Source organism: Pinus tabuliformis, chromosome J, assembly GCF_031772625.1.
Source record: "Pinus tabuliformis cultivar Carrire ecotype Pingquan chromosome J, CPIR1, whole genome shotgun sequence".
NCBI lineage: Eukaryota > Viridiplantae > Streptophyta > Pinopsida > Pinales > Pinaceae > Pinus > Pinus tabuliformis.
The window spans coordinates 605,696,197-605,768,285 of record NC_142295.1 but is presented as its reverse complement, the minus strand read 5'-3'; the positions used below and the strand labels follow the sequence as shown (position 1 = coordinate 605,768,285).

Below are 72,089 nucleotides of genomic sequence, written 5' to 3'. Positions count from 1 at the left end.
GCAAAATAAGAGAAAGCACCTGGAAAAATCAAGGATATCAATGTAAACATTTGCTCAACTCCTGAAGCCGGTAGACACAGCCTGAAAGAAGCGAAGATAGTAAGAAAACGTGGAGAGTCGAGTTTGTCAACCATAATGAGATAGGAGGAAAGAAATTACCAATTACCTGTTGTATGGGGCCGACTCTTTGAAACAGAGTTGCAGTGAAAATTCCCTGCCCACGAGGTAGCACAACCTGTAATAGATTTGCAGCACGGTCATAACCTTAATCACAACCGGGAAAATTATGTGTGATAACTTGTGCAGGTGAAAAATCAGTTTACCTGTGAGGGATAGCCATCGGCAAGCCACCTTCGAACCCCGACGAACGCCGAAGACGACACAGTGCAACCATGGTTCGATGGAGGTGCAGAGATCACCAGTAATAAGCCAAACACAGAAGATAAGGACCCTCTTCCCAGCAGAAACAGAGTGCCGCCATAGATTTGCAGAGCATGGTGCATAGAGCCTCAACGGGAAAATGAGACATCTAGGAGGCGTTGAGTCCAAGGTTGGTTACCCTAACGGAGTGGAGAAGCACCAGAACCGTCCGATCAACTGTCAGAGAAACCACAGTGGGGATGCGCCCATCTGTCCTTGAAATTGCATAACAACTGTGTGGCATATCCTTCTCTCGAAGTTTCCAAGCCTCCATCTACTGTGGGTTAAGGCGGTGGTGATTTAACCCAATAAACAATGTGATTATAACTTTACCATATAGCATATACAATTGTGGACGCATAAATCATATGAAATTTTAAAGTAAACGATAGGAGGTATAATTATACAAAGTCCAAACCCCAATGTTTAAATCAATCATGTTTTACCTTTCACCTAAGCCATGAAGGTATAATAATATGTTTTGGAATAATGTGTGATACATGTTACATCTAATCATGAATTACAGTGATAAGGTCAGTTCTTTTACAGTTGCATGTGTTAATGATTATTGGTTATGTCACTTTCAGTTTGGACACTTGCACTTTTCTGGTTTAAGATTGTTGCAGCAGAACCAGATGGTCAGAGGATTACCTCCAATCAAAGAACCTGCTAGTACTTGTGAGTGTTGCATCTTTGAAAAGAAACACCGTGGAAGTTTTCCAAAGGGAGTTTCATAGAAAGAAAAGCAACCTCTTGAACTAGTGCATACATAATTGTGTGGACCTATGAGGACACAATCAATTGGTGGAAGTGGTTACTTCCTCACTTTCATTAATGACTATATCAGAAAGACTTGGGTTTACTTCTTGAAACATAAGTCTGAAACTTTTGCAAAGTTCAAAGAATTCAAAGCCTTAGCAGAGAACCAAAGTGATCGAAAGACCAAGGTATTGAGGTCAGATCATGGTGGAAAATATAACTCAAAGGCATTCCATGATTACTGCAAACAACATGGAATTAGAAGACAATAAAAAACCAGGTATACACTGCAATAGAATGGTGTAGCAAAGAGAAAGAACATAGCCATTATGAATATGTCAAGGAACATGTTGAAAGGAAGAAACTTGTCTAATGAGTATTGAGCAGAAGCAGTTGCATGTGATGTTTATGTGATAAACGGATCTCCTATAAAGAGTGTGATGAACAAAGTACTAGAAGATGCATGGTTAGGTATGTCTTGTAGCGTATCTCATATCAGAGTATTTGGATGTGTAGCTTATGCACATGTGCTTAAGGAGCGAAGAGGCAAATTGGATGATAAAAGTGAAAAATGCATATTTATTGGTTATAGTGAGCAATCAAAATATTACAAATTGTATAACCATCTCACCAAAAAGACCATAATTAGAATAGATGTTGTGTTCAAAGAACAAGAGTCATGGAATGGTAGTATAGACAAAGCAGTTGATGCACAAGTGCCACTAATGGAAGAAGATGATGTAGCAGAAAAGGAGCAACACGGATCAAAAGAACATACACCAAATAAAGTCACACAAGCAAGGACTCCAAGATTTTCTGAGCAGCATGGATCTTCAATAAGATCAACAGACAGATATTCTCCCAACAATCAATCAGGTGATGAATCAAGCAATGGTAAGAGAAAGATGAGAACTCTGAAAGATATTTATGATGATTTGGATGTTAGTTTTGTTGTCATTCCAACCTTCTTCGTTTGAAGAAGAAATTAGGGATGAAAATTCGGTGCAAGCCATGGATGAAGAAATTGAAGATATTGAAAAGAATAATACATGGGATTTGGTTGATTTTCCAAACGATAAAAATCTCATTGGTGTAAAATGGGTGTACAAGACAAATTTGAATGAGAAAGGTGAAATTGAGAGATTTAAAGCAAGACTTGTAGCAAAATGGTTCTCGCAATAATGGAGAATAGACTTTGGAGAAACGTTTACTTTGGTAGCCATATTGGATATTGTAAGAGCAGTTCTATCCATAACAGCTCAAAAAAAGTGGAAAGTATATTAGATGGATGTGAAATCAGTGTTCTTGAATGAAATTCTAGAAGAAGAAATTTGTGTGTAGCAGCGTCCAAGTTATGAAGTTGAAGGTAAAGAAGATAAAATTCACAGGTTGAAGAAACGTTCTATGTACTCAAGCAAGCGCCTAGAGATTGGTATAGAAGAATTGATAACTACATGATCAAAAATGGATTTTGTAGAAGCAACATTGAGCCTACCTTGTACACAAAGGTAAATGAGCATGAACATATTTTGATTGCTTTCTTATATGTTAATAACATGATTTATACAGGTGACTTTGAATTGGATGAATTTAAAGCAGCCATGATGAAATAATTTGAGATGACATATCTTGGCCTCATGAAATATTTTCTTGGCATCTAGAAGTTGAGCAATTTGAAAAAATGAATTTTTCTTTGTCAAAATAAATTTGCTAGAGATTTGTTGAAAAGATTCAGGATGGAAAATTGCAAACCTGTCCCTACACTAGTTACAACACGTACAAAGTTAAGAAATGATGATAAAAGATCAAATGTCAATCCAACTCTATTCAAAAGATTGGTTGGAAGTCTCATGTATCTCACAGCGACAAGACTAGATATTATGCAAGGAGTGAGTTTGATTTCCAGATTTATAGAGACTCCAAAAGAAACACATTGGAGTGAAGGAATTTTTTTTTTGAGATACATAGCAAGAACTAGAGATTGTGGCAAGTATGCAAGCACAGAGAAGAAGGATTTGATATAGGCGATGATTTTGCAGGCTATTTGGATGATAGGAAGAGCACTTTTGGTTATGTGTTCCATCTTGGTTCAGGTGTGATTTCATGGGCATCTAAGAAGCAACCAATTGTGACACTTTCGTCAACAGAAGTAGAATATGTCGCAGCAACATCAACAACATGTCAAACAGTGTGGTTAGGAAGAGTATTTGATGGACTCAAGCAGAAACAAAAAGGATAAAACACAATATATTGTGACGACACCTCAATGATTGCACTATCCAAGAATAGTGTGTTTCATCAAAAGAGAAAACATATTGATACTAGATCACTTTATTAGAGAACTTGTGAGCAATGAAGAAGTTCACTTGAACCCTTGTAAATTTAGTGATCAATTGGCTTATATCTTTACTAAGTCATTAGAAAAAGATGTGTTTGAGTTTCATAAAAGAAACTTGGGTGTTGTAAGCCTAGCTCAGACATAGACCAGCATGCATGTTTGAGTTGTTGAATCGGTCTTAATTTAGCGGTCGTAATTAAGGGGGAGTGTTAAAATAGCTAATTAACTCCAACTTGGAGAATAATTAAAATTAAAGAGTCACTTGAGTGTTGAGTCAAGTCAAGTCGAGTCAATTCATAGTCAAATTTAGGGTGTGGTTGCATGTCAATTTTTTTTAAGCAAGTCGCTAGTGGAAAAGGTTTAAGACTAGTGTGCATGTTTGAGTTGTTAAGTCAGTGTTAATTTAGTGGTTGTAGTTAAGTGGGAGTGTTAAAATAGCTAATTAACTCCAGCATGGAGAATAATTAAAATTAAAGAGTCAGTTGAGTGTTGAGTCAAGTCGAGTCATAGTCAAATTTAGGGTGTGGTTAGTCCTTTTAGGCAAGTCACTAGTGGAAAATGTTTAAATACCCTTCACTGGATTCATTGTAATCATCAAGTTTTTAGTGTGATCAATAAAAGAGCCACAATTCGTGTGTTTTGTGTGAAATTTGTGTTTTGGCTCCTCTGCCTTTCCAACAAATGGCACCTTTCCCCTAGATTAATTCTGAATGAATGCCCTGACCCTTCTAAGCCATGGGCATATTTGGATGATGCTTCTAATGACTCAACAAGCAAAGCTATGGGCATATTTGGATGATGCTTTTATTGACTCTGCTAACAAAGTAGTGACAATTACATTTTATTTTTTCTACCACTCATTCATCGAAGTGGTGATAATTACATTCTCTATGTTGCATGGGTTCCCAAACCCAAAGGTGGGATTCTCGAACCCGTCTTGAGTTCCCGTCCCCGTGTTCCAGGCGCCAGAAAGGGTACCTCTGAGAAGAACACTAAAAAAACCTGGTTTTTCATGTAAGACCGTGATACTTCACAAACACAAATCAGGTTCTTTTCATACATCGGGTACGGAAAACCCCGAAAACGAGTGCTTGGCGGGTTCTTCTAATTTAAAAAAAAAAAAAAAATTTAAAAATCGCAGATCCTAAAATAAAATTAATTTTTTTAATTAAAAATCGTAGAACCTAAACGAATGTGAGTTTGACCGTTTATTATCGGTGGCCGCAAGTCATTTGGCTATTTTTTCGTTGGCCGCAAGAACCCACGGCGTCCATTTTGCTCCATTTCCGCAGGGGTGAGCACCGGTGACAGACCCATGGCGTCCAGACTCCATTTTCCCAGCAGTGGGTATTTTCTTTTTTTTAAAGCATTTTGCCATTCTGGAGCCATCTCCAAACAGAGACTTGTCATAAGTTAAAAACTTAATGACATGCATTTTAATACATGTGGGTTCTCTTTGTTTTGGAAATTATTTGGCCAGTACTTGGTATTTGCATTTGGGGCTCTGCTTGATGCTGATTTCAAACTTCCCATTGAATTTTTAAATTTATGATTTTTTTAAATTCGTCTTTAAAATTGAAATGTGAACTGGGCAACGTATGCGTTATTTATCTCCTATTTGTTAAAGAATAAGAAAATTGCAGCGACAATAAAGAAAGACAGTGGGAAACATACAATGAACCATGCAGCTCTGCTTTATCACTAACAAAATATCATGTGTATATGCAAATATGGATGGCCGAAAAATATGGATACAAATAAAGACAGAATAAAAAAATTGCCAGCTAAGTTAGAAATTTTTATTTAGATGATGGTGATCTATTGAAATTCCCTGTACATTTCTGAGGCATATTTAAATTACGTTTGGGCTTTTTGCTCTTTGTTCTGTTGTTAGAGTTATTGCTGCTCATTCTAATCTGCTGTACATTTCTGAGGCATATTTACATTACGTTTGGGCTTTTTGCTCTTTGTTCTGTTGTTAGAGTTATTGCTGCTCATTCTAATCTGTATATTTTTTTTAATGTTCAATGATATACGGGTTGAAGTATTTGAAGTTTAAATTAGATCCTCTTGTAACCAATGTTCTCAGCAAGGGTATGGGGTTTGCGGTTGCTCCTAGAAGCCTCCCCATTGAAAACATGATATGCAGCATAGAAGATGGGATTAGTAACCTCCCTTTGGAAGACAAAGAAGCATTAAGGCAAGAAATTTCTCTCATCATGAGAAAAGCCAATGCTCCCAAAAGCAACCTGAGTAAGGATGAACTAAAAGCTTTCAAATCTTTGCGGAACAATGACAAGGTGGTGGTTCTTAAAGCAGATAAAGGAGGAGCAACAGTGATCTTAGATAAAGAAGACTATGTGCGCAAAATGAATGATCACCTAAACTGTGGCAGTTATAAGAAATTGAACAATAACCCCATCCCCAAAATCATGAAGGATGTAAAAAAGATCATCTCAGATTCTAATCTTGACGAGAAATTAAAGAAGAAATTAACCCCATCTTGTGAAACTATCCCTAGAATCTATGGATTACCCAAGATCCATAAGGAAGGGGTTCCCCTTAGACCCATTGTCAATACTATTGGCTCCCCAACATATGAGCTTGCGAAATATGTTGCTAAAATCCTTAAACCCCTTGTCGGTAACACGGATTCCTTCATCAAAGACTCCCATGAATTTGTAAATCTAATTAAAAATGAAAAGATGGAGCGAGATGACATTCTGGTTAGCTTTGACGTGGTATCCTTATTCACAAAGATTCCTCTTGATGAAGCCATTCAGGTTATAAAAGATGTTACTGATCCGGGGACTGCAAAGCTGGCGGAAGTCTGCTTGAGGTCAACAGTATTCACCTTCCAAGGAGTATTTTATGAGCAGACAACAGGTGTGGCTATGGGATCACCCCTATCACCGATTGTAGCCAACTTGTTTATGGAACACTTTGAAAAGAAGGCTCTTGAATCTTATCCTTTAAAGCCGGCGTGGTGGAAGCGTTTTGTCGATTACACCAACATAAAATGGACCCATGGTAAAGCGGAACTTGAGAAGTTTTTCATTCACTTAAACTCCATCTCCCCAGAAATAAAATTTACGATGGAGCTTGAAGAGAATATGAGCATCCCATTTTTGGACGTTCTAATCATCAGAAAGGAAGATGGCTCTCTAGGCCACAAGGTTTTCAGAAAGTCAACCCACACGGAAAGTTACCTCCATGCGGATTCCCACCATCACCCGGCCCAGAAGTTTGGTGTTCTAAACACCCGGCCATCAGAGCCCTTCGAATTTCCGACTCAGAGCATCTGAATGAAGAAAAGAGGCATTTGGTTTCAGTTTTCAAGAGTATAGGCTACAAAGAGCATGAGATTAAAAGAGCCATAGAAAGAGCTGAAAGAAAGTTGTCATCTCATGAGCATAAGGCGCAAGATCAACCTCAGGGTAAGATTTTTCTTCCCTATATCCTTGGTGTTACAGACAAAATCGCTAAAATCCTAAGAAAAAAGAACATCTTCACTCATTTCTCAGCTCCCGGTACCATCACACAAGGTTTGAAATCTGTTAAAGATAATATTGACAGTCTTCAGCTTAAGGGAGTCTATAAGATAGACTGTTCTTGTGGAAAAAGCTACATAGGTGAAACAGGTCGCTCCCTCCAGACAAGACTCAAAGAACATGGCGCTGATATCAGGAATGGAAGATCTCGTACCTCAGCACTCGCAGAACACTCCTTGAAGACTAAGCACCATATTTGCCTGGAAAACGCTTCTATTATAGCAAGAGAGGAACACCATCACAGACGAAAGATTAGAGAAGCTCTCGAAATTATGAAGTATCCTCAGAATCTGAACAGAGACAATGGTTTGGAAATTAGCGGAAGCTGGCTGCCCTTGATCAGAGAAGTTAAGAGTCGTCAACCCATCCCCAGGTAATGCATCCTCAGGTACATTGTCCTCTGTTATTCTAATATTTTATTTTCTTTCCATAATTAGCTAACCCTAATATATTCCTTTCATTAGTTAACTATATTTTGACTTTACATGTTTTCTAATAAAATGTAATAAATATATAAATAAATGTATTAATTTTTCTTTATAATAATTATTTTATGTATCATTATTTTAATTAATTTATTAATATGATATTAATTTTTATAATAATAATAATAATAATTTGATAATAAGTGGTTTTAATTAGTGAATAAATATGATTAATTAAATATAAATAAATTAATATATTAATATATTAATTAAATATATTAAATAAATACTATTAAATAAATACAATTTATTAATATATTAAATAAATATAATTAAATATATTAAATTAAATATATTTAATAATTATAATTAATTAATATATTAAATAAATATAATTTAATATAATGAGATAGATATATATTTTAATATAATATAATATTTTAAATAAATTCAATTAAATTTATTTAATAAATTTATTAAATAAATATAAGTTATTATAATTATATAAATTTATTTAATTAATGTATTAAATAAATAAATATAATTGATTATATTAAATAAATATTATTAATTAATTAATATATAAAATTAATATTTTTAATATAATATCTACCTTGGTTAATCCATGATTATTTATTACAAAATAATTATTATTGATTTATATATTAGCCATTTTATTAAAATATAAATGAATATATTAATAAGTAATTATATTTCATTGTCAATAAAATCAAATATTTATTAATTTGGTTTATTTATAAATTAAAATAGTTGATCATTATCCTATTAACATTATATTAATTAATGTTTAAGTTATTATTATATTAATTTATTTTATTTTAAATTATAATTATTAATAATATATAACATTTAATATGAAATAAAAATTAATTTTTCATAAAATTTAGGGTTCTAGCCGACTGTTGTTCTTCCATTTGAATTTTTCCTCCTTATTATTTATTCTTCCTGTTTGCTCTTCTTTTATCATCATTCTTCTACCCTGATGATGGATCCCACTTGGGATTCGAAACGTTGGTTCGAAAATAATTCTAGTGTGGATTCTCCGATCATTTCAATATATATATATATATATATATATATAATAATTTATAAAATAAATTTATTAAATTATATATATATATATATATATTACAAACCCATGGTCTCCTATATCTCAGCGATACCCATTTCTATAAAATTCAGATTAATCTGGGTCGTGGTACCAACAATTTTGCTGAATTATGTACAGCGAAGCATATCATCCACTTTGGCATACAGAAACATTGCAGCGATTTTCAGTTATTCGGAGATTCACAAATTGTATGTAATTGGTTGAACGATACAGCACACTGCCATTCTTACTCTCTGAGCCACATTCTCCAAGAGACAAAAAGGCTGATTGCATCACTTGAATCCTTCAACTGCAGCCACATATACAGGGAACAGAACACTGTGGCGGACCAGCTATCCAAAGCAGCAACACAAATTCAAAGGGATGGCTGGCTAATCCAAGAGGAGATTGATGGATCATCCCATCAATACTACCACAGACCATTTCACGATATTCCTTAGGACTGGGCTTGGTCCCACATATAACCAATGTTTTTTTTGTAGTTTACTTGACCAGCTGTTTTATTTTATGTATAACATCTTTGTAGCTGAACCAGCAACTGCTGGGCTCTCTGCGCAGAGCCGGAATGTGAAAGTTTATTTCAGGCATATTTCAGCATTAGCTGTTAGGACTCCCTATCAGAAGACATGATAACGAGGCTCCTACAAGATGGTTACCGTCCCACAATCATGAATGCAACTGCATCTGTAAAATGTAATTTCTCCATTGGGAAAAAAAATTACAAACCCATGCATTCTGTTTCAAAAAGTAATTATATATATTACAAACCCATCCCTGTCTCTGAAGCCAAGTTTCTTGGCAAATATAGCTTTTTTCTACCACTCATTCATTTCTTGCAAAAATGAGTTTTTTTTTCTCCATCAGAACAAATAGTCAGGCAAAATTATGTGCATATAATTTTTTAATCATTAATTTTGCATTATTTGCAAAATGTAATCATTGACTTTTTTTAATCATGTATAGATTATAGTTATATTTTGTTCTGGTTTTAATTAGGAGTTTTGGAACTCGTTGTAAGACTTATTTTCCATTACTGTTATAAATTAAATTTTTTTAAATTCTCTTTTCGGGGCTAAATAATGAAATGAGTTCTTCTGAAATTATATATTCGGTGTGACTATTCACGATTAAACTAATATTTGTTGGAAGACTTACTGTCAATTGCTCTCCTAAAATAATTTGTTGTTATAAACCCTTTTTAGGTTAAATAATGAAATTACTTCTCCAAAAACTATATCTGGCTACTCACGCTCAAACTAAAATTTATCTCCATTGAACTAAAGCTAATATCTAACATGTGTGTTTGCTCTTCCAGAATATATTGTCCTTCAGTATCCTTCAATACTCTAGGTGGAGTTAAAGTTGTTTTCTAACCGGTGTTTCCTCTTAGAGAGGTGATTAGTAAAAAAAATTCAACTTAAATATCTTTGTGTTAAAGTAGAGATTGGAGAAAAGAGATTAGGTCATCCATAAGTTTATAGTGTAGGAGGATACAAGTAATATAAAAGTAAGTCTCATCACCAATTTTAATCTCTAAAATTTTGATCTTTAGAATCCATTTACAAATAATCCCACTTATATTCATCATATAACAAAAAAATATGATTTCATATCATTTTTAAAAGTGTTTAGCCTTCACATAAATAGCAATTGTTTTATCACATAAGCATCATTAAATGATGTTATCATGCAAATGTTAAAATGTGAAGACTTTAACTATACTAGTTTCCATCAGCTTCTTTACTGTATGATATTTCACATAAAGAGATAAAACCCTGGATAAACAAGGTTACTAGGTATGTTAATCAGTTGGCTGTGTGATTGAATTTGGCATTTAGCTTAGAGATATTTCACATAAAGAGATAAAACCCTGGATAAACAAGGTTACTAGGTATGTTAATTGGTTGGGTGTGTGATTGAATTTGGCATTTAGCTTAGAGTGTGAAAAGGGATAAATAAGAAAAAGGCTTTAGGATTTTTAGGTTTGTTTTTTAAAACAAGGTTTTGAGTTATTTTTAAGGGAATAAGTTAAAATTTAAGAGGTATTTTTAAGTATAAAAACAAATTATTTAACATTTTGATTAATGAAATTAGTGTAAATTTATTTTTTTATAAAAAAATCACTAAAATAAATTGAATAATTGAATAATTTTAGATAATTTTATTATACTCTATGGATGTGATCAAATTAAACTGATCCATACATAACAAACTTATCTATATTTAAATTGTATTTTCAAATTCATATCCTTGGCCAGTATGCCATATCTATCTTGCCACTACTGGGTAAAGTAATTTAGAAATATATAAAAAATATTAATTTCCATGAGAAGTAAGTATGATCACATACACTATTAGCTCTAGGAACTATGGTACACTTATATGATAGCCAATGTTTTTTTGTCTTTTTTTAAGCATAGTGGATTAGTAATTAGTTGGATATGGTAGAGGAGCCTTCTCGTTGAGGCTTATCACAAGAAGATGGCATGGTACCTACCATTTTTAGTCACTAAGAAACAAAGTCACTACATAAGAGCAATCATGTTAGAGATAAGTCACATAAGAAATGGTATTGTGATAATTTATATGATATGTATTTTCAATTAAAGGACAATCAACCTAATTTTTTTTATGGATATTAATTTATTTATTTATTAATAGTATTGAATAAATAATATTTTGATGGATTATTATGAAATCCAAAATTCAAAATTCAAATGATAATAATGTTATTTTCCAATTTTAAATAACAATCCTGTCACATAATTGCTTAGTCTATATGGGTAGTTTAACTAAGGCTACATTTATGCCCAGAAAATAGTGGAAATTTGGGCAAGATTTTGATAAAATCCTACATAAATTTTGGGAAATCCATATTATAGCTATCAAGCTTCAGGATTTTGAGTGACCAAGATCCATTAGTTTTTAATAGGGTTGAATCCATTTCCACCATTAAAAAAAATGATTCATACAGTGTCATATTTTTTGAAAACATTCAATCAAAAAATAAATTTCTAGACAAAATTATACCTCACTAACAAATCTATTTTATAACCTAAAAACTCTTTACATTACAATTAATTATTTTTTATTCATGAAGTGCCATACACCTGTTGAACAAATAAACCAATATTCTAACCAATTGTATAACACACCATAAAGGTTCTTTATACATTTCACCATTTTTGAATTAGGATTGTAAATTTTAATTATTAATAATGTATATTATTTTTGGATTTTAAAAATATTAATTTATATATTTAAAAATATAATTTTATTTTTATTTAATAAAATTGAGAATTAAAACATTTAAAGTTATATTATAATTTTCATATACTGTTCTTTTCAGTTTACTTGACCGTGTGAGGCTTATTCACTTAATCATTTCAATTCGTTTCACAATGTGAGACTCAATTAATCAGTCATCATCGGTTTATAATTTTATTATCTAATAAATAAAATTACAATTTCATCTAGTTATGGACAAAGTTAAGAATATAAAATAGTTACACTCTAACTTCTATAAATAAAATGGAAACAAATACTGCTCTTTCAATTAATTAATCATTTCAATTTGCTTGATAGAGTGAGACTCATTCAATTAATCATTTCAGTTTGTTTGGAAGTGTGAGGCTCATTCAATTAAACTGTCACCTTTTATTTAGTATCTGTTTGTTCTATTCATGGAAAAGGCAGCTTGTACTTTGTATTCATATCACTTTTATTACAATTTATTCTCCTGGATCTTTCTGCAATGTTATAAAACGATATTAGATAACGATATTAGATGTGCCAAATTAAATCTCTACCTTATACAAAATCGTACTATTTTTTATGTAGGCCAGTTTGGAATCTCTATTAACTCTATGCTGCAGAGGTAGGCAGTTTGTTTCATATTGGTACACAATTTCCACAACTTGAAAATAAGAATAAATCATTGTTACTTCAGATATTAAATATGAAACTGAATATGTTCATTGTGGGTCTTCTAACAGTTAAAATAAAACTCTAAATAGACATTAATACTCAGATGAAAAGTACATACTCTATGTGATGCAATTAGAGAAACAACTCCAATGGGGATGAAGATAGCACCCACTAATATGAATATTGTCACGACCTAAAATCAGATAACCACTTTAGAATGGCTATTATGTACTGTATTCTAAATGCATTGATATATTGAGAAGGCAATAATTAACATATATGGATTTGAAACATATCCTGCCTCACGAGGATACAGATTAAATAAAGTTCCCCTAAAATAAGCTCTGGCATTCATTGCTTCACAATATGCTTTTATGGTTAGTAGTTGAGGAATATCATATTGCCAAACACTCTGAACTTACCCATCCTGGTTTCAAGAAGGAAATAAATAATATATAAGAATTTGAAACATATCCTGCCTCAAGGATAGATATTAAGCATAGTTCGCCTAAAATACATTTTGGCATTCATTGCCTCCTAGTATGCTTTTATGGTTAGCAGTTGAAGCCTAATAATTTTAATTTACCACCTTTTTCCTCATAAAATTATTTACAGGAAGCTCTTAGTAAGGAATGTGTCATTTGTTGAAATATGGTGATAGAATTGCAAAAGCTCAAGAAATTTAATCTAAATCAAGAGACATAATTCTACTCTACTGCTTTGTGGAAATTAATTCACAATTTAGAACAACATTCACAAACATGTATCAATCACTTACACAAGTACACAAATTTATCTAGGGAAACCAACTGGTAAACCCCCCTTAAGCTTGCTTACATTAATCAAATGAATACATAATGTATTACAATTTCTTTCTTGCTTTGAGCTCAACCTTGAAGTGAATTACCTTTTTCTTTGCTCAATGAGAAGCTTTGACCCTAACTTAGTCAATTTCTGCCTCTGCTTGAGCCCCTAATTTCTTGTGCAAATACTAAGGAATTAAGACCCTATTTTTTAGGAATTTTCTTGTAATTGATTTCGCAATTAACTCGATGATCACTAATTTACACTCTTGTCCCACTACACAACTAACCTCTGCTTGAGCCTCTATTTTCTTGTGCAAATATTAAGGAATTAAGACCCTATTTTTTAGGAATTTTCCTGTAATTGATTTCGCAATTAACTCGATGATCACTAATTTACACTCTTGTCCCACTACACAACTAACCTCTGCATGATCACTAAACTCAAATTCTCTGCATGCACTAGCTATTTTTGGTTGATTGATCAGTTAACTAGATGATCATTGAGTTAAACTACTATTCACTGCATAACTGACCTCCAACAAGTTTTATGAATAGTTATAACTAGTTTAACTGAATACAATTAGAAATAACTAAATTGGAATGCTACAAATTAGCAATCACACATGCATAACTGAACTCCACTAGTAAACATTAGTGACTAGGTGACTAAAATAGTTAGTCACGACAACTTTTCCAAGTGAAATACTACCAAAAATGGGCAATCTCAAGTGACCTAGCAAAAAACGACTAATTTAGTTTCATGTTAAAATACACAACTAGCTAATAAGTAATACAACTAAAAATGACTAATGTGAATGACTGATTTAGTTTAGGAACAAAAATACGACTACCTAACAAGTACTACAATAATACGAATCAATGTTGATGTTAGTTATTTTAATTGTGCCCCTTTAGCAATCTAAACTTATAAGTGATAGGGGATTCAAAGGTTGTTATAGATTGGTTAAAATTTTATACTTCCTTAAACACTTCTTTATTGGATCAACGGATGATTAGAGTTATGGATTTAATTAGAATCTTCAGAGTTATATCCATTGATCACGTTCACTGGGAATTAAATTCAAAGGTTGGTATATTATCCAAAATGAGAGTGAACTTACAGTTGGGTCAAATACATTATGAAGAACACCTTCAAGGAGAAATGTTGGTTAATTACTAGAGTACACATTTTTGTTAATTGAAGACTTAATTTTTCATGCATATCTACATTTTTTATTATCAGTGTCATATCCATTCATGGGGGCTTCATTGTGGTAGCAATACCATACCACATGCATTCACATTGGGGGATATATATTGAGGAAAAATGACATAATATATTGAGCATATAATAAGGGGTAAAGGGTTTTTATATGTTGCATATAAAAAATTGAGCTCAAAGTGAATGAAAAAATATAAAGGCGTATAAAAAATGTTAATGAAAAATGGATATCTATAATATCTATTGAAAGTAAGGGTTTTTTAAATTGGAAAGGTGTATTGGGTTCATATTGGTTGGGGGTTAAATAAAGTGATTTTTAGAGGTATTTTCCAATATGTAGTCAAATTAGAGGCATTATTTAGTATGTCACAATGCAAATGCTATGTCATAGGCTCATTGAGTAAAACCCCCATGTATCCATTGAACTTAGGATACTAGTTTTTAATTTGGATACCAAGTTGCTTATCTAGTTTGAACATACATTATGAACATATGCAACAATACAAACATTTAGAGTTAGTGGCTGAATGTGCAATGCACACATAACAAATTTATTTCCTACATATATATGGACCGATGTTGACCTATGGCCTACTCAACATTTTCCAAATGACATAACTCAATACCTTAAGGTAGCCATGGGCACTCTACTAGTGTGTGAGACACACATAACATTGACTACAAATATAAATTTGAATTAAATTCTACAAATGTTATCCTTAAGGCCCACCAAAATTAGAGAGGATTATCATATAATCAATTGGTAATGTCATTATTCTTGCATGAAAGATGTGTAAGGTTTAAATCTTCCAACCCCCCCCTCCTCCCCCCCACCATATGCTTTCGACATTGAAATGATTACTATGACTAAGGGCATAATTATTTGGTGCTAGAAATATTATGGCCACATCCATGGACCATCAATTTATTCTAGCTAAGACTCCAACTGAACCTTTAAGACAAGCAAACAAGAGCATGCACTTTGGGATTAAGACTTGAACCCAGACCATCATTAAGGTAAGAACTCCAACTTGTATGTAGAACACAAATCAACAAACATAACCTCCCCATATTAAGTGGCCGCTTCCAAAGTCATTGCTCTTGCTCTTTCAAATTTGGTCATTGCAACTAAGACATGATAAAAAATTTCATCGTATCCATGCATTGTCAATTTATTTTAGGACTTCCACCTAGTATTGAATATGTCAACATAAGAGCACAATTTTTCAAGTTGTGACTTAAACTTGGAAAATCATTATAATAAGTTTTCCAATTTTCTACCAAACCATAACATGACAAACTCTCCCCTCAATATTAAAGTGGGTTTTTATATTGCATTAATGTAGATTATTATTCTTAACATCTTAAATATCAAACCAAAGCGATGATTAAAAAACAATAAATTACTTAATACCTATCAAAGCTTGAACTCTACCCATTTATGGCATATGTTAAATAGCACACAAAATGTAATAATTTATAGCCATGACTTAGAATGGAATTCAACGGTGGATTATCGTTACATCTAAATCATAGTTTCACTTAGATTAATCAAAGCCTTAAAATTTATTTTTCCCAACAAAATTGGATTAAAATATTTACATTTTGTCTATTAGATAGACAACATTGCAATTTATTTTTCAACTATTATTTTGATAGCCTAACTTTGCATTTGAGCTTCAATATTCCACAGATCAATATTGACTTTAAAAGGTCATATGTTCAAATCTTAAAAAATGAAGCAAAACACTACTAAACCAACATAAAAGTTGCCCATCATTTTAATAAAAAGATTAACCTCAACACATATTAACATGGTCAATATCCTTGTCGTGTGTATGTATATATATATATATATAATCACCACCATGACCACATTTTCACCATAAGTTCACATTTTCAACATTTTCCCATTTTTTTGACCACATTTGAATATATGAGTATACATAGACATAAAATGAGAAGGGATGTGTATCAATATGCAATAAAAACTTGAATATGGGGAAGTGGTCCTGTTTTTCTTTTAGCATTTGGTGTTGGTGAAAAGGTAACAAAGCCTTCCTTGTTCCCTAGGCCCTATTTTTACCTCTTTTAGTGATCAATGAGTTTTATTTATTTTTATTTTTATATTTCCCTCCAAGCATTTGTTAATTTGGTGGGAGCTTTAACATTTAAGAATTTTAAAGTCTGTTTCAACTGTTGTTGTTCTGCCCAGGAGAACAAGTAGCCATCCAGACGCTCTCTTTCCCTACCTTAATGTAAAGCTTATCATTCCAAATGCTAAGTGCATTTTCTAGATTTCGATTCTAGGGTCTTTACTTTAAATGTGGTGGCAATTTGCATCTAGGGCCATGCCATACCGTTCTAACAGATTCTGATGTGTTTGGAATTACATTGTTCATATATGATGTATGTTTAAATACCCAACTGATATTATATCCAAGATTGGCTTTTACTTGCATATAACTTAAACCCTATGATGGATTCAATCTATCATTAGTTTAATGGCTTTCAGCAATGTTACTATATGATTTCCTTTTTTAAATAACTTTGTAACCATAGGCATTTTTATTTTATTTTGACAGAGCAGGGTTGTGAAGTGGAGTAGTATGGAAAATTGGGGCGTTGAAGAGTGGAATGGTTCATATTATGGCATAGACAAAACCTCATGTCACTCAATATCCTCAATCTCAGATAGTGAATGCTAGAAGGGACTAGGGGCATGTTGCAGGCTAGAATGAGCACTTGAATAGGCCATTTCCTTCTAATGTCGATTTAGCAATGAGTCATCATTCGATGAGCCATATTTCAATGAGCAGTATTTCTAGTACCAACCCTACTTCTACTTCTGCTCCTTTTCATGCCATCTCCCCTTTGTCCTCATCAATTAGAATATTTCAAGGGTAATGTGATCAACGAATAGGTTTGCGAATGAACTTGGCCTCTATGAAACTATCCTTGAAATAGAGCCTACCAAAGTCGAAGCTCACATTGGAAAGAGAATTTGTCTCCAAATTCAAGGTCTCATTCTGAAGGAATTTGAATGCTTTGCAAAAGCTATTGTGCTGGATCCCCAAATGTTTTTGCTCTCACACAACATGGATTATTGTACAATGATGAAGGGAACATGCTAGATGAAACAAAAGTTTGTTTCTCACATCTGACATTGTTTGGAATTTTTTTTTTCCTTATTTTTTTCTTTACTTGTTTGTTCGAGCTTCTATATAGTAGTAGGTTTTTTATAATGGAGTGGGTTGAACGAGAAGTGTAATTGCCTAAACATTTTAGTATTGAAATGGGTCTACTTGATTTCCACAGAAATCACCATCTTATTAGGACTCCCAATAAGATGGTGAAAAATCACCATCTTATTAAGAATACCAATAAAATGATGAAATCATTCAGCAATCTACAACTTTACAATTATTCAACCTAACTTAACTCATAAGCATATTTTTTTGGCCATCATTTTGATGGCCGTGTTCATGAGTTATAATGTTCCTATAAGTGCTTTTCCCAATCACAAACCTATGCAGCGGCCATAATTTTTAAAATAACAATGACAATATTTTCGCTTTTAATAATGTAACCATTACTAACCGATGTGTACGCATTCACGGATAAACCCTCGTACCAAAAACCTAAGATAAACTTAAGCGAAGGATAGGGTTGCCATTTGTTTCAATAGATCACAGATGTTAATATATCTATGATTTACGCGCCTTGAAAACATTAAGGATTTGCTGTCACTAACCTTTTTAATAGGTATGAATTGAAAAAGAAAATTTCAAATCCATAAACTTTACGACTTTTCATATTTGAAACATATATGGCCTGAATATATGCTTTGGCCATCTTTATGGCATTACAAGCAACAGTTTTACCCAGAAAAACCTGGAAAAAATAAAGCAACAAATTTTGTTGTTACGAGGTACAGAGAAGTGCCCAAAACATATATGCATGCCATCTATATTTCAAATACAAAAGCAACATAAACATCAAATACAGGTGAAACCTGGCAAAACTAAAGCAACAAATTTTGTTGTTACGTGGTACAGAGAAGTGCCCAAAACATATATGCATGCCATGTATATTTCAAATACAAAAGCATCATAACCATCAAATACAGGTGAGAAAACTTGGTACAATTACAATGACTTCGTCAACTTGACCGTTACTCTGGGTTGTTTCTGTTCCATGATAAATATGCAGTATCACCGAAACGCCTGCGAACAAAAATAATCAGCATTAGCCTCCTTATCATGCCAGTTATTGGGCAACAGAAATTAAAAGGCGGCAACTCTTACGATGGTAATCTGCATTATGTTGTTAAAAGTGTTTACCTTTGGTTTCATTTACAGTTATAGCCATTCTTATTTTGATGGACTTTTGGGAATATTTTTAGCCATTCTTATTTTGATGGACTTTTAGGAATATTTTGGAATTTTGATGGAAAAAATAGATTTTTTTTGAAAAAGAAAAAAATATTATATATTATATCGGTCATAAAGGTACATTATAACCATGATTTTGTCTGTTGTCGCTATAGGCAAAATTACAAAAGATAGAGATATTTCTCTTCAAACAAGATCCTAGGTCCTGCTTCTCACAATAGACAGAACCATTCTGGCAGAATTGCTGATATTAGTGCATTTACAAATCAGTAGCATGTAAGAAAATACAAAAAACTGTTGCAAAAACTGAAGAGAATCATATGCCTCAGTTGAAGCTGAGCTGAAGGAACATATTCCAGATTGGAGAAAAAATCCTCGTATTTGAGAGAAATCTGTGTCTTCAAAAGACCTGCTCCATATAAGTCATGTCAGAGGTGAAAAAGTTGAAACGAAATATATGTACCATCAGATCAGAAACGAGCTTTTACTTAGATTATGACACCATCTAACAAGGAGGTACATGCCTTCCTCGTAGAGGACACTGTTTTTGCCCAGTGGCCAGGCAGATAACCTTCCAGAAAATTTACAGAGAAAAATATGAATATATGCTTACAAAAAATTCCAACACTTCAGCTTTTATAGGGCGATTTTGAGAGATCTTTTTATTTATTATATTCTAAAATATTTATTTAAAAATATTTTCAATAAAATACATCTCACTTATATATATTAATTTTAAATTATTCCAATCTAAAATTCAAATCAAATTAAGTTGGTTACAAACCAATCAAAATGGGATCCTGAAATTGAGCAAATATCTATGAAGAGAATCTGGAGTGTTCAATGCTTGCCAAACACATTTTAGTTTTTTTTTTTTTCAGAGAGAAAAACATCATGATATTATATTAAGAGAATATAATGGGCTGATACATATAAAGCCATATCATTCTGGCCGTCTCATCTCGTAGATATAAACAGATAGGATTATGCTGAAAATATCAGAAACGATACATTCCAAATGTCATAACAGATATATCACGATAAGTCCTTTAAAAACCATCCAAAAAGGAGAGATCCATATGTAGAAAAAGTTCCACATAAACCACAAAAAAAAACGATGAGAGAAGTATAGAAAAAACTCATGAGAAAAGGATAACCAGCAAGATCAAGCAGGATCGAGCATAGCAGATATATAGACCAGAACAGAGGCAATTGGTGCCTTGGACTCCTGAAAGATGCAAGCATTCCTCCATTTCCACAGAAACCAGCACGTGATGATGAATAACGATCTCCATGCTGGCCGTTGATCACTCCACCATTTGAAGCCCTCCTGAACAGATGAGAAAACCTGGTAAGGAAAACCATGAGATAAGGAGAGATCATACCAGATTTGGGACGATGCCGGACACTGAAAGAACATGTGGACATTTGATTCGGACGCCTGACAACACATGGAACATCTTCCCGGACCCATCCATCCCTTCCTTTGAAGAACCTCCCATGTAAGGTTCTTGTTGGAAAAAATCAGCCATGAAAATAAAATTGTCTTAAGCGGACAGGATGCTTTCCAGAATTTGGAAGGAAAGATGGGTGCAGGAAGCGGCGGAAGAATAGTTGAGGCAGCTGCATATAAATCCTTTACACGAACAGGCTGAGTGGAGTTCCCCATCGACCATACCAATTCATCTTTTGAACCTGTTTGTTTAATACCTTTACCTACAAAATTATTTACAGCAGAAACCCAAGTAGGCCGAAGAGAAAGAGGCAGACCAAGATCATCTCCGTCCTTCCAGGTTGGCGAAGATGACGACCAAGATTGTATCAATTTATTCCAAGTGAAGTGACCCTTTGTGTGCAGGAATGATATCAGTTCGGGAGTGAGCATGGATTCCAGTCCATATACAGTTGAATCAATACCAAGAAAGATGCTAGAGCCGGTAGAGATACGCCATTTTAAGTAATCCAGGAAGAGAGCCTGAACCTTTCTGAGGCTGAGCCAGATGGCTGAACCCCTTTTTGAACCCAGAGACTTCCTCCTATGCCAATATACCATAGACCTTCCTTTCAGATATTTCTGTTTGATAATGGAGCTCCATTTGCCTTCACCGAAGATGCCTCTATGTAGAGATTTGCAGAGGAGGGCCTTGCCAAAAGACCTCATATGTAAAAGGCCCCAACCGCCTACCCTCTTCGGTCTTGAGATGGAGTCCATCTTGACTAAGTGGATCTTAGAATGATGAGATCTTCCACCCCATAGAAAATTAGCAGTTAGAGAGACCATTTTGCTAATAATAGAAGCGGGTAGAAAATAAAGATGAGCCCAATAAACCGCAAGGTGAGATAGGACAGACTGAACCAGGATAAGTTTACCTCCCAAAGATAGGAATCACATCTCCCATCTTGAAATTTTATTATAGAAACGACCAATTAGCCATAACCAATCATGTTTGCGGTTCCCTTTTGGTTTGAGGAGGAAGCCCAAATATTTAAAGCCCTCCTTTATAGATGCCAGATTAATACCAAATAACGCGGCAATCCATTGAGCTAACTCCTGATTAGTGTCATTGTGATACAACATGGATTTGATCTTGTTTATGACCAAGCCCGTTGCTGATTGAAACTTTTGAAAGATCTCATTGAGACAGAGCCAACTTGATTTGCAAAGCATGGCACAGATAAGAATGTCATCGACAAACAGGTTATGAGAAAGAAAAATGTTCTTACAGATCTTGATCGGAGAGCAACGTTGATCAGCAACTGCTTTGTTGATCTGTGTGCTGAGAGAATTCATGACAAGGATAAAGAGTAGGGGAGAGAGAGGACAACCCTGGCGCAGACCCCTCTCCGCCTGAAAAAAGGATGATGGGATACCATTGATGATAACTGAGTATGAAACATTTTCGACACATGCCATCACCCAGTTAATTCCCTGAGTCCTCAGTCCAATTTTTGCGAGGAGAATTCTAAGGAACCCCCAATCCACACAGTCATAAGCCTTTTCCAGATCTATCTTTAGAATAGCGGCATCAATGTTTTTTGATAAAACTGAAAATAAGCACTCCTGTGTCGTGGCAACTGCATCAAGAATATTCCTATCTTTTAAAAAAGCATGCTGATCCCTGGAAATGAAGGAGTTGAGGACAGGTTTCATTCTCTCAGCAATAATTTTTGATATGATTTTGAAAAGAATGTTACATAATGCAATAGGCCTGAAATCCGCAAACGATTCAGACTGATCCTTTTTGGGGATAAGAGCTATGAAAGTGGCAGTGAGAGCGCTATTTATGTTCCCTGATATACGTGTAGCATCCACCATCCCCAACAAATCGTCTTTAAACATATCATAGAAGTGCGAGAAGAACTCAATCGGCCAGCCATCTGGCCCAGGACTTTTGTCCTTTTTGAACTTCTTGATAGCTCCATGAAGTTCCTCTTCCGAAATGGGCTTGAAAAACTCTGTATTAGCATCTTCATCAAACATAACAGGCACTTGATCAACCACCCAGAAAACATCATTTATCTCGTTCATCCGCCGCTGGTATTGTTTCTGAAAGAACCTTGTGGCTTCCACCGATATATCATGCTGTGAATATAAGAAACCCCCATTTCCATCTTCGATCTTCCAAATCGAATTTTTACACCTCCTTGCATTTGCAAAATTATGAAAGAACTTTGTATTTCGGTCGCCCTCCTTGAGCCAGATCGCTCTGCTTTTGAGCCTCCAGGATGACTCTTCCTTTTGCAACAACGCTTGTTTCTTTTTCTCCAAGGTTCTGAAATGATTTTTTTGATCAAAGGACAGGCAGTCGAAGTTAACTGCATCAGAGAAAATACTTAACTCCTTTTTTATGTCATCGAGCTCCTGTTTTTCCTTCTTCCTCTGTTTAATTAACCAATCCTTTGCCACCTCCCTTAAAGATTGGATCTTTTCACGAAAAGTGGAGAAGGAAGCCACCTCAGACTGCTTTAATTCCTCCCACTTTTTTGTTATGACCTCATTGAAGGATTTATCAGTCAAATAGATTCTGTTAAATTTAAAGGAATAGCCCAGCCTACATTCAGAATCCTTCCAATCTAGAAAGATGGGACGATGGTCCGATGTATGATCATTACCTGTCCTAGCAACAGGCATTCCCCAATCAGCGATGATACTGGCATTGATGATGAAACGATCAAGTCTTTTAGCAATGAAAGCCAGACCAGATCTGCTGTTATCCCATGTTGGAGACATTTTAACAGGAATAACATCGACCAGATTCCTATTCAGAAATTCCAGGCGAAGTCTATCAGCAATAGAGTCATTCTTCCTGCAGTTGCCCCAACATTCATCAGAATTCAGTGTGGCATTTAGATCACCTGCGATCAGTAGTGATTCAATGTCTAGAATTTCCGAGGCAAACAACAAATCCCAGAAGGAGGATCTATTCCTATAGGGCGCATAAATGTTCAAGATGTTTAGAATCTTTGGCCGACCTCTGACATATGCTGAGATTAAGATGCCTGCACAACATTTAAAAGCTTTAGCTTTGACCCAAGTCGGGTCCCACAAAACAGCCAGACCACCCGACAAACCTTCAGCATCGGATGCAACCATATACCAGGACGGAAACATTCTTCTGAAAAAGGCTAATGAAACCTTGCTTGAGTGCATTGTTTCCTGTATGAAGATAATATGAGAGTGAGCTGATACAAATATCTCTTTTAGCGCCAAAAATTTTGGGAGGGCGCCCAATCCCCTGATATTCAAGGAGGTCAGGAAAGTCATTTTGAAGACTGACCAGCCATACATGCTCTAAGCGGCTGGGAGTCAGCAGAATCTATGATTGGAACTTCAACTAGGGAAAGGTTTGTGATGCCATAATCGGAAACAATTGTTCTGCCCCTGAAATGATGACTTCCTCCTCTCTGCTTTTTCCGGACGGTGATGTTCTTTGCAGAATTGGGACTGATGGAGGGAAAAGAGGGCTTATGGATGGTTAAAGGTTCAAGGACCGGAGGATTCCTCTAGAGGAGAAGGTCGATGTCACTATCAGATTTATTCACCGGAGATTCCGTCGGGGAGTTAAAAGGCGTAGGAGATGGCATAGGCTCCTTACCTCTAGAGAGGCCTGCGGGAGGGGAACCAGAAGAAGGCGTCGATGAGCTAAGCAGAATGGGGTGTGTACCCACCACAAAATCTCCTTTATTCATGGGAGATGGAGAGGGCACCGGATTTTCCTCTAGTGGCTCGGGAATATGAGGACAGCCAAAATCCGATGAGAGCGGGACATCAGGTTGCTCATGAGAATTGAATTGAGAATGACAAGAGGCCTTTACCTGAGAAGGTGCATGATTGAGAAGGATACCTGCATCTTCGGACAGAGATTCAGCACCGGAAATTCTACCCCTATAGAGAGGACGCCGCTTTGATTTGCGATTAAAACGGAGGCTGCAATTTTTGATCAGATGACCTGTTCGATGGCAGAGAGAACATCGAAAAGGGATACCCCAAAAGTCAAGTCTTTGACATATTGTAGTCCCCTCCCAAGTTATCTCAATATGATCCAGATAGCCACCTTTGTAAGGTTTCTCAATCAAAATCCAAGCAATCCTTTTATCCTTCTCCCCTCTGACCCAGGGGTCAACATAAATAATTTTTTTTTTTTTTTTTTTTTTTTTTTAACACTAGGACAATCGGTAACTGGTGAGAGTTATCCTGGGCAGGCCCAGGATCAAATCCAACTGGCTGCCACTATAAACCTAGGCTAGGTGCAGCAACCTGCAAGCCACACATAGCAAGAACTTATGCCTCAACAAGAGCCGAGACGTCCACTCTGGGGTCGCCTACTCTTCTAGCCAAGACACAACAGGCCATGTACTTACCAACTGAATTACCAATCTCCATGAGGGTTTCAACAGACCATAATTCCAGCGGAAGATTGGGAAGCTTGACCCAAATCATACAATTCGATGGCGTGTTTTTGAGAGGGTCGAATCCCATATACCACCGAGATAATGACAAAAAACTCCTGCCAAACACCCAAGGCTTATTAAGAATCATTTCAAGATCCGATGATTTTAGGAAGTGAAAGGAGAACCAATCTTTCATCAACCGAGAAATGACTGGAGTATATCCAATCAGAGAAGTCCATTTTGATGAAAGCCATGATCTCATTTCATCCTCTGTCCAAACACATTTTAGTTACATGTACCTAAAATAACTAATATATTAAGTGAATGAGATAAATATAAAAATAATTTGTATTTTTCATTTTATAACTAAATTACAATTTATGTAAACATCATTAAGATTTTAATTAAAAAATATTGTTGAGAAAATTTTTCAATAAAACTTCAAATTTCAAATTAAACTGTACCATGTTAAAATCACATACCTGGTTGGTTTTATGATATGCATCAAGAAAAAAACCATCGCCAAAAAAATGCACTGAGCTCCAGCAATGAGGTAAGCTATCCCGAGAAAGTTGTTCTTCCCTCCCAGAAAATTCGTGGTAGAAAGTACCACTTTCTTCGTGCCATCAAAAGTATAAGTATTATAATTATTAAACAAATTCACTGTAATACTATCATTTTCTTTGAGGTCCTCCTCAATCCGCCATACCGTTTCCTGAAGGTTGGAAGTGCTGCTGGTAGCATTCACACCATAATATCCTCGTCCCTACTTAACTGCCATGCTCAGCCAAACGAAGCAGCAAGTAATGGTAATCAATGACTTTGTTTTTTTATTATCGAGAATAAAGAAAATACAGTAAAGGTTAAACCTTTGTCACAAAGAGCCAGTGATGGTAAAATGAATTAGCTTTTATTATTATTTAGAATAAAGAAAAGATTAAATTTTTGTTATGAGAACGAATCATAGTAAATGGTTAGAAATATTGACTAAATTTTTTTATTATGTGATTAATCTTAAAAATAATTTTATTATCTTTTTTTGTTGAGGCAAGAGTGGATCCTTCTATTTAAAATTATAAAAAAGAAATAGTATACAAAAAGGCACAAGCCCACATCATGTTGTTATATATGGATCGAAAGATCCAGCGGCGGAGAAACAAATCGGGTGGCTAACAAGCACACCGTTTAACTGGTAAAACGGACCCGATGGATTTTAAAGATCTTAATTGATAAATACATCGGGTCCAATTTTCACTTAACCATCGTGTATCTTTTCCTTTCGAAATTCGTCGAGTACGTTCGATTCCAGATGGTGCGCGCAAACAGCTCGAACAATAACCCCCAAAACGGACCCACCAACTAGCACGATCAATCCTGGCTGTAGGTTGATCGCGAATGATCCAACGGTTGCAATTCATATCGCACACCCTTAACCCCCCAAAGTTTACTGTGCGATGAGGGGCGGTTTTTCCTCCCCACTCTTCGCCACGTGTTGCGCGTTGAGTGGAATCGCAACAAAATGAAAAATACTGCTTCCATCCCGAAAGTTGTGCAATAAAATGGAAACCGCCTCAAGGGTGGTAAAGTCACCGCTAAAATAAAAAGTGGTTTTGCGGCTGCCGCGGAGGACTGGAATCCAGTGCCCGACCAAAGGAAGATGAAGCTCCCTTTTTCTAGGCTTCACCCAACGCCACCATAATTTTGCTCCTAGAGCGTTGCTGAGAACATCTGGATCATCCAGTCCAAGACCTCCGTGGGTTTTCGGTTTGCAGATATTATCCCATGCTACTAAGGCCCATTTCTTTCTCTCCTCCCCCTTCCCCCAAAGAAAGTCTCTTTGAATGGTTCTGAATTGATGTAACACTCCATTTGGAGCTGGAAGAGCTGAAAGCATAAAGATGGGGATTAATTGCAAAACTGCTTTTGTAAGCATCAACCGACCCGCCAAATTTAAAGACCTAATAGTCCATTTTCTAATTTTGTCCTGCATTTTATTAATGACCGGCTCCCAGATGCTTTTGTGCAAGGGTTTATCAGTTAGAGGGACTCCCAGGTACTTGGATGGAAGGCCCTCCCTTTGAAAACCTAAAATTCTAGAGATATTTATATGAATAGAGATATTAGTATTAAAGAGAAAAATCTTAGATTTGGATAGATTTACCTCCATACTTGTGGCCAAGGCAAATTCTCGCAGGATTTGTTTATAAGAAAGAGCTTATTTACTGTGGGGATTCCCTGCAACATAGTGTCATCAACAAATTGTTGATGGGACAAAGCTTTACCAGTTTCAGAAAGTTGGATACCCTTGATATTACCCCCTTCTTTAGCATGCTTAATGGATCGCCCAAGTCCTTCCATCATGAGGATAAAGAGAAAGGGAGAGAGCGGATCTCCCTGTCTAAGACCTCTTGAAGGAGTAAAGGTCTTGGAAGGAGAGCCATTGACCAAAATTGAAAAGCTAGAGGAAGTGACCAAAGCCATGACCCATCTCACCCAGTTATGATCGAAGCCAAAGGCTAGAAGGACCTTCCTAATATAGGTCCAATTCAGTTTATCATACGCTTTGGCAAGGTCCAATTGCATGATCATTCCCGCCTTCCTATTGCTTAACAATGAATGAACCACTTCATGCACTTGAATGATGTTGTTGAGAATTTGTCTACCCTCCACATATCCTGACTACTCCACAGAAACGAGAGTAGGAAGAAGGGGTTTTAGTCTATTGGCAACCACTTTGGATATTATTTTATACACCACATTGCACAAAGCTATGGGTCTGAATTTGTCTGGAGTCAGAGCATTATCCTATTTTGGGATCAAGGAGATGAAAGAAGTATTGAGCGCCTTTAGAATGGTTTTATCCAATCTAGAATCCTCCACTACTTTCACAATATCTTGTTTAACAATGCTCCAACAGGCTTTAAAGAAATCCACATTAAAACCATCAGGGCCTGGCGCTTTTCCATTCTGCATCTCCTTAATTGCGTCACTAACCTCCTCTTCAGTCATTGGCTTGTTGAGATTGAAATTATCCTCTCTAGAAACTAGTCTAGGTATATGCCTAGTTAAGTCTCGGATAAAATGATCTCTGTCTGCATTGGTTTCCTTCGCTATACCTTGAAAGTGTTGTACTAACACAGTTTCAATCTCTTCATGGGAATTGCGAAAATGACCTTCCTCGTCCTTGATTGAAGAGATCTTATTGTGGGATCTGTTTTCCATGGTGGATTTGTGGAAAAAACTGGTGTTTCGTTCCCCTTCTTTTAGCCATTACACTCTAGAATTTTGTCTCCAATATATTTCCTCTTTTTTACATAAGTTCTCCCAGTGTTGATGCAGTTTGGTAGCTTGTTCATTTCTGCTGCTATCAAAACCCTCTATGATAAGAGTTTGATTGAGTGTCTGCATTTTACCTTCAACCTCTTTTTTTACTGCAAAAATGTTACCAAATTCATTCTTGTTCCAGTCTTTGAGTTTGAGCTTAATGTATTTTAGTCTTCCGTGGAGCAGAAACATTCTTGTTCCCTGAATATTCAGATCTTCTTTCCACCATCTTGCTATGTTACTGATAAAATTTGGGTGTGTAAGCCATATATTCTCAAATATGAAAGGTCTATTCTTTGGGATTCCAATACCATGTACCTCCATTCGCATAGGCCAATGGTCTGAGCCTCCAAAGGGGAGAATTCTCACTCATTTCCTTGTCTGTGAGCATAAAGTTCTCTGAAATAATGAGTCTGTCTAACTTTGAAGCTACCTGAGACTCCCCTCCTCTCTTGTTGTTTCAAGTAAAGAGGCCATTATTCATTTCGGTGTCAACTAGCTTCATATTATCTATGAAAGTTTGAAAAGATGTAGAGTCTTTGCTTAAAGTTCTTGTTCCCCCCCATTTTTTTTTTTTTTTTCGTCAGTGATTTGATCATGTTGAAGTCCCCACCCATGATCCATGGAACTCCTACATGCCTGTCTCTTAGTTCTACAAGAGAATCTAGAAATTTGAGTTTGTCATCCATTCTTTGTGGGCCATAAACATTCCTAACCAGATAAGTCTCGCTGTCTCCTACACATTGAATAATCACTGATAAATAATTCCTAGTTGCCTCAGCATCTATTATACCAATCTTTTGGAGATTCCAAAGAGTGAGTATGCCTCCTGCTGTGTTATCTACTTTAACTTCTAAAAACTCAAATCTATTGAGCCATTTACTATGAATTTCTTTGATCTTTTGAATGGAACATTTAGTTTCCTAGATAAAGATCATATCTGGAGCTTCTTGTTTCATTCTATTGCTAAGTATTCTCTGTTTTCTTTTACTACCTAAGCCTCTAATATTCCAAGTTGTGAACTTCATTATTAAAGATTTGTGAAAGAGTAACTAGATAGATCTTTCATCTTAACTAAATCTATCATTAGCTTTCCACATTCCATTAGTAGCTCATTTTGCTTTTTCCTGCCTCGTTTCTTTCCTGGGTTTCTGGGAGCTAATCCTGGTGTGGTTTTCATAATTTTCACTCCATCGCTGCCCTACCTTTCATTGTTTTTTTTTCCTTTCTTGTTCTCTTGCGTGAGTTTTCCATAGATACAACGGCTATACTCGGTTGTACTCTTCTTGAGGTATTGAGTCTACCCCTTCAATGGTGCCCTGTTTCAAGAATCCTTCTAGATCTACATTTTCTCTTTCCAAAAACTCCTGCAGTTCATTATCCTCCGTCTCTGACTCATTTCTTGATCCATCTCAAGTTCCCCATCGCTTATCTTTGTCTCCTTCTGTTTAGAAACACCTTGTGCTATTTCCTTGTCTTCTTCTTTCTCCTTCTCCCCTAAGCTTCCTTCCATTACCTGATCTTCTTTTAGTATTTCTTCCTCTTCTTTGAGAACTTGGAACCTGTTCAGACTAGCCTGTTGCCCTTCTGTTTGTTGTTGCTTTAGCCCCCTTTTGCTCCCTTTTCCTCTATGACCCACTTTGTGAAAGATCTCAGTGTCTTTCATTGTTGTTGTTTTTCCTCTGTTCTTTGTCTTGCTGAGAGGGCAGTCTCTAAATAGGTGTCCATGCTCATGGCATCTGCGACATCTGAAAGGTATATGTTCATAATCTACTGTTTGCACCCATTCTTCATCAAAAACTTCCAAGATAACCTCATCTGGTAGGGCTCCCGATAAATCCATCTCTACACATATTCTTGCAAAGGAAGTATATTTTCCCCTTCTGGTGGCCTCAGAGGCTTTAACAAAATGCCCTAGTTTATTACCTATGGCTGCTAACGATTCTGTTTGCCAGTAATCAAGAGGTAAGGAGTAGAGTCTTACCTAGACCGAGACTGAAGTAAAAGTTTCTCGCTCCGGGACAAAATTCATCATCCACAGCCGCATGTAAAGGCCTATTGCTGCATAGAAATAAGGTCCTCCTTTAAACACTCTATCTTTGTCTTCAATATTTGTAAAGACCACCGTGAAGAATCGCTTTGACCCAAGGTGTAGGTCTATACTTCCTTTCGGTTTCCAATGGTATTTGATCCATGTTTGTAATGCCTTCTCAGTGGGCCATAATCCCATGAATTTACAAATGATAGCATAGGTCCGCATGTGGTCCCTATGTGCTTGCAGAGCAGGATCATTTAGAACTACTCTAGGAGTGACGACAGTGTTGGGTTTACATGGCCCCTTCTGTGCCTTGTTTTCTGCTCCCTGTCTTTTGTCTTCTTCCTCATTGTCTTTCATGCTACTGACCTCTCTTGGTTTCGTAAACTCCTGATCCTCTTCCAGATTCTTTTTCCTTTCTTCAGCAGTCCCTCTGACAGACTCCAAAGGTTTCTTGCCGCGACTGGCCACAGCCTGCTTGTAGGAGGGAGTGGAGCTCCCCCCTTTGCGCGCCTCCATGGAGCTCAAAAACCTGAAACCCTAGCTATTCGTTCGCTGTTTAGTCTAACTTGACAGCTCCCATTATTCCAAACATCATTCTTCATTATGGACTGATCAAAAATAATTTTCTTATCAATATAGATAACAAAAATTTAAATTCTAACAACAATATATCAATAAAATTTTATTTATTTTTATTTATAATTATGCTGTCATTTTATTTTAATATTATTGTTATATATAAAAAATATTATTCTTATTTTAATATTATATTTGTTTTCTTTATTATAATTTATAAGAGTAATAACTAAATAAAATGGAATAACTGACGAAATATATATATATATATATATATATATTCAATATATATATATATATATATATTCAATATATATATATATATATATATATATATATATATATATATATATATATATATATATATATATATATATTCAATTTATATATATATATATTCAAAATTGAATATAGATAAATGTGTTCTATCATAACAAAATAATAATAATAAAATAAAATTATTTAAAATATTATGATTATTAAAAAATCATTTCCATAATAAGATATAGATAAAATGTATTTAGTTTTAATCGTTATATTAATAAAATATGTAATTCCTTGCACAATAATTAAAAGATGCTTATAACGATATGTTTTAAAAACAACTCCTGTATTTATATATATGGACAAATCTAAAATCATGCAAACTATTTCTAAACATTAATTATTTAAAAAATAAAATTAAAATAGATGACATACATGACATTGAATTACAGACAGTCTCAGCAAATCACGCTGAATTGACTATTTTATTCCAATTCACCATATGCGCGTGTTGATGCCATTGTTGAGATGCCCAGCTAAATGTACAAATGCACCAGACGACAACAATGTTTGGCAAGGCCTCCAAAACAGAGAGGAAGCAAAAATATACAATACAGACATGGGCAGTAACTAATAGAAAATCCTCTAGGTTGGAGGATCATTGAATTACATGATCTAAACTGTTGCATTGTAAAGGAAGTAAACCCTTCGCAGGACACCCAGTTGAATACTTCAATTGAATATTTGGATTTGATTTATTAATGCAGTCAAGCATAATAAAACTCAGGTTTGAACACCACAAAACCTTGCATATTAGTGACAAACACTTATATTTGTGGAGTATCAAGCTCCCTAGAAATTAAACATTACTTCCCAGAACAAGATAAAGGAAGAAACACTTCATTACTCTTCCTCATCGTAATTGATTTCCTCTGCCTAGGGCTCCATTGGAAATTCAATTGTATGAGCATATGCATTCAGGTGAAGCCACGGAAGCATTCAATGAATAAAAAAAGTGAACAAGATTGAAATTAGTAAACTTCAGAGAAATTTTCTGCCTTGTATGAACAAGAAGGGCTTTTAGAAGATGACGAAGATACCAATGATGTGGACTGAGAACCTCTTGAAGATATGTTTGTACAGATAAAATTTTGTACCTAAGTCTCAACAACAGAAAAAGAAGGTTTGAAGACAGAGCTTCTAGTTTCCTCAAGTGAAATCTATATTCCACTTTGACTTCAAGGATGATGAATTCTAAGGGAGGAAAAAAACCAAGTAAAATATGAATTAAGCCTGATATAACAAAGATATCAAGCTCAGCAAGGACCATTCTCTCAAAAGGACAAGGGCAACTGAAAGACAAGAAAAATAAGATAATGCCAGCTCTGATGATAAACCATTTTTACGATTCATTAGAAAATATAATCTCATTTTCAAAATAATATTACTACTCATTTGTTTTTTACTTTTTTGCATTTTTTTCTACTCATTTTCACAGTTTCAAAGCAAGATATTAACAGTTCTGTAAAAAATTTAACAAGCAAATCACCCTGTGACTTTTTATTCCAATTTAGCAGATGCATGTGTTGATGCCATTGTTGAGATGTCCAACTAAATATACAAATGCACCAGACGACAACAATGTTTGTTAAGGCCTCCAAAACAGAGAGGAAGCAAAAAGAGATAATACAGACAGGGGGAGTGGGGGGAGTAACTAACAGAACATCCTCTAGGTTGGAGGATCATTGAATTACATGATCTAAACTGTTGCATTGTAAAGGAAGTAAACCCTTCGTAGGACACCCAAAGTAGTTGAATAGCTCAATTGAATATTTGGCTTTGATTTATTAATGCATTCAAGCATAATAAAACTCAGGTTTGAACACCACAAAACCTTGCATATTAGTGACATAAACACTTATATTTGTGGAGTATCAAGCTCCCTAGAAATTAAACATTACTTCCCAGAACAAGATAAAAGAGGAAACACTTCATTACTCTTACCTCATCGTAATTGATTTCCTCTGCTTAGGGCCCCATGGGAAATTCAATTGTATGAGCATATGCATTTGTTACATACTGGAACCCATTATTTTTGTTCCATACTCAAACCCATTATTGACATGCAAAAAAATGGACTGATAAATCTACGAACATTCCATTCTAAGATTTGTCCCCTGCTTGATATCAATCACAAAGTTGCAGTAAACAATAGATTTAACATAAGAAGTGAAGAAATATAACACTCTGGCATCTCCACCCATGTATACTGTGAAGTCTATGGGAATAATCTTGGAGGAATTGGCATCAGAGAAGAAATCTGGATTCTGAGAAGCAGGAATGAAAGGAAACGGTTGAACTGTTAGGGTTGCAGAAAGATACTATGTTTCCTCTGCCACTATCCGTCCTCCCGGAACTGAATTGACTATTTTATTCCAATTCAGCAGATGCGCGTGTTGATGCCATTGTTGAGATGTCCAGCTAAATGTACAAATGCACCAGACGACAACAATGTTTGTTAAGGCCTCCAAAATAGAGAGGAAGCAAAAAGATACAATACAGACAGGGGGAGTAACTAATAGAACATCCTCTAGGTTGGAGGATCATTGAATTACATGATCTAAACTGTTGCATTGTAAAGGAAGTAAACCCTTCGCAGGACACCCAGTTGAATACTTCAATTGAATATTTGGATTTGATTTATTAATGCAGTCAAGCATAATAAAACTCAGGTTTGAACACCACAAAACCTTGCATATTAGTGACAAACACTTATATTTGTGGAGTATCAAGCTCCCTAGAAATTAAACATTACTTCCCAGAACAAGATAAAGGAAGAAACACTTCATTACTCTTCCTCATCGTAATTGATTTCCTCTGCCTAGGGCTCCATTGGCAATTCAATTGTATGAGCATATGCATTGAGGTGAAGCCACGGAAGCATTCAATGAATAAAAAAAGTGAACAAGATTGATTGAAATTAGTTTGTCTGCCTTGTATGAACGGCAACAATATTTGCTAAGGCCTGCAAAACAGAGAGGAAACAAAAAGATACAATACAGACAGGGGGAGTAACTAATAGAACATCCTCTAGGTTGGAGGATCATTGAATTACATGATCTAAACTGTTGCATTGTAAAGGAAGTAAACCCTTTGCAGGACACCCAGTTGAATACTTCAATTGAATATTTGGATTTGATTTATTAATGCAGTCAAGCATAATAAAACTCAGGTTTGAATCGCTCTTACGTTAAGAGAAAACAAAGAATTACCTGTTCTTGTGTGGAGCTGGTTACCCTGCGAATTTCTATTCTGCTTATATCCCAATTCAAAGGTACCTCCGGATGAAAATCTATGCGTATTTACGCCAGATTGTATGCCTATGTAAACTTCTGGTAGGAAGCACAGGGCTACGCGGGCTATGCGGCCCTCATGCAGGGAAGAAAGACACGAAACCAGGGAAGAAAGACACGTTTCGTGCGGCCCTCATCGTTTCAGTCATTGCCAAGAGTCTCATCGCCAGGAGGCCTAACCTTTCATAGCCCATAGCCAGATCCTCCCTCTCTGTCTTCCAGCCGGTGGGAAAAAAAGACATTTTTCCATGAAAGAAAAACATATTAAACCAACGGCGGAAAACACCCCAATCGTCTAACACAGAATCAATGGCTCAGGGTCACGTCACATTTTAGGGATGTCTTTCTCAGAGGGAACGCCTTACGGCGTAAATACATATATACTTAATCAAAAAAACAATTTAAATAATACAAATAAATATTTCACCACAAAATTTCTCACTTATTTCTAGCCAAATCTAAATACCTTGAGGGTTTTTCAGATATTAAATACATATATACTTAATCAAATAAACCAATTTAAACAACACAAATCAATATTACACCAGAGAATTTTTTCACTTATTTCTATCCTTAAAAAAACCTTTCAAAACTAAAAAAAATCACTTTTAAAAACTAACAACTATTTACAACCCCTTGAACCCAATCAGTCAACCAGATAAACAAGGATACCACTTACAAACAAGGATACCACTTACAGGTATGGATGAAGTGAGAGTAGCACCGCCAATTAGAGTTCCGTTCTGAAGATTCGTGGGAAGCACATTCTTTCCATGTTTATGTTCACGATCACTTATCCACGAAATATATTTCCGGTTCACTGTCAACGATGCGTTCCCTCTCGAGAAGTTGTAAGTATCATTGAACAAACTCCAAGCTATGAGACCACACGGAATAATCGGGAGATTATTTGCAGTTGTTGCTTCAGGGTCACAACCTGTTGTTTCATCCCCACTATCGGCATTCATTAGCTGCTCGTCATTTCTGCTATTAACGTACCTGCAAAACATGTTTATAATGCATAAGAAATGTTCTGGTCAACAATCAGTACATATGAAATCACGAAATGGTCCTTTTAAGGAAAAAATGTAATTATGTTATAGAAACAAATCCTTAATAGAAAAAAAAATTTAATCATTAATTTTTTTAGTCATGTATAGATTATAGTTATATGTTGAAGTTATATTTTTTCCTGGTTTTAATTAGGAGTTTTAGAACTCTTTATTTTCCATTATTCTTATAAATTAAATTTTTGTAAACTCTTTTTTGGGGCTAAATAATGAAATGAAATTTTCTGAAATTATATATTCTGTGGGACTACTCACAATCAAATTAATCTTTGTTGGACTTATTTTCCATTGCTCTCCTAAAATAAATTGTTTTTATAAACCTTTTTTAAGTTAAATAATGAAATGACTTCTCCAAAAACTATATATTGTCTGGCTACTCATGCTCAAACTAAAAATTATCTCCATTGAATTAAAGCTAACATCTAACATGTGTGCTTGCTTTTCCAGAATATATCGTCCTTCATTATTTACTTCGCGAGTCCTTCAATACTCTATGTTGAGTTAAAGCTGTTTTCTAACCTGTGTGCTTGCTCTTACACACGGCATCAGTGAATTTTTTTCAACCTAAACATCCCTGTGTTACTTAAGTAAGATTGAAGAAAGGAGGTTTCATCATTGTTGGTGTACATGCACTTAGACTAACTGTGTTGGTGTACATGCACCTAGATTAGCTCCAGTTAACTTATTGCTTGCATGTGGCACATGTATACATTAACATAAGATAAAGCACACTTAGCTTTAGTTAGCTTTAGTTATTGCATGTACAACTAAGCTTAACTTAGTTGATTTTATGTATTTATTCTAAAAACTAATATTGTAGAATCAATCTTCATTCTTTTCTCAATTCTTGCTCGCTTCCTTCCTTCTCTTGCAAGCTTGTTTATTGTTTTGCAGATCTAGATCTGTGTATCTAAAAAATCTTACATGGTATCAGAGCACAGGGATTTGTAATCAGTGCACAAGCAATTTTATTTGCAGGTTCAGAAGATTGAAGCAACAACAAAGAATGGAGTCTAAATTGGAGTTTCCACAATTGACAATTATCACTCCATATAATTATTTCGAATGGAAGCCAAAGATTCAACTTCATCTCAGAAGTAGAGGCTTATTTCGAATAACCATGGAAACGGAAGTTGAACCAACACCGGCAATGGAGAAAACAAGATATTTCAATCGCATGGACGATGCCTTCGGCATCCTATGTTTATCTATTTCTCCGGAACTGCTATTTCATGTTGAATCATGTTCAACTCCAAATGAAGTATGGAAAATTTTGGAAGAATTGTTTGGAAAACAGGATGAAATGCAAGGTCACATTCTCGAAAATGAGTTAAACTCATTAGATCCGAGAAACTTTGAGAACATTCAAGATTTTTTCACAAGGTATAAAGCCTTGTTGGTTCAGCTGAAAGGATGCGGGATCGACAAATCCAAGCAACAAAATCAGTTGATTCTTTCCATTTTATCAAAACTTGGTCCAGATTATGTAGTATTCGTCTCTACATTCCACACAGTCACATCTGCAACTGGTGCAGCTTGGAAGATGCCCTCACTGGATTCTTTTATTCAGTCTTTGATGCATGAGAAAGATAAGCTCATCAAAATGGGCACACTTAAAAATTCCAAAGCGCATGCACTTACTGTGCATGCAAAAGGAAAGGCAAATTCCAAAGACCATCAGAAAGGAAAAGGGAAGAAGGATCCTGATCCAAGAAAGGGAGGACATCCCAAACCCCCTGATGGATCATCTAGCTCAAAGGAAAGGAAAGGAACAAAGGGGAAATCAATGTGCAATTATTGCCACCGTGGTTTTCATCCTGAATCTGCATGCATGAAGAAGACTATAGATCTTATGGCGCAGACACTCCAGCAACACAATCTTGGAGACCACATTCGTGAGAATGCTAAGAAGAAGTCTGGAGAAAAAGCACCAGATCCAAGAGGTAACGGGCATGCTTTGATTGCTCTTCATTCTGCACCACAAGAATGGATCATCGATTCAGGAGCTTCACATCATATGGCTTCTTCAAAGGAATCCTTTTCTTCTCTACATGCATACTCAGGTCCTCCCATTCTCATGGGGGATAATTCTGCAGTTGCAGCAACTAGACAAGGAAGAGTGAAATTCGAAGATGGAAGTTTTGAAAATGTCTTGCATATTCCAAGGATTTCTGTGAATCTTCTCTCAGTGTATCAGATGACACACACAGGCAGCGGAAGGAAAGTGGAATTTACCCCAGATTCCGTGAGCATTTATGACATGCAAACCAATTTGAAGATTGCATCTGGCAAGGTAAATGATCAATCTCGTCTGTATACATTTTCTGATTTTGTTCCTCAATCAGATTCTATTTTGCTACTTACGCATGCAAATGAAGAAAGTAGGATTTGGCACGAGAGATTTGGGCACTTGAATTTCAGATATATGCAACAACTTAGTAAGCAAGGGATGGTCAAAGGATTGCCAACCATTGAATTTTCAGATGGTGTTTGTAATGGATGTGCTCTTGGAAAGCATCCACAAGAAAAATTCGAGAAGGGGCATGCATGGAGAGCCTCTTCATGTATCTGGCAAGACAATTCTCTTGTTGGTGACAGAATAAGAGCCAAAGGAAACGTCTTCCGCCCCGCACGGGGGCGCGGTGGCGGGTTGCTCCTCAATATGCCAGCTATAATCGGAAAACAGAATGCAGTCGTCTTACCGGACCCGGTCTGGGCGAACGCCATAAAATCTCGGCCAGCTAACGAAATAGGTATTGCATATTTCTGCACAGGAGTTGGCTTTGCAAACTTACACCTATTGATATTCAGATTTAGGGCCTCTCCTAAATCAATTTCAGCAAAAGTATTCACAGGAGGAGGTACATGGACTCCGCTTGTCTCCACAGGAATGTCTTCGTATGCATCGAAGTTTATACCCATATTCACCTGGTCAAAGACGTCGTCAGCTTTCAAGTCTTTGGCGAAGGGGTTTACTTCGCGTTCACGAGAGCCACTAGAACGAGTGTTGGAGGGAGTATTACCCCACCCGCGTCCTCCCGATGCACCCCATGAGGGTTTTTCACCCTAGACTGGCTTCTCATCCCAACCTAGAGACTTTTCAGATTTTTCACTCGGGGTGAAGGACACGACTGCCTAGCAGTTGTCTTTTCTCTACTTTTGCATTATATTTTGAGGGGGGGTTTTCTTCCCACTGGGTTTTCCCTCTTTCCTCCTTTTTATGCATTGTATATGGGTACCTAAAATGGCCGTTTTGCCGGGACTCATTCATTTTGCATCACACTCACCTAAGTTATGCTTAAGGGGGGCTGTTGGTGTACATGCACTTAGACTAGCTGTGTTGGTGTACATGCACCTAGATTAGCTCCAGTTAACTTATTGCTTGCACGTGGCACATGTACACATTAACATAAGATAAAGCACACTTAGTTTTAGTTAGCTTTAGTTATTGCATGTACAACTAAGCTTAACTTAGCTGCTTTTATGTATTTATTCTAAAAACTAATATTGTAGAATCAATTTTCATTCTTTTCTCAATTCTTGCTCGCTTCCTTCCTTCTCTTGCAAGCTTGTTTATTGTTTTGCAGATCTAGATCTGTGTATCTCAAAAATCTTACAATCATATAACGAAGAAAGAGGATTTCAGGTCATTTTTAAAAGTTTTCAGCCTTCACATAGGCAGCAATTGTTTTATCACATAAGCATCAATGATGGTATCATGTCAATGTTAAAATGTGAAGACTTTAACTATACTGAGTTTCTGTCAGCTTCCTTAGTGCATGATATTTTAATCCTTAGTGCATGATATTTTAAATAAAAAGATAAATGATAAACACAGTTATTAGGTAGGTTAATAGGTTGGGTGCATGCTTGAATTTGTCATTTAGGTTAGTGTCACGAAAAAGGGATAAGTAAGAATTCACTAATTGAAAAATTGAATAATTGCTTAAACCTTTTTATTTCAACTTAAGATGGATGAGGATCTATTGATTTTTTTATTATTTTTAAATTGAGGACTTAGATTGGTTTTCAAGGGAATATGCTCCAGCCCACCAATTTATTACAAATTTGATATTATTCCTATTCTAATAAGTTCCTCATTATTATTTACAATATTCATTTATGTATAACCAAATTTTATTTAGCAAAATCGTCCATTACTTTTATAATTCCTTTTTTTACTTAAGTTAAAGTTGATCCATGACCTTTATACATGCTTAACCAAGGAAATGTATGCATTAGTAAAACATTGTTGTGTTGCAAAAAGTTTTTTTGGTTATATTTATGAAACATTGGGCAATATCAGCCACATTAATATTTTTAATGTAGTTGTACTAGTTTTAAATAATTTTTATCATTCTCTACAAATGTGATAAAAAATAAACTGATCCATATCCAAATTGTATTTTCAAATTCATATGCTTGGTCAATATGGCTATATCTTGCAACCACTAGGTAAAGTAATTTAGGAATATATATATATATATATATATATATATATATATATATATAAAATATTGATCTCCATGAGAATTAAGTATGACCACATACACTTATTATAATATTTTTCTTTAATCATAGTGGATTAGTAATTAGTTGGATATAGTAAGGGAGCCTACTCCTTGAGCCTTATCACCAGGAGATAGCATGGTACCTACCATTCCATAGTCACTAAGAAATAAAGAAACTACTATACACTTACATGATACATGAGAGCAATTATGTTAGAGATAAGTCACATAAGAAATGATATTATGATCATTTATATGATATGTATTTTTAATTAAAGGACTATCAACCTAAACTTTTAAGAATATTAATTTATTTAGTTATTAATAATAATGAATAAATAATATTGTTTTTGACTGTTATGAAACTTGAAATTCAAAATTCAAATAATAAGAATGCTATTTTTCCAATTCTAAATAGCAATCATGCTACATAATTTCTTATTTTATATGGTTAGTTTAACAAGGCCACATTTATATCCAGAAAACAGTGGAAATTCTGGCACGATTTTGATAAAATCCTGCAGAAATTTTGGGAAATCCAGATTATAGCTATAAGCTTCAAAATTTTGAGTGACCCAATAATTTTTAATAATGTTGAATCCATTTCCACTATAAAAAAATGGTTCATACATTCATATAGTCATATTTTTTAGAAAAATTCAGGAAAAAATACCTTTCCAAAATAAATTATAGCCTCACTTGACAAACCTATTTTATAACCTAAAAACTCTTGGCATTACCAATTATTATTTTTTGTTCCTAGAGTACCATTCACCTGTTGAACGAATAAACCAATGTTCTAACAGTGTTATAACACACGATAATGGTTCTTTAAACATTTTACTATTTTCGGGTCAGAATTGTAAATTTTAGATATTAATAAAGTATAATATTTTTGGATTATAAAAATATTAATTTATATATTTAAAAATATTAATTTAAATATTTAAAAATATAATTTTATGATATAAAATTATAATTCTATTTTTATTTAATAAAATGGAGAATAAAAACATTTGAAGTTATATTATAATTCTCATATACGGTTCTTTTCAGTTTACTTGACCGTGTGAGGCTCATTCACTTAATCATTTCAGTTCGTTTCACAATGTGAGGCTCAATTAATCTGTCAAAATACAATTACAATTTCATGTAGTTATGGACAACCATAAAACATTTACACTGTATAAATAATCTGGAAACAAATACTGCTCTTTCAATTAATTAATCATTTCAGTTTGCTTGACAGTGTTAGACTCATTCAATTAATCATTTCAGTTTGTTTGGAAGTGTGAGGGTCATTCAATTAAACTGCCACCTTTTATTTGTTATCTGTTTGTTCTATTCGTGGAAGGCAGTTTGTACTTTGTAATCATATCACTTTTATTACAGTTTATGGTCCTGGATCTTTCTGCGATGTTATAAAACGATATTAGATAACGATATTAGATGTGCCAAATGGAATCTCTACCTTACACAAAAAGATGAGAAGCAGTATATGTTTTTCTTTGGTCAAGTAACAACAAATGCAATCTGCATAGTATTTCATGTATGCCACTCACCGAATATGGTTCTGATGGAAGTTATCAAGCTCGTAATATACATAAATTGGTTGTCATATTCTTTGGCACCTGGAGAGTCAGCAAAATATTCTGTTACATTCATGGTAAATATTTGTAATTATGATAATACCTTCACCTTCAGCCGGTATTTGTCACAAAGCTAACCTCATCTAAATTTATAGAATTGAATTGAATACTAGCGATCAGGAATCAGGATAAACTCCTCACTTTTATTATATGGCTGCAGTTTTTTGGAATCGTACTATTTTTTTTTATGTAGGCGAGTTTGCAATGCTTATTAACTCTATACTGCAGAGGTATGCAGTATGTTTCATATTGGTAGACAATTTCCACAACCTGAAAATGAGAATAAATCACGGTTACTTCGAACACTAAATATGAATCTGAATATGTTCGTTGTAATCACGGTTACTTTGAACATTAAATATGAATCTGAATATGTTCCTTGTGGGTCTTCTTGCAGTTAAAATAGAACTTCTAATAAACATTAATGGTGAGATGAAGAGTACATATTCTATGTGATGCAATTAGAGAAACAACTCCAATGGGGATGAAAATAGCACCCACCACTAATATGAATATTGTCACGGTCTAAAATCAAATAATCACTTTAGAATGGTTATATTGTACTGTATTCTAAGAGCATTGATATCTTGAGAAGGCAATAGTTGTCAGGAATTTCTGGTTATTCCAAACAAAATACGGTGAAAAAAAAATCCTCTATTTCCACTGTTGGGAATTTTCTGATAAATGCCGAAACAACAAAAAAAATATGAACAGAGAGTAATACTCTGTTTTCAGGGTTTCTGATAATTCAAAAACAAAAGAACAGAGCATGAAATAATACTCTACTTTGTCTCAGGATCAAAAATGATCAAAATAATACTCTGTTTTAATATAGCGAAAACAGAAAAAAAAAATCGCTTTGCTATAACACGTGTTTCAGCATCTGGCAGACAGTGGCTGAAACACGTTTGTAGAATGTATTGCTGTTCCAAAACACAACGAACACAAAGAACTGCTGTTCATTACATCTTCCTCTTGCACATACGCGCTGCAGCGTATTGCCCTGCAAAACTTCACGCTGTTGCGTGCTCCCCTTTGCTCTCTATCAATCTGCTGCTAACCTCACGCTGTTGCGCCTCTCTCTTACTTTTCAGTCCCTGCACTGCTGTGCAAGAGGGCTTCATTCATGTGAGCTCGTGCTGCTGCACATTCTTTTTTAAACACACAGAAATTACATTTGAGCGCTACTGCGCTACATTAACACTGCTGTGGCTCTACACATATATATAGTGCAGGAAGCAGTCATAACTTATCCATCAACCGCCTCAACTCGCTGACAGAGTCTCTGCTGCACATAATGAACAAATCTGATCTTTTGCTGTATTTCTTGAGTCGGTTGTGCTGAAACCCAAGACTGATAAATGCTGCGGCTGGCTCAAGGCTGGTACTTACCTTTTTGGTCATGCTTTTTCTTTAATGCTGTAGGTGAGCAGTTATTGCGCAGAGCCCGGATCTGATCTTCCTCCTCCTTTGGGAACACAAACATGTAAAGGTTGAAAGGACACTTATGGCGGTGACGTGAATAAGCTGACTCCTTGTAAGTCCTCTATTGTGGCTCGCCTCGCTGCTGCTGCACGACAGTTGGAATTAATATTCCAACAATAGTTAATATATATGGATTTGAAACATATCTTGCCTCACGAAGATAGAGATTAAATAAAGTTCGCCTAAAATAAGCTTTGAAATTCATTGCCTCACAGTATACTTTTATGGTCAGCAGCTGACCAATAACATACTTCACTACACTGTAAACTTACCCATCCTGGTGTCAAACGTGGCTTACATAAAGGGAGCTCCTGTTGAGTGAACTTGGAAACTGGCAACACGAGAAACAACATACCTTTTCAACATAAAGTTGCCAAACAAAACAAGCTATATGATAATTATAAAAGGCACAGTTCTAGTTCAAACGTCGCAGAGTTGGGATGCAATTAACTTCGCATTACTAGATTTTATAATGAAGTTGGCTCCCCCTTCACAAAATAGAAGGGGAAAGATCCCGGTATTAATCATAGTTAGCTAATACGAATTGGGATTCAGATTTGAATTCGATTGGATACCATACAAATTTTAATGAATAATTTTTACTTGGAAAAAATTTAGACAATATACTTTCTAATAGCAATACTTCTTGTTCATTTTTTCTAAATTTATTTTGAATTTTATATAATTTCTAATAAACTAGATAACACAACCATCAAACTAGATAACACAACCATCTTACTGATACAAGTCAAATAAAAAAGGTCATACGCATTGCTAGTCTCATCTATGTTCTTCAAAACAACTTGTAATGTCTCTCCATATTAACTCTGTATTTTTTTTTTTTAAAACTACATTTATATATTCAGATCCTACCTACACATTTAAAAGCAACCAAATTCACATAGGCATAATAAACTTAAAACCATATTTATCCATTTTAAACTACATTTATATATTCAGATCCTACCTACACATTTAAAAACAACCAAATTCACATAGGAATAATAAACTTAAAACCATATTTATATGCATAAACCGCAACTATATGGTAACAGTTTGATTCACCCTATATTCATGACTGGTTTATACAAATAATTGTATTGTTTACCTATACAAATAATTGTATTGTTTACCTATATGCATGTGTATATTTCACCCCATTTTAATTTATAAGTATGGTTATTTATTTTGTTTTGCTATCCAACACATGGCATTCATTATGACCCCTGTACCTAAATTGGTACGATGGCCTTGGGACATTCAATACATCTCATCGATGGCAACCCCTATTTTCAACTCTATAGATCCATTAAGAGATTCTAAAGACAGTCTTGGGAGACATTGACTTTGGCTATCAAAGCGTGTGCATCATTTCGGCTAACAAATTCCGATATTCACATTCATCAACCATATTATTTAATGCCGAATCGCGTTAAGTCGCGTGCTGCTCTGAAGACATTAAATACCCAATATATGACTGGTTAGCTCTTTCCCTCTTCGGTGATGTCTGCCTCTCACGCTTAACGACTTCCGGCTTCCACTCTTCGGTGATGTCTGCCTCTCACGCTTATCGACTTCCATTTCTGTTTCGTTAAGAATTAGCGCCTGTCATGTTCTGCGGTAACCCACCACCATACATGATTCATCATGCATAATCAACCATGGATTTTCAAATTCAGAGCAGGGTGATGAAATTTTGAAAAAGACCGCCTCCGCTTTTCAAAAGAGGAGGCGACATTCGCTCAACTATGATTTCTTTCCTGGCACTCCGTCGCGTTTATGGATTGTAATAATTGAGCAGTGGCTGCAAGCTCTTCCAGCCAGAACTATATTTTTCTGCACATATCTCCTACCTGCAATGGACTCCGCCACGACTTCCCCTGCTGAGAATTTGACCAGAAGAACGAACAGACAGTTGAAGCACGAAAAGACTTAGACCCGAGATCAATTCCACTGGCGACGGTCTGGATATCCGCCTGGCAGAGCTTCCCTTCTCGGCAGCCGACCACGGTCTTCCTCCTCACAGCGAAAACACGGACTCCCTCCCTTACCATCTTATCATCCGTCTCATGGAAGCGTCGGAGCAGCTGGAACCCCATTTCAAGAGCCTCATGAGCCAGATCTGTCCAGAAGACGGCGGGCGCCTCAGCGACATGTTCTTGGGATGGACTCTGAACGTGGGAAACAGGTTGGGAATCCCAAGGATTCAGTTCTGCACTTGTGGGGCTTATGGCACCTCCATCTATTACTCGCTATGGACTCATCTGCCTCACAACCATACCCACGCTGATGAATTTGTTTTGCCCGACATGCCACACGTTACTTTGCAGCTATCTCAGCTCCCCCCAATCATAAAAATGGCCACGGGATCCGATTCCTGGTCCTTGTTCATAAATCGCCAGATATCTCGCAACATGCGTAGTTGGGGTCAACATGTCATCTGTGTGTGCTGTGGATGACATGATAAGAGAGCTTACAATAGGATACCAGTCCTAGAGTTGTGTGGTGTATGTGCCAAATTTGCATTTTAGCAGAAATTGAATTATAAAGATTATGTGCCTCGGAAACAATATACTGTATGGAATGCTCCTGAGGCCCTTTCCAACTTGTGACAGATCTGATGTTAAATTTGTACCCTACTAAAGAGTAACTAAAATGTTTCAATTTATGTGATCTGTATCGGAATTTGATGAAACCTATGTGTAATGCAATTCAAGTTCTGTGATCTATGTAAGAATTAGAGGAAACCAAATAACCTGAGTAATTTGATCTGAAATTTTCAAAAAGACCGCCTCCGCTTTTCAAAAGAGGAGGCGTTGACCATCGTGTAGAAGCTCTTGATAGATTTCCTCCAGAACCCTATCCGTGGCCAATCATCGGCAATCTACACCAATATTGATATTTTTGGTTCACAACGCTCTTAAACGGCTCACAGACAAATATGGCCCCATTTTGTATTTGAGCTTCGGCTTTGCCCCGACAGTGGTCGTTTCTTCATCTGAGATGGCCAAACAATCTTTTAAAACTCATGATTTGATATTTTCTAGCCAACCACCATCATTGGCAAGCAAATATTTCTTCTTCAACGAAGATATTGCCTTCTCTCCTTATGGAGATCACAGGAGGAAAACGAGAAAAATATGTGTAATAGAACTACTGACTGCTAAAAGAATCAAGTCCTTCAAACACATGTGAGACCAAAAAGTTTCTGCGATGATTAGCTCAATTTGGGAGAACAGTGAGAGCGAAAGAATTCCTGTGAATGTCAGCAAGGCCTTATATGCTTCCCTTCCCTTTCGAATATAGTATGGCGAATACTAGCGAGAAATAAATTTTCTGCTGAAGAATTGGGTGTTGATGGCAAAGGATTCATGGATCTGGTGGTAAAGGTGTCGACAGTGGTGTTGAAATATTAATTTCCCCTGCTGCGTACTGTTTCCAGAAAGCCAGTACGCTTCCCAGCACAAATTAAAACAGCAGACACATGGACAGCAGTTTTACCAAAGCAATTTTCCCTGGAGCAGATAGAGCCGTGCGATATGGATGGGCAGCTGTCTGATTGAATGTACAGGGCCTGCAGCAATGAATTTGACGTGAAGTTGAATCTTCATTGACAACCAGATTTATCAGTCAAGCGATAAATGAAATTTAATGCGGTTGACAGAGTTGGTAAAAATGGTAAACAACAGGTTTTATTGCGGACATGGGGAATGTACCGCAACATCCAGAAATCTCAGGAATTAGATTTATTTTTCTGCTGCTCCATACCTTGTCTTAATTTCCAGTCTTGTCATAATAATTTTAAGCAGTTTTTCTAGTGTGCTGTTTTAATGTAATGAGCAGCAGCATAGAAGGAGAGCAGCAGGAGTGTTAATCTCTTAGCAATACAGCATAGCAGCGCTGGAATGTAATTTCTGTGTTTTGAAAAAGAATGTGCAGTAGCACGAGCTTAGATGAATGAAGCTTTCATGCACAGCAGTGCAGGGACTGTAAATGAAATGTAAGAGAGAAGCGCAGCAGCGCTTGAATGTGATTGTGTGCTGCAGAGAAGAGTAGAAGCAGCAACGAAGGCACATCAGTGCAGAAAAGTAGACACAACAGTGTGTAAGTTTTTTTTGTGAGGAACAGAGACAGAGCTCTCTTTGTAATGCACAGCAGTGCAGAAGTTTTTTTTGTTACAGCAGCGTGTTACAGCGGCGTTCTGAGTTGAAACAGAGTGTTACAGCAACATGTTTTGTAAATGCACAGGAGTGCAGTCACAGCAATGCAGAGTGCAGACACAGCAGTGAAAAACAGCGTGTTGATTTTTCAGAGGAGACAGAGTATTTTGTTTTCTGTAATGTACAGCAGTCCAGACACAGTAATGTATTTTCTGTTTACAGCATGAAGTTTTTTTTATGTTTTTGAACTGTCGTTAAAGTAGCCTTGTAGAAATCCCTCTATATGAGGAAGGCGAATTTGTATCAGTTGGTTTACTGTTTATGAATACAAGTTAATTTTTCTTGTTGCTGTTACACCGTAACCAAAAAAAAAATACCTGACGTCAAAAATTTACGTTGCTGAAACACCAGTTACAGCAACCAAAAAAAAAAAAAAAAAAACTGTGTTGCTGAAACACCGTTTCCAGCAAGCGATTTTCTGGGTTTTCTGTGTTAAAACAGAGCAATTTTTTTTGTCTGTCTATTATGGAATTTTCACAAATTCCCAACATGGTATCAGAGCCAGTCCAGGCTCTTTGAAGTGTCAAAGAAGCTGAAGGAAGGGTTTATTGCGGTAGCAGCTTCACCAGCAGAGTGAAGACTCAGCCAAGAAAGGATCCAGGTATTTCTCAGATTAATTTTCTGTGTTGTTGTTGAAGAAACAGTCAGTGATTTTAAAAACACAGTCAGGGATTTTAAAAATAGTTAAGAATGGCAAAATCAAAGAAGAAAGTGTCCAAATCCGCTAAGGTTGTGTCTCCCTCCTTTATTAAAATAGAAGACAATCTACTTGAAAACATTCTATTTGAAACTCCAAAGTTTGATGGAAACTTTGATGTATGGGAAGTAAAGATGAGGGCTTTCCTAATGTTTGAGGGGATTGAAGTCTGGGAGTCAGTGATTGATGACAGCAATATGGATAAAGAATCCATGGAGTATGATGCACAAGCAGCAAAGACTATCTTGGATGGTCTCCCTGATTCAGTGAAGAAGAATCTTGGAAAATATACATCAGCAAAGGATATATGGGACAGACTGCATAACCTTCATGCAAAGGGAGCACTGACCATGACAATGAGTCAAGAAGAACCCATCATAGAAGCTGAGAATGAAAAGCTTGATCTCATTAAGCTTCAAGTAAAAGAAAGGGATGAAGAGCTTACAAAGCTCAAGAAGGAACTTGATGAAAGCAAAAGGAAACATCATGAAGAAGTCATATCCATGACAAATCAGCTGAACAAAGCAAAGAAGCAGGAAGATGCCTTGACAAGTCAACTTGAACAAAGGCACAAGATAGTGAACAAGCTTGTGGAAGAGATTGGACAGTACAAGGTAGAGGTCTCCTCCCTTAAGTCTGATCTACAAGAAGCCAGGAAGCAGGCACAAGAAGCTGAAAAGAAAATGGAGAGCAGTCAAGCAGAAATCTCCAAAATGAAGTCTGATATTATCTCCCTTAAAATAGTAGCAGCTGAAGCTACTCGTAGCAAGGAAGAAACTGAGGGACAACTAGCAAAGAAAAATAATGAATGTGAAAAGTTAGAAGAAGAGATTGTCCTCCTCAGGAAGAAGGTTGAAGGGATGAACAAGATCATGAAGAGCTCTCAAGCCTTGGATGATATGCTCAGCTATCACAGATCTCCATATGATAAATCAGGACTTGGGTATGTAGGTGAACCCTCGAACAAGGATGAGGATGCTTTAAGCAAAGGAGATGTGAAGAAGCCAGAAAGAGATGGTGATGCTCCTAGTTCCAGCAAAGGCAAGGAGAAAAATGAAGGCTGCAATAGAAGAAATCCTGCTCCAAGCATAAAACCAGCTCCAAGAAGAAATGTAGCTGATGTCAAAGAGGCAAAAGGCAATGGTTATCATCAAAGGATCTCAAGGCAGCAAGGCTTCAGAAGTACATCAAGGAAACCTCCATATACCAGGTATCAAAGTTTATTTTTTGGTTATTGTTATGCTTGTTCAAACTTTGGTCATATGGCAAAAGACTGTAGAGCATTTCATGGAGATAGATGTTGTGGTCCTCGACAATCTCCAAGAAATAATTTCACAAGAAGAAATCATGAATTCTTATTCATGAATAAAGTTGAATGCTTCAAGTGTCATAACATTGGGCATATGGCACGTGATTGTAACTTAACATGGGCTCTTACACAAGCTAGACCCATGCAAAAGAAGAAAGTTAAACAAGTATGGAGAAGGAAAGAAATACAGTCAGAAAATCTCTTGAGCTCTCCAGCCGATCTAAGTTTCTTTTGAGAAGATTCTGCTGAAGGAAGATAAAGCATACACTAAAGGGGAGCTTGTAATTTTTGTTGTTGAACTGTCTTAACAGTCACTCTTTGATGAAGACCTTTTCATAAGGGAAAGATATGAAGTTAAATCTGCCATAGAAGCAGAGAAGAAAAGTATGCAAAGCAAGAAGAACCTCACAGCAGTGGGAAGACAGAACATAAAACAGCAGTTTGGAATTTTTTTTTATGGAGCACATGCATTGAAATGCATAGCAATGGAAGGTAGTTTCCTTCTATGTAATGTGAGAGAACATACTCACAGCAGAGTGAGTACAATACACAGCAGTAAAAAAATGTAATGTTTTTCTTCATATGCAATGCAGCATGCAAAGAAATGCATAAAGAAAAACAGGGACAGCAGATTTTTAATGCACGTGGGTGAATGATAATGTGTGGCAGCAGAGAAATGAAAGGAACCGCACAGCAGTGCATTGTGTAAAAAAAAAAAATGAATGAAGACTAAGATTGTGTGAAGCAAGGGTGTAAAAAGAAAAGGCAGCAGCCTGTGTTATTTTTTTGTGGAGAATGAAGTGCCAAGAGTATGGGCACATAGCAGTATGATGAAACAAAAGGCAGCGACAGTGCAAATTGCAGAGGCAACGCAGCAGCAAATAAAAACCCAGGGATGACAGAGTCTATGGTTATGGGTATGGACAACAGTGCATAAAAAAAGGCAGCAGCGTGATGGCAAGAAGGAGAAGCTCAGTAGTGCGAAGAAAATGAAACCAGAACTAAGAGAGAATAAAGAAATGTGTTTTTACACAGCAATGCAAATAAGAAAATGCAGCAGCATGAAATTTTTTTGTTGAAGAAATGAAAGGTAATGGCACAACAGCAGTGCGAGTGTAATCAATGAAGGGGAGCACGCAGTGCGTATTTTTGTTAAATGTGAAAGGAATGCGCAGCAGCGCAAGAGAAATTTGAGAAGTTATTTTATGCACAACAGTGCAGTGATAGAGAGAGTGCTGAAACAACAGTGCTGAAACAGCAGTGCTGAGATAGAGTTGCTGAGATAAAGTTTTGTAATGGAATATGCAGCAGCATAAATGTATTGAAAATTTTACACATAGCAGTGTAATGTTTTTCAGGAGAAGACAGAGTCTGTAATGAATAGCAGTGTAGAGCATATTGCAGCCTAAGCACTATTGTGAAGATGCTCTCGCTGTGTTTTGGAGCAGCAATGCATTCTACAGGCGTGTTTCAGCAACTGTCTGCGAGATGCTGAAACACGTGTTTCAGCAACAGAGTGTGTGACTGAAACTGTGTGTTTCAGCAACAGCCTGGCTGAAACTGTAATTTTCTGAGATAGCAGAAATTGGTTTGTGGAACAAAAGCGTTCCTTGGTGAATCCCTCTATCAAGAGGAAGATGCTTTTTAACATACACATGGTAAATCCCTCTATCAAGAGGATGATGCTTTTCAGCATAGTCACAGGTGAATCCCTCTCTCAAGAGGAAGGTGCTCTTCAGCACATTGTTATGGTGAATCCCTCTGTCATGAGGAAGGTGCTCTTAAGCACAGTCTCAGGTAAACCCCTCTATTAAGAGGAGGACAATTTTAATTGGTTGTGGAACTGCATCAGAAGCAGTTGGTGAATTCCTCTATGAGAGGAAGTGTTTGGGTACAACAGAATGCCCAGCAGTTGAAATTAAAGGGGAGTGTTGAAATATTAATTTCCCCTGCTGCGTACTGTTTCCAGAAAGCCAGTACGCTTCCCAGCACAAATTAAAACAGCAGACACATGGACAGCAGTTTTACCAAAGCAATTTTCCCTGGAGTAGATAGAGCCGTGCGATATGGATGGGCAGCTGTCCGATTGAATGTACAGGGCCTGCAGCAATGAATTTGACGTGAAGTTGAATCTTCATTGACAACCAGATTTATCAGTCAAGCGATAAATGAAATTTAATGAGGTTGACAGAGTTGGTAAAAATGGTAAACAACAGGTTTTATTGCGGACATGGGGAATGTACCGCAACATCCAGAAATCTCAGGAATTAGATTTATTTTTCTGCTGCTCCATACCTTGTCTTAATTTCCAGTCTTGTCATAATAATTTTAAGCAGTTTTTCTAGTGTGCTGTTTTAATGTAATGAGCAGCAGCATAGAAGGAGAGCAGCAGGAGTGTTAATCTCTTAGCAATACAGCACAGCAGCGCTGGAATGTAATTTCTGTGTTTTGAAAAAGAATGTGCAATAGCACGAGCTCAGATGAATGAAGCTTTCATGCACAGCAGTGCAGGGACTGTAAATGAAATGTAAGAGAGAAGCGCAGCAGCGCTTGAATGTGATTGTGTGCTGCAGAGAAGAGTAGAAGCAGCAACGAAGGCACATCAGTGCAGAAAAGTAGACACAGCAGTGTGTAAGTTTTTTTTGTGAGGAACAGAGACAGAGCTCTCTTTGTAATGCACAGCAGTGCAGAAGTTTTTTTTGTTACAGCAGCGTTCTGAGCTGAAACAGAGTGTTACAACAACATGTTTTGTAAATGCACAGGAGTGCAGTCACAGCAATGCAGAGTGCAGACACAGCAGTGAAAAACAGCGTGTTGATTTTTCAGAGGAGACAGAGTATTTTGTTTTCTGTAATGTACAGCAGTCCAGACACAGTAATGTATTTTCTGTTTACAGCATGAAGTTTTTTTTATGTTTTTGAACTGTCGTTAAAGTAGCCTTGTAGAAATCCCTCTATGTGAGGAAGGCGAATTTGTATCAGTTGGTTTACTGTTTATGAATACAAGTTAATTTTTCTTGTTGCTGTTACACTGTAACAAAAAAAAAAATACCTGACGTCAAAAATTTATGTTGCTGAAACACCAGTTACAGCAACCAAAAAAAAAAAAAAAAAAAAAAAAAAACTGTGTTGCTGAAACACCGTTTCCAGCAAGCGATTTTCTGGGTTTTCTGTGTTAAAACAGAGCAATTTTTTTTCTCTGTCTATTATGGAATTTTCACAAATTCCCAACAAGTGGTCCGAAGTTTCAACATCAGAGACTTCATGTGAAACTCAGAGGTTGTTTTAATTTAATTGATTTTTATTTGAAATAAAATTGAATTTATTTACAGGTCTACAAATTAGTTGTAGAATAGTGTACTCAGTAGAATTTTGGTTTGTGAATAATTTTCTTTTTCTTGATAGGTAAATTCTATAGTAATACCTGCAAATCTGTAATAATGCATAATATTAGATAGATTCCAGGACTGGAGCTGCTCTATTCCATTTATTATAAAATTTATATCCTTTCTTGGCGAGCAGGTCAATCGAAGTCCCGTAATGGATCGACTCTCGCCAGACCCAGTATGTAATAGTTTTATGCAGAATTGAATGGTTTACAGAATTATTTATTCATTGTATGAGACGAATGTCCAACGTACAGAATTGATTTGGTTTTATTTTCTTGCACACTCAACCTTGGTCCACAATTTACCACTTGGAAACATTTATTTACGAAGTTCCAACATAGAAGCGCTTAATTTAAGTAAATATAATTGTAGCTTTGTAGATGAAATATATATCCAAAACAATTATTGAATAATATAGAGTTGGTTGTCCCATTCAGCACTTGACTTTGAATATATATTTATTCATGACGTTTTGGGATGATGTTTATAGTGGTAAGTTATAAAGTTTTAATATTATGTTTAAATATGTTAAATTTTATTTAAAGTTAAATTTATTTATAGTGTTTTTAATTTATTTAAAAATAATATTATTAATTATTAAAATAGAAAAAAGGGTTAATTTGAGAGGTTAAAAATGTATTTTAAATTAAATTTTATAATAATTAATATTATTTTTAATAGTAATATTTTAATCTTATATAGGATAATGGTACATTTTGAATGGATAAATAATATTAATTTTGAAATTTTATAAACTAAATAAATTAATTGTAAATTTCATATTGAAATTAGATGTGAATCTCAAATTGTCTCTACCATTGTCTTGGGTTTTACTCATATCCATATAAATTAATTGAGAATCTCATACTCAAAGTAATTGTGAACCTCATTGAAATTAGTTGTGAATATCAAATGGTTGCTACCATTATCTTGGGTTTTACTTCTATCCATATAAAGATTTCTTTGATTGGCACAACACACATTCTCTCCTTTTTACAACAAATCCATTTGGCTATTTTAGGAAGATTTAATCCTTAAGTTCATTGCTAGGAAATGTTTTCTTCCTTAAGTTCATTGTTAAGAAATGTTTTCTTCACATCTATTTTGTTTTCTTCCAAGCCATTCGCAACTATTAGCGCTAAAAACAACTCTTCCAAACCATCAACAACTATTAGCGCTAAAAACAACATAATAGAGGTATCCCTGGCCACTAGATATAACGTCTCATCATAACCATCTACCTTCTCTTGAAAGTATTATTGTGCTATCAAATAAGCTCTATAATGCTCCGCATAAATATTTGCATTATACTTCCTCTTGAATTCCCATTTGAATCCAATTTCCCACCTTCATTTAAGAAAATCTTGTAATGGTGATGTTCCAAGGCCTTCATTCTTCCTCCATGGTTTTCTTCTTATGAAGGGGCCCATCACCATTAAGAGCCTCTTTGGTATTGCTTTGGCTCATCAACCATGAAAGATAAAATAACTAAAATATTTTGGCTCATACTCATATATGTCAATGTACTTTTGGTCATGTAGAGTCCTCCTCAAACATTTCCCTTAATTAAGTTACTTATGTTTAAGGTGAAATTTTTCTTAAAATACTAATGAAATATTATTTTTACACTGATTTCCACTTTCTTCCATTGGAATTTTAAAATCTAAGTTCACTAATAAATATTCAACTTGAACTTTGGTGAAATATCGAAAATTTGGAATTGCTACATGATATACCTTTCTATTGATATTCTTCACACTGATCCATACAAGTTTTTCCTCCTTTAAAATCACATTCCCACTATGGGTATGCCAATGCTTAGGTATGTGAGTGTAATCCTCACACCCAAAAACCTTAAGATGTGAAATAGAGGGATTTTATGCATTTCAATCCTATTTTGTTGTATTGTTACCGAAAAATAAACCACATAATATACTAGTCAAATAGTTCACTCTGGTAGCCACAACCCAACATCTATTTCTTAAACTAGCATTTACTTTCATATTCCATGCCTTATCTATAAAGTTTTAATTCAACTTCTTAATGACACAATTTTCTTAGGAATATGATGATCATCTATTTTTTAATACCTTGAGATTATCATAACTACTTTTGAACCCTTAGATCAACACTCACCACCATAGTCACTTTTCAAGGATTTCACCCTCATTTCACTTTCACTTTCAACAAAGAAACAAATATGTTAAAAGATTTATTTCTCATAAATTAAAGCCTTGAATTACATGAGAAAATCCTCTATTTGGGGCTACCTCCATGTATATATTTAAATTCACCAAACTCAAGCACCTCTTGAGATTTTTGTCACTCTAAGGAAAAATAAACCCTCTTCTCATTTTTGAGCACACATATTTCTCAAAAAATTAAAAAATGTCCTTCATATCACTAATTTCATGGTTAACATACCTAGCTCTATTGATTATATGTTCTCTTCATGAAGATGTCGAATCTATGATTGCAACAAGATCATTATTTATTCCTTCAACTATGTCATTATTTTTCTAATTTTGATTGATGTTGCATTTTAACTACCCATAACTTGAGTAGTCACATCCAAATTATACAAAGTTACAAGGTGAACACCATACGATAAAATCATAGTCCATAATACTAGTGTATAACCACACATATAGAGAATAATGTATTATCAAATCTAACTTTCATCCAAATTCTAGCACATGTTGCACATTGGGTAACTACTTCATAGATCCATTTTTGTATTATATTTTTACATTACAATGTCTAACAATTATAGCTTCATAATGCTAAAATTTATGCGCATGACACCACTCCTACTTACCATGTTCTATCTTATTTATTTTGCATGAAAGAAAATTTATAATATATGTAGCCTTGAAGATGTTAAGCCAATCCAGCGAGTTGTAGCTCATCTCACATCAATGAGATTTCTTCCATAGTTTTATTTCCTCATGTGCCAATTTATATCTATGGTGTACATACTCATTGATCCTTCCCTTGTGTGATCAACAACTCCAATCCAATTAACTAACCAATAATTTTCACTTAAATAATACTTAAATAAAAATATTATTGTAATATATTATTTTTTTTATCTGTAAATGCTAAATCTATTAATAAAGGAGAAAATTATTTACAATGAGGTCGCAACCTCAGAGGTAGCCATTGCTGACCCCTTCCAAAAACTCATGGATTTGACTATTCAAGCTTTGAGCTTGGATTACAAAAATTGTTTCTGCGCTGCCAGTCTGGACATAAAAACAAAGGAACAGTACAATATCATTCGTGCTTGGATGACAAAAAGACAGTTTGAGCCAATTTCTTCCCAGAGAGGCTCTATGATGCTTCAAGAACAAAATTTGATTTCCGGCCATGCCAAAATGAAGTCGAACTGACCATACAGAACAGAGAGACAAGATTTTAACCAGATTGAGTTGGAGAATCCAGCACTTCGTCACTCTCCGGGCTGGGAGAAGGAAGCCAGGTAACCATGCCGTTCTCGTCAAACACAGGCGTGCCGTCCGGGTGAGTGACCAAATGCAGCCATCCAGAATTGATACGAGCCGGTTTGCGGGCAACTGCCTTCTCTGGTGCGGGAGTATCTTCTCTCTGGATGACATTGTCTACAGGTTGCTGCAAAATCGGCTCAGGAGTCATCTGATGCTGGTTTTCTGCTGGAGGATCCTCCTGCATGTGAACAGCTTGAAAGACCATGCCCGACATATCCCCAAACAGCACATTAGCTTCTGCGTTGACAGTCGGCAGAGGAGAAGAAGGGCTAAGCGTGCTATTGGGTTCTTCGGAGACAGAGATGGTGAAATTTACAATAACAAGGGGCTTATTAAGACTGCTCTGGAACATATATCTAGATGACTGCTGAGAGTTCATCGGGATGGCATTGTGCAAATTCAGAGGCCTGGGAGAGGGAGGAGCAGCGGTTAAAGGTTCCACTGCTTCCGGGGCTGGACGAGAGGACTGCCCTCTGGTGCCAGAGTAGCGACCACGGCGGGAAAGACCCCTAGAGCGAGGCATGATGAACAGAGTTGACAGGACTCCAACAACACTGAAAGTGACAAACGAAGGGCAAGAAACGCAGATCAGGAAGTAATCAATGAATGCTCTGGGAGGGGCCGAGACATACCCTTGCATAATCCAAGCCCGCACGAACAGGATGAAAGAGCAGCTTATACAAAATCCCCACAGGCGTGACGCAATCGATCTGCTTCTGCCCTGAACCTGGCAATTACCTTCATTCCAAGCCCGAGCGACTTGCCAAGTTCGCAGAGCCGAACAGGTGAATGAGAACTTCATGGCGCTCGAATGAGCCCAGCTCTTTACAAATACCAAAAACACATTAATTGCAGACTGACTGCAGGTCGACTTCACAATGAAGTCCCCCGCCTTGGTATAAAGACGCCCATCTGCTCCGTGCGGTCTAGCGCGTGACAGCACGCGATAGAAGCCGCCCGACGTCCACCTTTCGCTGGTCGGCATCATGACTAAGGTCTTTCACCCGCATCCGGGTATTATTGTAATATATTATTAATGTGGTTTATATATATTACTATAAAAATAATCTATTAATTTTTGTGAAGTTTGTTATTTAATTTGGTTTATATATAAAAAAAATTGTGTGAAGTTAGTTTTATATTACTGAAGTAAAGTTTTACAAGTCATAGACATCTGTGCTACTAGTTTGCTCGTCGGAGAACTAGACCATTAACACAGATTGAGTGTATTGAGATTAAAAGTATCCCTCTTCAACATATTGACAAACAAAAACCAAAAATTGCTAAAAAGAGCATGATTATACATAAGAGCGTAGATATGAGAGCTCTGCATTCCAGAGCGATTAAAATTTAAGCATAACACAAATTCCTTTGACATGACAATTAAAACAAAGGATTGGGATGTCCAAAGACCTTGAAAAGATTTGGAGCAAGCCATAAGTGTCGACTTTGGCTACCACTGAGAACTAACACAACCACGATCAAGATGTGACCATTGAAAACCTTTGCAACCTTATCTAGATTGCAATCACAAATAACCATCGCTAAAAAAGAAGCTTAAGATAAGTAGATGATTTTATCATAACTAATAATACCAACAACATAATGTTTCTTATCTGATCTGAGTGTTGGTCTTTGTATTCTTTCTTCTTGCAAACCTTTTGATTACAATTTTAGTAAATCAAATATTGTTGCTTCCTGCATTTATTTGTAAATCTCCCACTAGATTTATATTTATTAGTGATGGGAAATTTTAAGGATAGAAATTTATCTAAAACTTTAAGAACCTTGGAAAATATTACTAGTCCCTAGCATGCAAACTGTAAAATCTTTGGCAACATTTTTATAAAAATATTCAAATTTTAATAATTTTATATAGCCTCTATATAAAATTTCTTCGAATTCTAAGGTAAAATATTTTTTTACTATAAAATTTGGTTGAATCATTTTAAGAAATAATGGAAATTCATAATTTCTTTTAAACATGGAAAATTCTCACCTCTAAAAATTAGCACCCAATATCTTCTCTATTCGACACACTAGACCTCTCATCATTTCACTTCCTAAAATGATGCCTTATCACCAAAGCTTTTGGACCAATGCCTATTCCTAAGATCTTCTGCTTGTCTTCTATTGTCATAATTAACCCACAACCCATCCAACTTGATATCCTATTAAACTTTACGAAAATATACAACACTCAACATACTCGATGTACCTGCAAATGAGACAAACTCCCGTGAACGAAATCCTCCTACGCCATAGAAACCTACAAACGAGACAACCTCCAGTGAACGAAACCCTCCTACGCCATGGAAACCAAACATGCAGGTTGCAGAGGGCTTAACCCCAGGAGAAAAATGACTGAATGAACCTCGTCTTCGGAGCCAGATGGGGAATTGGTTACCTCAACCAACCCGCCCTGAATGTTGAACGTCGGATTAGTGGAGGTCCATCGCACGGTATGTTGAACTCCAGGTGTCCAAGATCATGAGATATTTTTTTGGGGGCATGTGAATTGAATGCGAGGTAACACCAATGTATGATGTAGGCGAGCCTTATTTCCACACCTAGCGGAAATTTAATGCCCGGCCCTTATAGTATGTATCATCGCCCACACCCACCACCTTTTTCCTTCATAAATTCTTCCATGCCTATAACCACCTCTGTAATACCTTCCCAATGCTCACCCCTACCCTTTAGTTATCCACCATTCCCATTTTTTCAATCATCCACCCTTAACATTCGAATTCCCCCCCTAGGTTAATCCCCCGACCTACAGTGATTCCCACTATCGTACAACCGGTGGGGATGTATCGTCGCCCACACCCACTACCTTTTCCCCATTTCACTTCTACCATGCCTTTATCCAGCACCCCTGAACCATGCCTATATCCGTCACCAAGTGCTCCACCATCTACCCATGAAGGTTTGTCTTCTCCCTTCCTCGAATCCTCATGGTGAGAATGAGTATTTGATCAAAATATCATCATGAATTAATGAAATTGATTCTATGCCTTTCAATTTTTAAAAATAATTAATTATTGTATTTTTTGCAGAGATATCAATTTGGTAATCCACCTGGGAGTGCCAAGAGGGACGAGGGTGACTTATAGACCCATACTTTAGATCGATCATGATGTTGTTTTTCCATTATGTCATTTATGGGCATGAGATTCCATTATCTATGTTGGAAATGAAGTTCTATTTTGTAAAAAAGAAAAATGTATAGTTGGACCAATTTTGAATAAAAATACATAAATTTAGACTTGTGTTTATGACAACATCTTCATTGAATTTTAAATCCTTATGTGGATGCGATGTTATATTCTATCAATGTTACATTACTTTTGATGAATGTAGTTGTAATGGATTTTGCTTTTATTATTTACAAATTATCAAGTTTACAAGTTAAGTTACTTTTATATTTATATCTTATTTGATGTTGCATGCCTGGACGAACATATCATTACCATGGATCGACCTCTTGTTTTAATAAATTAGGAGAAGACACGAAGTATAGGGCACAAAACGTATGTATAGAGGCTAGAGTTCTGCACAGCTTCCGCATATGCGCATATCTTCCGTAAATGCACAATTTTTTTTTTCCATATATGTGTTTCTTTATTTTTTCCGTATATGTGCATATACGAAAAATATGCACATATACAAAAAATATGCAGATATACAAAAGTTTCACATATAAAAAAGATATACGCATATACGGAAGTTGCACATATACAGAAGATGTGCACATATACAGAAGTTATGTGTATTTATGGAAGATTTGAACATATATAGAAGATATGTGTATTTATGAAAGAAGCATAAATTTTATATACGGAGGTAGCACAACTTTATATATGTGCATATTTTGTATCACATATCTTCCGTATGTGCACAACTTATATGTATGTGCATATCTTCTGTATATGCACATAAACAGAAGATCCACATATATATGGAGGTTAAAGTTGAGTATATAAGAAGGTTGAAGTTATTCTCAACTTTTGTATATGCGCATATATGGAAGCTACGAATACACGGAAGTTGTGCATATCTTCCGTATATGCACAACTTCTGTATATGCGTATATCCTCAACATATGTGAAACTTTCGTATATGCATATATACAAAAGCTAAGTATATAAAGAAAATGTGCACAACTTCCATAATATGCATACACAACAGTCCATATATATGCTCAATTTCTTTACGTGCACATATCTTTCGTACATGCAAAACTTTTATATGTGTGCATATTCTCTCTATATGTGTATCGTAGGTATATTCAGATATCTTCCGTATATACGCATATTCAGAAGATATGCACATATACTTGAAACGTATATACGAAAGCTACACATATACGAAAGGTATGTGCATATATCATGTGCATGTGCGACTTCTGTATATACACATATCATCCATATAGGCATATTTGACAACCTCCATATGTGCATATCTTATGTGCCTATACTGAAGAAGTGCATATAGGAAGACATGCACATATATGGAGGCTAGTGTTTTGCACAACTTCTTTATATGCGTAATTTATTTATTTATTTTTTTCGTATATGCATATATATATATATATATATATTTCTTTTCATATATGTGCGTATCTTTTGTAAATGTGCATACCTTCTCTACAGTGCACAACCTCTGTATATGCCTATACATAGAAGTTGTGCGCATATGGAAAATACACATATATATTGGAGTTGTGTATATATGAAGGTTGGAGTTGTACATGTGTATGTGCATATATGAAAAATATGCAGATATACAAAAGTTTCACATATAAAAAAGATATATGCATATATGGAAGTTGCGTATATACGGAAGATGTGCATATATACAGAAGTTATGCGCATTTACGAAAGATTTGAACAAATATAGAAGATATGTGTATTTACGAAAGAAGCATAAATTATATATACGGAGGTAGAACAACTTTATATATGTGCATATTTTGTATCGCATATCTTCCATATGTGCACAACTTATATGTATGTGCATATCTTTCATATATGCACATAAACAGAAGATCCACATATATATGGAGGTTAAAGTTGAGCATATAAGAAGGTTGAAGTTATTCTCAACTTTTGTATATGCGCATATATGGGAGCTACGTATATGCGGAAGTTGTGCATATCTTCCGTATATGCACAACTTCTGTATATGCGTATATCCTCTATATATGTGAAACTTCCGCATAAGCACATATACAAAAGTTAAGTATGTAAAGAAGTTGTGCAAAACTTCCATAATATGCATACACAAGAGTGCATATATATGCTCAACTTCTCTACTTGTACATATCTTCCATATATGTAGAACTTTTATATGTGTGCATATTCTCTCTATATGTGTATCTTATGTATATTCACATATTTTCTGTATATACGCATATTCAGAAGATATGCACATATACTTGAAACGTATATATGAAAGCTACACATATACGGAAGATATGTGCATATATCATGTGCATGTGCAACTTCTGTATATATGCATATCCTCCATATAGGCATATCTGACAGCCTCCATATGCACATATCTTATGTGCCTATACTGAAGAAGTGCATATACGGAAGACATGCACATATATGGAGGCTAGAGTTCTGCACAACTTTTGTATATGCGCATATCTTTCGTATATGTGCAATTTTTTTTTTTTCTTCGTATATGCAGATTTTATTTATTTATTTTTATTTTTTATTTTTGCATATATGTGCATATCTTTTGTAAATGTGCATACCTTCTCTATAGTACACAACCTTTGTATATGCGTATACACAGAAGTTGTGTGCATATGGAAAATACACATATATATTGGAGTTGTGTATATATGAAGGTTGCAGTTGTACATGTGTATGTGCATATACGAAAAATATGTGCATATACAAAAGCTTCACATATACGAAAAATATATGCATATACGGAAGATGTGCACATATACAGAAGTTATGCATATTTACAGAAGATTTGAACATATATAGAAGATATGTGTATTTACAAAAGAAGCATAAATTTTATATACGGAGGTAGCAAAACTTTATATACATGCATATCTCGTATCGCATATCTTTCGTATGTGTACAACTTATATGTATGTGCATATCTTCCGTATATGCACATAAACAGAAGATCCACATATATATGGAGGTTAAAGTTGTGTATATAAGAAGGTTGAAGTTATTCTCAACTTTTGTATATGTGTATATATGGAAGCTACGTATATACGGAAATTGTGCATATCTTCCTTATATGCACAACTTTTGTATATGCGTATATCCTCTATATATGTGAAACTTCCGTTTATGCATATATACAAAAGCTAAATATATAAAGAAGTTGTGCAAAATTTCCATAATATGCATACACAACAGTCCATATATATGCTCAACTTCTTTACCTGCACATATCTTCCGTATATGCAGAACTTTTATATGTGTGCATATTCTTTCTATATGTGTATCTTACGTATATTCACATATCTTTTGTATATGCACATATTCAGAAGATATGCACATATACTTGAAACATATATATGAAAGCTACACATATACGAAAGATATGTGCATATATCATGTGCATGTGCAACTTTCGTATATACACATATCTTCCATATAAACATATCTGATAGCCTCCATATGCACATATCTTATGTGCCTATATTGAAGAAGTGCATATACGGAAGACATGCACATATATGGAGGCTAGAGTTCTGTACAACTTCTATATATGCACATATCTTCCGTATATGCTCATTTTTTTTCGTATATGCAAATTTTTTATTTGTTTTCTTCCGTATATGTGTGTATCTTTTCTAAATGTGCATACCTTCTCTACAATGCACAACCTTTGTATATGCGTATACACAGAAGTTGTGCGCATATGGAAAATACACATATATATTGGAGTTGTGTATATATGAAGGTTGCAGTTGTACATGTGTATGTGCATATACAAAAAATATGTGCATATACAAAAGCTTCACATATACGAAAGATATATGCATATACGGAAGTTGCGCATATATGGAAGATGTGCACATATACAGAAGTTATGCGTATTTATGAAAGATTTGAACATATATAGAAGATATGTGTATTTACGAAAGAAGCATAAATTTTATATACAGAGGTAGCACAACTTTATGTATGTGCATATTTTGTATCGCATATCTTCCGTATGTGCACAACTTATATGTATGTGCAGATCTTCTATATATGCACATAAACAAAAGATCCATATATATATGGAGGTTAAAGTTGAGTATATAAGAAGGTTGAAGTTATTCTCAACTTTTGTATATGCGCATATATGGAAGTTGTGCATATCTTTCGTATATGCACAACTTTTGTATATGCGTATATCCTCTATACATGTAAAACTTCTGTATAAGCACATATACAAAAGCTAAGTATATAAAGAAGTTGTGCACAACTTCCATAATATGCATACACAACAGTCCATATATATGCTCAACTTCTCTACCTACACATATCTTCCGTATATGCAGAAATTTTGTTGTGCATATTCTCTCTATATGTGTATCGTAGGTATATTCACATATCTTCCATATATAAGCATATTCAGAAGATATGCACATATACTTGAAACATATATATGAAAACTACACATATATGGAAGATATGTGCATATATCATGTGCATGTGCAACTTTTGTATATACACATATCCTCCATATAGGCATATCCGACAGCCTCCATATGCGCATATCTTATGTGCCTATATTGAAGAAGTGCATATACGGAAGATATGCACATATATGGAGGCTAGAGTTCTGCACAACTTTTGTATATGCACATTTTTTATTTATTTATTTATTTTCCGTATATGCAATTTTTTCCCTGTATATGTGCGTATCTTTTGTAAATGTGCATACTTTCTCTACAGTGCACAACCTTTGTATGTGCGTATACACAGAATTTGTGCGCATATGGAAAATACACATATATATTGGAGTTGCGTATATATGAAGGTTGCAATTGTACATGTGTATATGCATATACGAAAAATATGCGCATATACAAAAACTTTACATATACGAAAGGTATACGCATATACGGAAGATGTGCTCATATACAGAAGTTATGCGTATTTATGGAAGATTTGAACATATATAGAAGATATGTGTATTTACAAAAGAAGCATAAATTTTATATACGTAGGTAGTGTTAGCACTTGAAATTTCACCTCAGGCTGAGAAAGGTAAACCTCAAGGCAACATCAAACCACTTAGCCTCGTAGCTAGCCCTACGGGGCAGGAGAGGGCTCTCTCCGGTCTATCTCGATAAAGATCTTCAATTGGTGAGATGACCAATAGGGTAACACTGATTTTAGGCTAGTAAACTGATTGAATGGGTTGATTTGGGGTTTTTAGGGTTTTTGGTGGCAAATTGAGGAGATGGAAATTTTGGGTGCGGGGATTGGACACAGTTTCTGCAGGGGGTTCTTTGGGGTGAGATAGGAGACAGTATTGATGCCTTAGATTGAGGTGAATGGATGAGAAAGACAGGTGAGGAGCTAAGGAGAGCAAACAATAACTTTGAATTCTCCTTAAACAGTAGAAAACATTGAAATTAAACAAACTTAAAAGCAGATAATGACAGTCATGAATTCTACTTTAACACTTCATTTGTTTAATGTGCAGAAGGAAAAGAAAGGAAATGATTCACATAACACACTTACAAGTACATAGAGAAACACACCATGAATACATGTAACCACAAGAATCCCAAAAAGTACTACAAAACCCTGGTTTTCCTTTGCCAACAATTGCAGAGATACAGTGAATAATACAATAAGAGCTTCTCCCTCAAGAGTCCAACCATGAAAATGAGCAAGAGAGTACATAATATAGATCATCTAACATCTTTCCCTGCCTCTAGGGGTCGAGCTCACTATCCTAGGAGCTGTTTCAACCACTTCTAAACTAAGCACTAAAAACTAGGCAGTCAAAACAACTTGCCTCTATAAGCTAGGAAACCAATTCATCTTCTAGAAGAGATACATAAGTGTAAAAGTGTTATAAAATTACATTATTTACATCAAGGAGGATGACAATCCATTCCAAAAAATCAAACACAATCAAAACTGCGTTTTGCTAAGCTGTACACTGAAATTTTGAGAAATTTGCCTGATGGGTCGTGCGCCATTTCCTGACGGGTCACGCGCATTTGATGGCACTTTTGGGGCACTTTAAGGTGTCCAAATGAGGAAAGAGTAGGCTTGTTGGAAAGGTCTATGAGTCTAATTTCCAACCCAACTGGAATTTCGGAATTTGGTTGTCATTTGCCCCTCCAAAATTGCAATCTCCCAAGACTGCTTTCTGTGTGTCAAAAATGTGGCAGAAAGTCATTTTTTGCTTGTTTTTTGACTTTCTGGAGGCCCAAAACTTCATAAAATCTCTTGGCAATGGGTGATCATGTGTAACGTTTCATGCCAAATCCAGAAATGCTGAGTTTTTTGAAAATAGAGTTGCCAAGTGAAAGGGTCGCGCGGGGGGTGAGACCCGTCAAGCGGAAAAACTTGTTTTTTGCCTTAAAAACCAAAAATCACCCAAAATGCTCAAAATTTCTTGGAATTTGTGTTGGGAGTCCCAAATCAAGTACCATGCTCATTCAAATAGGCTTTGGCCAAAATTTGGAGTGGATCGGGCCTTTTCCGTCGTTTTAGTGCCTTGGCCAACCTCCTTGGATCTGGCAATTGCAATTTTGACATTTCTCTAAAACCATGACACCTGTGCAAAAAGTGAAGGAGGGTTTTCTTCTTTGGCATGTTATGGACAAAAACCTCTCTCAGGTTTCCAAAATTCATCTTTTATTGCTCTAGAACATCATTTGAGTGCGACTTGTCCCGTTGTGTGAAACAAAGAATTTTATCGAAATGGAGTGAAATGAAGGGGATAGGGGGCTTCTAAATTCTTGGGGAAATTTTTGGGAGTGGGCAGGGATGTTAGGAAGCAGGGGAAAGTGGAATATCAGAGATTGAGCAAGGGGAAGGGGTCCAAAAGGGCAAAACACAGGCCAAACCTAGAAAATTGCCAAGTTGTAGCTAGAAACTAGGGTTTGTGCAAAAATGAGGAATTTGGGGGATCTCAGTGATGGGAAGCATTTGATAAGGTATATGAAGGATAGGGGAAGGTGTATGAACATCTGGATACAAGTTTTGCTAATGATTTGGCCGTCCAAGAGAAATTAGCTTTCAAAACCCTAGGAGAGGGAAATGACCTTACCTAGGCGCAACTGAAGCATGAACAAGGTGTAAAATGACTCTTTAGACACTGAGATGATAATGAAAACCCTATGAATGATGATAGACTCAGCTGAATAGTGACATAGATGGGCATTTGGGCAACTTTGAAAAGAGTGGGAGCAAACCCTAGACCTAATGCCTAGTGACCAAATTTTGCTTGAAAACTCTTTGAACTGACAAAATTTGACCTTGACACTCTGAGACCACTTTGTAAGAGCATATTTGATCACTGGAGGAAGGCTGAAAAGACTGACACTAACAGGTAGCAAAACTTTATATATGTGCATATTTCGTATCACATATCCTACGTATGTGCACAACTTATATGTATGTGCATATCTTCCGCATATGCACATAAACAAAAGATCCACATATATATGGAGGTTAAAGTTGAGTATATAAGAAGGTTGAAGTTATTCTCAACTTTATATATGCGCATATATGGAAGCTACATATATACGGAAGTTGTGCATATCTTCCGTACATGAACAACTTCTATATATGCATATATCCTCTATATATGTGAAACTTCTGTATATGCACATATACAAAAGTTAAGTATATAAAGAAGTTGTGCAAAACTTCCATAATATGCATACACAACAGTCCATATATATGCTCAACTTCTCTACCTGCACATATCTTCCATATATGTAGAACTTTTATATGTGTGCATATTCTCTCTATATGTGTATCTTACGTATATTCACATATCTTCCGTATATATGCATATTCAGAAGATATGCACATATACTTGAAACGTATATATGAAAGCTACACATATACAGAAGATATGTGCATATATCATGTGCATGTGCAACTTCTGTATATACGCATATCCTCCATATAGGCATATCTGACAGCCTCCATATGCGCATATCTTATGTGCCTATACTGAAGAAGTGCATATACGGAAGACATGCACATATATGGAGGCTAGAGTTCTGCACAACTTCTGTATATGTGCATATCTTCCGTATATGCGCATTTTTTTCGTATATGCAATTTATTTTTTATTTTTTTCCGTATATGTGCGTATCTTTTGTAAATGTGCATACCTTCTCTACAGTGCACAACCTCTGTATATGCGTATACATAGAAGTTGTGCGCATATGGAAAATACACATATATATTGGAGTTGTGTATATATGAAGGTTGCAGTTGTACATGTGTATGTGCATATACGAAAAATATGCGCATATACAAAAGCTTCACATATACGAAAGATATATGCATATACGGAAGATGTGCACATATACAGAAGTTATGCGTATTTACAGAAGATTTGAACATATATAGAAGATATGTGTATTTACAAAAGAAGCATAAATTTTATATACGGAGGTAGCACAACTTTATATATGTGCATATTTCGTATCGCATATCTTTCGTATGTGCACAACTTATATGTATGTGCATATCTTCCGTATATGCACATAAACAGAAGATCCACATATATATGGAGGTTAAAGTTGAGTATATAAGAAGGTTGAAGTTATTCTCAACTTTTGTATATGCGCATATATGGAAGCTACGTATATACGGAAGTTGTGCATATCTTCCGTATATGCACAACTTTTGTATATGCGTATATCCTCTATATATGTGAAACTTCCGTATATGCACATATACAAAAGCTAAGTATATAAAGAAGTTGTGCAAAACTTCCATAATATGCATACACAACAGTCCATATATATGCTCAACTTCTCTACCTGCACATATCTTCCGTATATGCAGAACTTTTATATGTGTGCATATTCTCTCTATATGTGTATCTTACATATATTCACATATCTTCCGTATATACACATATTCAGAAGATATGCACATATACTTGAAACATATATATGAAAGTTATACATATACGGAAGATATGTGCATATATCATGTGCATGTGCAACTTTCGTATATATGCATATCTTCCATATAAACATATCTCATAGCCTCCATATGCACATATCTTATGTGCCTATATTGAAGAAGTGCATATATGGAAGACATGCACATATATGGAGGCTAGAGTTCTGCACAACTTCTATATATGCACATATCTTCCGTATATGCTCATTTTTTTTTTCGTATATGCAAATTTTTTATTTTTATTTTTATTTTTTTCCGTATATGTGCACATCTTTTGTAAATGTGCATACTTTCTCTACAATGCACAACCTCTGTATATGCGTATACACAGAAGTTGTGCGCATATGAAAAATACGCATATATATTGGAGTTGAGTATATATGAAGGTTGCAATTGTATATGTGTATGTGCATATACGAAAAATATGTGCATATGCAAAAGCTTCACATATACGAAAGATATATGCATATACGAAAGTTGCGCATATACGGAAGATGTGCACATATACAGAAGTTATGCGTATTTATGAAAGATTTGAACATATATAGAAGATATGTGTATTTACGAAAGAAGCATAAATTTTATATACAGAGGTAGCACAACTTTATATATGTGCATATTTTGTATCGCATATCTTCCGTATGTGCACAACTTATATGTATGTGCATATCTTCTGTATATGCACATAAACAAAAGATCCACATATATATGGAGGTTAAAGTTGAGTATATAAGAAGGTTGAAGTTATTCTCAACTTTTGTATATCCGCATATATGGAAGTTGTGCATATCTTTCGTATATGCACAAATTTTGTATATGCGTATATCCTCTATACATGTGAAACTTCCGTATATGCACATATACAAAAGCTAAGTATATAAAGAAGTTGTGCACAACTTCCATAATATGCATACACAACAGTTCATATATATGGTCAACTTCTCTCCCTGCACATATCTTCTGTATATGTAGAACTTTTATATTTTTGCATATTCTCTCTATATGTGTATCGTAGGTATAGTCACATATCTTCCATATATATGCATATTCAGAAGATATGCACAAATACTTGAAACATATATATGAAAACTACACATATATGGAAGATATGTGCATATGTCATGTGCATGTGCAACTTCTGTATATACACATATCCTCCATATAGGCATATCTGACAGCCTCCATATGCACATATCTTATGTGCCTATATTGAAGAAGTGCATATATGGAAGACATGCACATATATGGAGGCTAGAGTTCTGCACAACTTTTGTATATGCACATTTTTTTTTTTCCATATATGCAATTTTTTTCCTGTATATGTGCGTATCTTTTGTAAATGTGCATACTTTCTTTACAGTGCACAACCTTTGTATATGCGTATACACAGAATTTGTGTACATATAGAAAATACACATATATGTTAGAGTTGCGTATATATGAAGGTTGCAATTGTACATGTGTATATGCATATATGAAAAATATGCGCATATACAAAAGCTTCACATATACGAAAGATATACACATATACGGAAGATGTGCACATATACAGAAGTTATGCGTATTTACAGAAGATTTTAACATATATAGAAGATATGTGTATTTACAAAAGAAGCATAAATTTTATATACGTAGGTAGAAAAACTTTATATATGTTCATATTTCGTATCACATATCTTACGTATGTGCACAACTTATATGTATGTGCATATCTTCCGCATATGCACATAAACAGAATATCCACATATATATGGAGGTTAAAGTTGAGTATATAAGAAGGTTGAAGTTATTCTCAACTTTTGTATATGCGCATATATGGAAGCTACGTATATACAGAAGTTGTGCATATCTTCCGTATATGACAACTTCTATATATGCATATATCCTCTATATATGTGAGACTTCCGTATATGCACATATACAAAAGCTATGTATATAAAGAAGTTGTGTAGAACTTCCATAATATGCATACACAACAGTCCATATATATGCTCAATTTCTTTACATGCACATATCTTCTGTATATGCAGAACTTTTATATGTGTGCATATTCTCTCTATATGTGTATTTTACGTATATTCACATATCTTCCATATATATGCATATTCAGAATATATGCACATATACTTGAAACGTATATATGAAAGCTACACATATACAAAATATATGTGCATATATCATGTGCATGTGCAACTTCCGTATATACACATATCCTCCATATAGGCATATCTGACAGCCTCCATATGCGCATATCTTATGTGCCTATATTGAAGAAGTGCATATACGGAAGACATGCACATATATGGAGGCTAGAGTTCTGCACAACTTCTATATATGTGCATATCTTCCGTATATGCGCATTTTTTTCATATATGCAATTTATTTTTTATTTTTTTCCGTATATGTGCGTATCTTTTGTAAATGTGCATACCTTCTCTACAGTGCACAACCTTTGTATATGCATATACATAGAAGTTTTGCGCATATGGAAAATACGCATATATATTGGAGTTGTGTATATATGAAGGTTGCAGTTGTACATGTGTATGTGCATATACGAAAAATATGCACATATACAAAATCTTCACATATACAAAAGATATACGCATATACGGAAGTTACGCATATACGGAAGTTGTGCACATATACAGAAATTATGCGTATTTATAGAAGATTTGAACATATACAGAAGATATGTGTATTTACGAAAGAAGCATAAATTTTATATATGGAGGTAACACAACTTTATATATGTGCATATTTCGTATCACATATCTTCCGTATGTGCACAACTTATATGTATGTGCATATTTTCCGTATATGCACATAAACAAAAGATCAACATATATATGGAGGTTAAAGTTGACTATATAAGAAGATTGAAGTTATTCTCAACTTTTGTATATGTGCATATATGGAAGCTACGTATATACGGAAGTTGTGCATATCTTCTGTATATGCACAACTTCTGTATATGTGTATATCCTCTATATATGTGAAACTTTCGTATATGCACATATACAAAAGCTAAGTATATAAATAAGTTGTGCAGAACTTCCATAATATGCATAGACAACAATCCATATATATGAGACTAAAAGGTTCTTCCATAAGGATTCCCTCTCCACCCTTGGTTCCAAAATGAAATTTGAGGTGGTTTTGTAGGCCATGAGGGATAAAATAACCAAGGATTCCATGGGGGATTTTGAGGAAAAACTTGCATGTTAGAATCTTGATAAGTATTATTTTTTGGCCCCCACCACAATGGTTTGCTAGTTGATTGAGGAAACTCAGTAGTCTTAGACGCCCCTTTGTAAATAGCTTGTAATCTAGGAAGGGAGGGGCATTGGTCAGTGGGGTGCTCATGTGTACAGATCCTACAAACTTATACAATGTTAATGGAGCATTCTTTTTTAGCATGCTTCTATCTGCACTTAGGACAAAAAAAAACCAAATTAAACATTTCTTCCTCTTGTTTTATTTTAATTTTCAGAGTATCCAATTGATCACTAATGGTGTTTAGGATGTTTGTTTTAAATTTTTCCAAGAGGTTCCCCAGCTCAACCCGAGTGACACCACCATGTATTGGTTTATAATTCCTAGACACATAATCCCTTGAGTTGTCTTGGATCCTTTCACTTACCTTAGCTTGACTTCTAGAATAAGTTCGACATAGTT

General features: G+C 35.4%; 1 pseudogene; it reads right to left on the bottom strand.

Annotated features, from left to right (window-relative positions):
- Window positions 1–18,742: 18,742 nt before the first annotated feature.
- Window positions 18,743–45,190, bottom strand: LOC149228420 (ALA-interacting subunit 3-like; annotated as a pseudogene).
- Between the last annotated feature and the right edge of the window lie 26,899 nt (window positions 45,191–72,089).